General features: G+C 34.6%; 1 long non-coding RNA gene across 14 annotated transcripts; it reads right to left on the bottom strand.

Moving 5' to 3' along the window:
* Positions 1 to 26,485: 26,485 nt before the first annotated feature.
* Positions 26,486 to 64,449, bottom strand: LOC101247298 (uncharacterized). Of its 14 annotated transcripts, XR_011219905.1 has the most exons (12): positions 64,196 to 64,449; positions 63,612 to 63,734; positions 62,944 to 63,502; positions 62,693 to 62,782; positions 58,991 to 59,128; positions 40,085 to 40,127; positions 38,811 to 38,979; positions 38,629 to 38,732; positions 34,690 to 34,882; positions 34,268 to 34,338; positions 27,690 to 27,759; positions 26,486 to 26,968 (listed from the first exon to the last, which is right to left on the bottom strand). It is a non-coding gene; the product is annotated as an uncharacterized lncRNA (long non-coding RNA). The 14 variants fall into 14 exon arrangements; XR_011219899.1 differs by lacking the exons at positions 26,486 to 26,968; positions 27,690 to 27,759; positions 34,268 to 34,338; ... (2 more) ...; positions 38,811 to 38,979; positions 40,085 to 40,127 and adding exons at positions 49,143 to 49,546; positions 54,371 to 54,413; positions 57,255 to 57,335 and having other exon boundaries at positions 62,944 to 63,734; XR_011219898.1 differs by lacking the exons at positions 26,486 to 26,968; positions 27,690 to 27,759; positions 34,268 to 34,338; ... (2 more) ...; positions 38,811 to 38,979; positions 40,085 to 40,127 and adding exons at positions 49,143 to 49,546; positions 54,371 to 54,413; positions 57,255 to 57,335 and having other exon boundaries at positions 62,693 to 63,502.
* Between the last annotated feature and the right edge of the window lie 7,640 nt (positions 64,450 to 72,089).

Below are 72,089 nucleotides of genomic sequence, written 5' to 3'. Positions count from 1 at the left end.
ATGACCGGTTGGCATTACTCTCCTGCTGCACAAACTCATTCCCTTTCTTAGCCCTCTTGTTCTTGAACTCCTCTCTATATCTCAATTTTTCTTCCTTTACCTGCTGCACATATATCATCAAACTTGAAATGTCTATGTCCCCAATAAGAAATTTTGCCCGACCCTCTTTGCTTGATAGACGACCTAAACCTACAAAAAGACAAACTCATTCTACTCCTCATGTTCTTAACCATCTATGGAGCATAATAACATAATTGGTGAACTTCAACCCATACTCAGTATGTTATGAGGTTTAGTAAGAAGGGAAAACTTAGTCCTCGGTATATTGGACCTTATATAACATCTAAGAGAATTGGCAATGTTGCTTATGAGTTGGAGTTACCACAAGAGTTAGAAGCGGTTCATCCTATATTTCAAGTCTCCATGTTGAATAAATGCTTAGGTGATCCTTCGTTGATCATTCCAACTGAGAATGTTGGGATCAAAGATAACTTATTTTATGAAAAGAGTCCGATATAGATTTTGATGGTCAAATTCACAAGTTGAGAACTAAGGAGGTCACGTCAGTCAAGGTCCTATGGAGGAACCAATTTGTTGAAGAAGCTATTGAGAAGCTAAAGAGGATATGAAGAAGAGATATCCACATCTCTTTGAATCCATAAGAGATTCAGATAAGGGTAATAGTTTTCTTCTTAGTACTATCAAAATTATGAGTAAGCATGTTGTTACTTGCTTTTTTTGTTGGGTGTTGAACTTGAGGTTACTATTCTTAGCTTAGTGAAAGAAATACCATTCGAGGACGAATGTTCCCAAGGGGGAGATATTGTAATATCTCGCAACTTGAAATAGTTAAGAATAGCTAAGAGAGTGAGTTTTGGTCATTTTCAAACATACATTACTTCTAGCTCAGGATTATTTAAAAATGCTTATGGATATGAGTGGAAAGATATTGGAATAATCTTTCCAATGCCACCTAGTTTTTGGGATTTAATATCATATGAGTGATTTATGACTTTCGGAAGTTGGGTTATTGGATTGAGGAAAGTCCTAATCCGTATCTAGGGAAGGACAAACTAGTCTTTACACCAACTAATTTCCTATTTTATTTTAGGGGTTTATTGGGATAAAAAATTAGTCTTAGATCAGTTTGGAAAAGTTAAAATTATTTTATGGATTGGAGAAGAGAGAAACGAAGAAAGAAAGGGAGTGAATTCGAAAATTCACCAAGAACCACTACTAAAAAAATAGTGTTTATCAATAGATATTAGCGACTGACTAGATTTCGTTACTAAATAACAACGGATTAGAAACTTAATAGTTATTCCATTGCAAAACTTACTAATAATTTTTGAGTTATAATATGGTGACGGAACATTTTTTTGGTCGCTAAAAAATAGCGAGAAAAATTGGCGCCCTAATTTTTGCTACGGATTTTGCAATAAAGTAGGTGTGACAACATTTAATAATATTTCATGAAGAAATTTATGACGGAAAAGCGTTGCTAGATTTATAAATGTATTCTTATGAAATTTTAATTACATAGTGACGGAAAAATGTGTCGCTAGAATTTAATCTAAATATTTATTAGCGATGGATGTCATAATCAGTCACTAAGTTTGTTGCTAAATTATTTTAACTAAGTTGTGACCTTTCTTAATCTCATAAAAAAAAAGGAAACTACAAACCCTTTTCCCTAAAAAATAGGGTTTTCTTCCTCAGCTCTCCATCTCAGCTCCTAGAAATAGGGTTGTGCTATGGTTTCGTGATCCCTTGAAAGGGGTAAAAGTTGTATTTGCAAAAGAAAGATATTTTATTTTTCATTTCAACTGAAATTCTTACCATTGGAGATTGAGTTTTGTTTGGTGATCCTTATTACAAAATATATTTATGTTCATCTACTCTATACGGATAAATAGCTAACCCAACTAGAAGCTAGCTCAATTAAGCTGCGACTGACATGTGGTTGATGTTGATTTATTGATCGATGAACCTTCATGTTTCAACCCTTCTCTTGCTTTCTCTCTTCGAGTTGAGTTTTTCTATTCCATAGTGTAGTGTAGATGTCAGGATGTCCGGTACATGATAGAAAATAGTTGAGATTTCACTTATTATATGTGTGTTGACTATAGAAATAGATGTTGTGTTAATGGTACCATGGGTAGGAGGGAAAGATAGCATCCTCTGTTCTGCCCTCCCCATTGTTGTCCACACGTTAGTCGAGTTCTTGTAATGTGCTAGTTTATCTACCTTGTGAATTCCTTTATGAACCTAGTGATTAATTTAAACAGTTTTGTTCTTCGTATATGAGGCATCTGCATCCATTAGGGCTTTGATGAATGATTTAGTTACGAAATGCATGATCTCGTTATCTTGTGTCTACCATTTGGAGCTGCTTTTTAATGAACTTCCTAGTAGCTTAATTTAATAGTGGAGCGTAGTTACTAAGTTGATAAAACTATCTACTGTAGTTATAATTGAAGTTTCTCTGCCTTAACTCTCTGGTAGTTGTTTTATTACTATTATTGTGTCTTATAAAATCATGTAGCAGAAATGCAAATGTATCTGTGAAGTTCAACTAAACTTCTTTTTCTTAATTTTAATATGTTGGTGGTCTAGTTATTTGCATAAGGATTAATAGTTTCTCCTATCACTTTAGTGTTAGTGTTGACTTGCCCGAGAGCTTATAAATAAAAAGTTAGATTCCATTGGATGGCGCATCCAGTGTCACCCTGTTGGTTATCGAGATTGAGAAAGCATTTGATCATCATTTACCGTGTGACAACTTGCATGTCATGTTGTTATCTTGCCATGTATAGTTTGTTGCTGATTTTAGCGTGGCAATCTTTGTGCTTTAGTTTACTACTTGTTTGAAGGTCAATTGCATCTCCCTCATGTTGTTCCCTTGCCTCTATGCAAATACATATGCATATCATGTGTTTGAATATACGTGACTCCTTTCATCTAACCATGCTTTCCATCTAATCTTTCTATCTCCGAAGAAATACATTGACATCTGGTGTACGTGAAACTCGAAGAAAGACATTGACATCGAGTAAGTGTTCTATTTCCCTTTTTCGCTCTTCTCTCCATTGTCATCCTTCTCATTGTTCCCATTTTCAGACCTCATGAAAAGAATTTCTATTGAAAGACTTGTTGATTTTTCTATGTGTTTGGCGTTTTGTTATTTGTATGCTTGTACCATTAGTTCTTTATTTATAAAACAATTAAAGTTAACACTCTAAAGTAAGTTGGATGGTCTTAGAATGCTTTAACATCTTGATTGAAATAAGAATGTTTCGGTAACTTGATTGGAAATAGAATGCTTATTATTTTGTAAGTTGACAGTAATTAGAATTCATCAGTAAGGAAAAAAATTTATTTTTTAATCTATGTTTTTTTTAAAACTTATAAGTTTTTCAGCTTTCCTAGTAAGAAATTTTCGAAACTGTGTATTTTGGATGATCAGTGGTTAACTTGAGGAGATTTTTTTATATATCTTTACCTTTTAATTAATTCATAGCATCTTGTAAGGAAGCATATTTTCACTTATTTCCACTCAACATCATTTCGTAAACAAGAAACTACATCCTCCCACACTTGTGAAATAGGTATAAAGCTTTCTACTAAAGAAAGGAAGGATTACAAAAAAACAGTCATAAACCTGACATTTCGTAGTCCCAAAACGTAATTTTTATCTCTATATTTTTGAATTAATGTCAACTAATGTGTGCAAAGAAATACTGAGAGTTTTTTCCAATGAAATATCATATGAATCATGTTAAATGGCTCATTCACATGATATATCTAATAAGTGTGTATAATCATACACAAGGGAAAAATATCACACTATGAAAAAAAATTACTTGCTTTTTTTTGTAATAGTCATTTGCTACTCTTCTTTCATTCTTATAGAACATGATATTATGTGGGTCTGACTGTATTTTGTTTTGATATTGGATAAGTATCTCCATGCCTGTTGTGTTTGTAGTTCTACATCACTGAAAGTTTCTTTATTTAGACATGATAGTACATTTTTCGGAAGCAAACTACACTCTTATATCTTTTTATAGATATGGCTCGAGGCAGAGGTCATGCGAAGTCCTTTGGTAAGAGTAGTCCTAATATTCATGAAAGATGCCAACTATTCTTATGCCACTATAGTCTCTCCTCAACAAGGTGGTATCCCAACCGTTGAAACATCAGGTCAAAGTAACATCCCAACTATCTCAGAGGCACCTCCAGTTACACCAAAATAAAGTCTTCAAATTGACACAGGTTGGAACCTTATATAATATTCTCTAGTTTCATAACCAAGTCTTTCAGAAATGATGTTGATCCCATTAGAGTCAATTGGAAAAGTGTTTCAAACAATGTAAAAGATGGTTACTTTGGAGAATTTATGGTATTAATTTTCATCATAGATAGGTTTAGAAAGTGTAACCATACTTGAAGATAGGATATCGATATATTACTTTCAATATTTATTTCAGAAAAGAATTATTAGGACGTTTCTATTAGTAAAAGTGAAGTGAAGAGACATTGGTTTGTCAAGGCGGTCGTAAAATACAGAAATTTTATCTCTAAAATAAAATGAGAGGAGTTAGGCCATGTTTTGAACTTGATCATGTTTGGGAAAAACAACTTTGGCGAAGTGAGGAGTCAATTAAAAAGTTAGAAACAAATGCAAAGAATGATTGTGGTGGTCGTGAAGTTGCTGCTGGGACTCACACAAGTGGCGCTATATCAATTGGAGTACATCACAAGAAACTTGTAAGTATATACTTCACAAATTATATAAGTAATATCTTTAGGCTGTCTGATATATACTCTTGTATCTAAATACATATTATGCAATAGATATTTTTGTATCAGAAAAGTGATTTTAATTTTCTTTTGTAAGGGCTATTGAAATGGGTCGAGATCCAACACTAAGTGAGTTACATTTGCACGCACATCCATATGCATGTTCATGATGGGAAATTTTTTGTTGGTGAATGATCTCGAATTGTCCATGTAAGTCTAAAACATAGAAAATGCAAAAAGATATTTCTTTTTTAGGTCTATCATAATGGTTAATTTCATTTCTAGTATATCAAGATATGATTGGTTTATGTTGTTGGAATATATGAAGATATGGGGTTTATGTTGTTCGAAGTAGTATTAAGACATACAAATCTTGTTGAAAGTAGTATTGAGATATATGGTATGTTTATGGTTTTGGAAGTAGTATATGAATATATGATCGATTTATGTTGTTTGTTTATGCATTTTTTTAGAAAAGGGTAACTGATTTTGATTTATGCTGTTGGAAGTAGTATTAAGACATGCAAATGTATTTCTTTTTCAGGTTTATCAAAATCCTCTGCAGACTCTTGCAAAGTAGACTTCATGTAATCTTGGTTCTTGGCATCCTCTTTTCTTTTTCATTTCTTTCTCAATTTTCTTCCCTGTTTTCTTGTTAGTTTATTGATTAAATTATCAGGAAATGGAACAAACTGTAGTGTCACTGTCAAGTAATACAGAAAATATACTACATCATCAAGTTTACTTTTTCCTGGATCTAGTCAGATGAAGAAACTAGATATAAGCTTCTAACTATTTTTGCAACTCATCATATAAGCGTTTATTATTGAATTGTACTTGCATTCACCGTGAAAAGAATGTTGTTTGGAGTACAAATACAAAAGCCTCTCCAGTCATTTGATGTTTTTCATGTTGTGGCTTGGAAGTGTACTTACCTTGTGCATTTTCTTCAATAATGAATCAACCATCGAGGTGTGTTGTTTATTTTTTACAAGTTCATGATATTGTGTGAATCAAACTTCATTTTGTCTTCTATTTCTGGGAATGTTTTTAACTTTGAGCACCCTAAAATTATAAAATTTCAAGCTTTCCCAATCGAATTCTCTTTGCTAGAGTCTTAAATTTCTTTAGTGCTTCTGATTCAGCAAAACTAGCCTTTCAAGATCTCCAATAGAAAAATTTATTTCTATCAAACTTGTGCATTCTACAAAAACCTTTCATGTGTTTTCCAACCTTTGAGTTAACTTAGTTGGTATGCCGAAAACTCTTGTTTCATATATACTTTCTAATTTGTTTCTTCATGTGTTTGTCGGGGACAAGAATATTTTCTTGAATATTGTGTTGTCACAACTATATTTTACAGTTTTAATCTAAGTTTAAATGTATTGTAAGTTGGATAAAGAGTATAATACATTTAGTTAAGCTAAAAGGCTTTTGTATGTTTCTGCCTATTCCTTCCATTTAAATTTTATTCCCAATCTTTAATATTTTCTCTTTACAATAAAAATATGAAGAAATATTACTGGAGATAACAACCTCTCAGTTTGATATTGATCAATGTGAAGCATACTACCATGCTGCCAGGGGAGAAAAGAGGAAAAAAATACATGGTCTTGGATCTGAAGCAAAAACTTACTAGATGCAGAATATTTGTGTCTCATCCTCTGCAGCACCTTCAGTTTCACAATCAACATCGACAGGAAATATGAATGTGTTTGTGAAGGAAATGTTTCCTTCCCTTACTAATAATTTTCTTCTTGTTAATATGGAGCGGGTATAATAAGTGGTTACTCCCATTGATAATCCATCACTTGTGGCACCCATGGTACCTATTGCTACAACTAATGAAGAGGAGGTTGATCCCGTAGTTTCAAGTGATGAGGGTATTTCTTAATGAGTCTCCTATAGCTTTAATTTTTTATGTTGAATGTCTTTTTGAGAAGTTGAAATCGTGCTATGACAATAGTTGATGAATGTAAGTTCTCTTAAGAAAGTTGATAGTTTGTTTTTGATGTTTTGCACCCAAAGTATGTGATTTTGAATTTGCTATCTACAACTTTTAAACCCTCTAAAATATTATTTTATATGAATATTTGTTATTTTAGAGGTATTTAGTAATATTTTAGATACAAATTAAATGACAATTTGGTCGTCGCTATAAAAAAATATTGGTGATAGATTAGCAACGGAACATTTTAGTAGCAAATATGCTGGCTAAAAATAACATAATATTTTGTGACGAAATAGGGACGAAATTTCTGTAAATTTTGTCGCTAGTTTATTTGAAGTGACGAAATTTATTATGAAATTAGCAACGAACTACATAAGTATAACGATGAACCAGTCTGTCACTAACGACTGACAACGAATATCATTCGTCTCTAATGCGTCGCTAAATTTGTGACGGATTTATTTTTCATTGTTGAGAGATTACTAACAAGTGAAATAGAAACAACCAACAATCCGTCGCAAATCCGTTGTAATTCATGTTTAGCGACGGAATAACATAGAGTAGCAACGAATTTTGTCAATCGCTAAATGGTTTTTTTTGTAGTAAACGTCAAGCTTTGCGAGTGGAATTCATCGGGGGTGATCCCTATCAAGGTATGTGAGATCTTTTAGTGTCAGTTCAGCTCATCCACATACCAAGACTTTTTCAATTCATTGATTTTCGAGTTGGTTGAATGATAAGAAGTGAAGTTCTTGAAGAACATTGTTGAATTCTTGTTGGTTGAGTTGTTACATGCCTAGTGTTGATTTGATTTATTTTTTTGAGTTACTTTTTGGGTCAAATCTATTGGGAATTGAAGGTACTAATGATCCCAAGTGTTTGGGGAAAGAACCATGGAAGTTTTGAGGGTTTTGAGATGAAAAAATGGAGGAGAAAAGTTGAGAACGCCTGTCTGTAGGGCTTTGGGGGGCCGCGCCTCCCATAGCCCCTAGGACAATCTCTGTCCATAGGGACTTGGGGCACCACACCACCCATAATACCCCATCATGGCTTCTAAAGTTTGGGGCCTTGCCCCCCCACGCCTCTCAGAGCGCCAAGGACGTTAGTTCACCTCATTCATTCTCCACTCTTTCTTATGGTTTCTAAGTGATGTACCCATATTTCTTAGTTCATTCCGACACTCTCAGGTACATCAAAACATCATAAAATCATCCATAAACATGATATCATGAACCTTGTATCCATAATTTAATTCAAAAGTTAAAATCAAAGTCAAAGAAGTTAAGAGTCAAGTCTAGAAGTTAAGAAGCAAGTCAAAACAAAGTTCTTAAGAGTTCTCAAGGGTCTTACAATATCTTAACTTTATTTTAAGACTCAAGTTTCAAGCTAAGTAAAGAGTGAAGAGTAAAGATAAAAGATAAAGTTTATAAGTTCAAAAGTATTTGGGGACTAAGTATTTCCAAAGAGATTTCAAATGTTTTCACATTTTATTAATAATGGAAACTGAGATTTCCAAAGAGCCTTTGGGCTAGTAATCTGAAAAGAATAATAGCTTTATAAATTGAAGCGAGCAGGGAAACTAAAATTTCCAAGATAGCCTTTGAGATAAGTTTTGAGCAGTAAACTTAAATCATAGAAGAATTATGTTTTAAAAAGATAAGAGCCAATATATTTTGGGAGTAGTATTGAGCACCGCAGTGGAGACCAGCTTGAGTTCAGATAAATCACATCTCCAAAACTATGTAGCCACCACAGGTAGAAAAGAGTCATACTTTTTTCATGAACCCTTTTTACAACAGACTAGTGGATTCATTAGGTAGTTCAGGTCATATACCTTTGGTCAGGTATATGATGCGCTGGCAGCGTAAGTTAGATCGTTGTATCATCACTATAGCTCTTAAGTGATGGTTGTCGGTTAGAGAAACTCCCACATACTTTATATATATATATATATATATATATATATATATATATATATCAGTTTACTATATTTTGACTTACATCTCAGAGTTAATTGTATCCTTGTATACATTCAAAGTTCACAACATATTTTCAAACAACTTTTATTTATATTGCACTTTTTAAATTGCTTTATATTGAAATGAGTTAGTTATATCTAGTCATGGTATTTCAGTATTTGAGCAGAGCCAAGGCAAGGCATTAGACGTCTGAGAAGGAATGCCGAAAAAAAGATTCAATTTAACATGGTGCAAAGTCAGTAGTATTAGGGCCTTAGAGTTGGAATTTCCAACTATAAACAGGTGTAGCAAAGTTACCTCCGTTATTGATTTCTATTGCGACAGAGGGAGGTGTCACATTAGAGTCAATATCATGATTAGAGTCAATCCAAAAAGAAGTAAGAATACAATCGCCTTTTTTCTGATCTTATTGGCCTTACATCGGACCTAAGAGCAAGGAAGTTTAACCTCCCCAATCCCCTAGGGTGAGGGGTGGACCTTTTATCTGATTCAATCTCAGCTATTGTTGCTTTTGAATAGGTTGAAAGAGTATTTTGATGTCACTTAAGAGAAGTATAGGGAAGTGTGTACGTATTCTATAATAAGTAGTTGTGACTCGATCTACCTAGGACAGAGCCATCCTAAAGAGAATTTTTTCTGTTCTAGGTTTGCACAAAGCGGTATCAATGTATTAGAACACCTTTCTCCTATATATAATCAAGTTTTTGGTTCCATCTCATTCTCATCAATGAACTCGTGACGTATAAGAATGAGTGTGGTTCATTCGAGAAATTCCCACCTCTCAATCTCTCTCTGAGATGTTTGGATTTTTCAAAACTCCATGGATATGCAGCAGAGAAATGTTATTCCCACTCGGACTAAGACATCTACCCCACTTTACTGAGCTACAACACCACTACTAGGAACTCTACCGCCTCTAACTGACTGAACTTTGCCACGACCTCTACCCTGTGGTGCTAGTAGTTTAGTCTGAAATGAAGAATTAGGTTGAGAGCCTCCACGACCCCTCTAGGAAGTACACTATCGCATCATGTGATCGGGATCTCCACAAGTAAAGCAAAATATTTGAACCCGGAACTGTTGTGCGGACCCTTAAAACCCAATATAATAGCCTCGCCCTGTAGGTCACTATTCTGAACCATACGAGCCCTGACCCGGCTATAAGAAACCCAAGATACCTGACGACCCTCGAATGTCGGCATAGATGCATGAACTGGTCCCCCATGCAAAAATGAATCACTCCCTCTATGTGATCCCATGCCCCTAGATGAGTCTCCATGAAACTGACTTGGTGTAAGGTCCTTCATAGGGTCCCCAAACTCCACTCTCTCTCCATGAATTTTGCCTCTTTGGAGGCTCTCACAATGGACTGGAAGAAGCCCCCTCTCTAGATGCTCTAAGAAAAGCCAATGTGATAGAGAAAGTCTCCCCCTCAAAAATCTAGGAATCCTCTATGTCTCGTGCTGAATAATGGACAAAGCATGCCTAGATAACTAGAAAAAAATGCTCATACTTTGTAATATATAGACCATCATGTCTCAGATTCTCAAACCTCATGCGACTATCATCTCTTAATATCCAAGGGATAAAATGATCATGGACTACATTGGAAAACTTCTCCCAAGTCACTGGAGGATATCCAACTAGCAAGGCCCCTGAATAAGTTCTCCACCTCTCTCTCACTAGCACACTGAGGTGGAGTGTAGCATATCGAACCCCATGTGACTCAGCTAATCCAACAACCTCTAGAAACTGTCAGCGTGTAGTCAGAAACTCTCATACCTACACTGATCATCCTCTGTTAGAACAACCATGGTGCACCTTGACCCCCAACTTTTAGTGCAAGATCAATTTCAACTGCGGGATCCAATGGCAGCTACCCCATTGCATCCTGAATAACTGGAGCTTCCTACTGCTCTTGGGTCTGGCCCCCTCTATAATATGAGAGTCATGTGGTGTGGCGGTCGCACCTCCACCCTAAGAAAATCTGTCAAGCACAATTAATACCCTCAATAATGTATCCTGAAGAAAACGTGTAATTGCAGGCTCTGGAGCAACCTGATCTTCTCTGCCATCAATTTGAGGCTCTGGAGATACCTCTCTAGCAAGACTTCTCATGGTGCTACTCTATGGTCACGACCTCTGGCTAATGTCGTTCCACGAGTATGACCTCTAGCTCGGGTTTTATCCCTACTCCTAGATGGGGCCTCAACAACTGCCACGGGAAGTGCCTCCTCTCTACCACAAGTAACAGTAGCTATAGTCCTTGTCGTTTGTCAAAAGATTGGACAAAAGGAAGTTGACTTCCTAATAGTCTTTATATCCTCTCACAGATAAGTATAGACGTGTCCGTACCGATCTTCGAGCCTCTACGTAGACTCGACTTGTGTACACGTGAGACCTATGAGCCTAGGGTTTAATATCATTTTGTCATGACCCAAAAATGGATGTGATGGCACTCGTTTTATTCCACCAAGACAATTCAGTCTAAAGACAATAATTTTGATAAAGTGCGAAAGTAAAACTATTACTAATATGAAAAACAAGTCAACTTCATTCTATCCCCAAAACCTGGTTGTCACGTGCACAAGCCTCTAATGTAAATACTAGAATTGAAATAATATATAGATTCTCAAATGACGTTGTCTTTCAAGTAAAAACAAAATCATAAACATGAGTAAGAAGGTCTACTTAGATGACAACTACTATGTCAACATCTCCATTGAAAGCCCCAAAAATAAAGAGAATAGAAGGTATCATAAAGATCCGGGCTTGTAACCTATAAAAATTTGTGTAAGCAAGGGCTGAGTATCAAACCACACAGTACCGAACAAGCAAACCTCTAAACATATGTTAAGGGAACATAATACAGGTACTCCTTACACCCTATCGAACCTCCACACTACAACCTGCATAAAATCAATCCAACCTAATAGTTCATAGTTCACAAAGCACACAACTCAGCAACAACACTCTAACTGATTACATATTTTTCAATAACAACTCAATATTCATCAGTCATAAGTTTCACAGAAAAGCACTCACAAGATCAACAAAACCAAGGTTAAGTTCATCAATGATTAAATTGTGCAATGCCATGAAATGCAATGTCTGAGCTAATGATACACACCGCAGTCTCTAAGATTAGGAACCATCAAGGACAAAGTTGTCCAAGTATCCATCGCGACGCGTGATACGACCCTCGATAATACTAACAATCGCAGTGCGTGATACGTCCCTCAAAATATAGTATCCATTACAGCGCGCCATATGTCCCTCGAAATGAAGCATCCTCTTATCATATAGCATTTATCACAACCATGTTTCAGAGGCAATACAAGGCACAATTCACAAAAATGTAATTTTGATACAACATCAACCATTAATCACATCACATTTTTTGTTATACTTTTTTAATCATTAGAATTATTCAACATGGACAAGTCAACCCATCACCAATTCCCATTATTCTCAAACATATACCACAAAGAAATACACCAATACTACAAACTTAACAAGGATTTAGAAATCCACTTGCCTCAATTAATCAATGATTCACTCCAGGACTTAAATCTTCCCTTTTCGTTGAGCTTCCAAATTAATGCAATTTATTCAAGTACATAAACACAAAAAGATTTTGAAACTTACAACAGCCATGTTAGTATAGTTTTCTAAGTTTCAAGCCTAGGATTAAGCTTCAATTTCTCCAATATCACAGTTCTAACGATATTCATGTAATTCAATATATTCAATATTTTATTTTATACAAAAAGACAATTCCAACACCATTTTGTCTGAAAAGACAATTATGTTATATTCTGATTCGTAATTTACATTTTATGCTTAATCCATAACCACTTACAACATATACTGATTCCTTAATAATATTGATAACACAGAAAATAATATAATGATAACACTAATAATTTACATTTTATGCTTAATCCATAACCACTTACAACATATACTAATTCCTAAATAATATTCATAACACAGAAAAGAATATAATGATAACACTAATAATTCTACCACTGTTTCTTGTCCCCCTAAACCTCAAAGCGACGAGACATACAATAACATAATATGGCGTAACAACTGCCGACCTTCACTAAATGATAGTAATAATAATAGCAATAATAAAAATAATAATAGTAATAATAATTGTAATAATAATAGTAATATAATAGTAATAGTAATAGTAGTAGTAGTAGTAACAACAACAACAACACCACCAACAACAACAACAATAAATAGTAATAATAATAAAAATAATAAATAGTAATAGTAATAATAATAGTAATAGTAATAGTAATAGTAATAGTAATAATAATAATAACAATAATAATAATAATAATTAGTAATAATAATAATAATAATAATAATAATAAATAGTAATAGTAATAGTAATAGTAATAGTAAAAAAGAATAATAATAATAATAATAATAATAATAATAATAATAATAAGAAGAAGAAGAATAAGAATAAGAACAACAATAATAAGTATGGCTAGTGCTCTTAGAAAATTCAATAAATCCTAATAATTGCTCTAGGGATCCACGTTTCAAACTAAAACATTTTTCATTCATTCTATTTTGTTGTTTGCCCATTAATGATCCCCCCCCCCCCCCCCATTTCCTCATCTTTTCAATGTACTAACAGTACCCTTTTAATTCTTAATAATCAATCACCCAACTAGTCACATTATACACTGAATACCCACTAACAAATTGATTTGAAAGTTGTCACAATTTACAATCAATCACGTGATTTGTTATTCAACTTGTAAGACTCAAACTGGAAATCATTACTTATCATTATACATATATCCAAGTACATATATAATATTGTTATATATATACATATGTGTGCAACAATTAAGGAAAGCTTATAGGCAAAAGAAATTTATCTGGATCAGTTCGTAAGCCGCAATGTCAAAACCTTTCGCCCTTTTCTTCTTTTTCTTTTTATTATTTTTTAATTAATTATGTATTAAAAGTGATAAATTTTACTCAAATATTTTATCAAATATAGGCTAAATTTTGTAGGGCCTTAAATAAATTATCACTTTAGCCCATTAATTATCAATTAAGTCATTTATCAATGATTATTCATCAATACTTAACTCACGTCAAATAAATAGCTCAAATTTCCAAAAATAACCTATTGGGTCATTATAGAGGGGCAATTGAGTTTTGAATTGAGCTAATGCATGTGGTAAAACCATTGCATTGCTAATACCTAGAAATCATGGAATTGGTAATACACACCTTAATAGACAATAGAGTGTATAACTAATGTGATCATAGTTATACATAGGTCAGAAAAGAGTATCAAACAGGATACAAGTAATACACAAGGCTAATGCATGCATTATTTTTCCTAATACACTCTACCAAACGACTCCTTAGATACATGAGTATCATACAAGTACATTCATATATATTATAGAAGTATCAAGCATTACTAGTATCTATTTGTACCTAGCACTAATTTCACGTATCTATTTATATGATCTAATATTATTTTAATCTATATGTTTATATAATATAATATTATTTCATATATCTTTTATATATATAATTTGATGTATGAAATATCAATTTCATATGTTATATTCAAAAATATGTATCTCAGATCCATAATAAGCATATACATCTAATTATGTATATCTAAATCTAGAATGTAATTGAAACACATGAATTTAGCAACAAATCACGATTGTAGGTATTTGTATGAGAGTGGAATAAAGTACTTAATTGTTCATATTCATAAATGTTTCAAATGTATTATCAGTGAGTTTCAGAGTCATAATATTAGGATTCTTCAAAGCAACAAATAAACTAAGGCAAAATTATATGTCTATCATTGTTAGCTAAATTAGGGGAAAGAAGAAATAAATCAGAAGAAAGAAATTTCGAGTAACTTACGAACCCTTGCCACTGCTCATTGGCCAAACAAATTGATTTTCTCAGAAAATATTTATAATCGTAACTCAGATATATGAACGCTTAATTAGATACATGTTCATCTAATGTCTTTTGTATCTCTCTCTTCTTCAGCAGATACCTAATACCCTTCATGATACATAAAAATAATGAAAAATAGTAGCAAACCTCTCTATATATGTTTATTATCAAGATTTAGTTTTAAAATTTGGAGATATAAAAATGTATTGAGAGGATTGAAGAAGAGAGAGAGAGAGGTGGTGGATGGGGGTGAGGGGTGGGAGAGTGTGAGAGTGAGGGGCGTGAGGGTGGGGGTGAGAGATACATACAAGTAATGGGATTACGGAAGGGAAATGACTAATGTGAGTGAAAATAATTTGAATTGCTAATGGACTATGAATTAATGAGCTTAAATTTCAAGACAATTATTTAATACCATATTTAATGGATTTAATGTGTATATGATTAAATTTTTAAAATATATAGTATAAATGATAGTGTAGTATGTTTAGTTATTTAGTTTTTCTAAAAATATTTGCCACAAATTATGCCAAAGAAATTGATGCACAATAATATGCCTAACGGAAGCATTATTGAATGATTGTGTATCTATCTAGACACTTTAAAAATATGTATTTTCTAACTTGAATATTAAATTATTTTAGTATCTCCAAATAAAATACACCCGTTAACATGATTGTTAAATTAATGTAATACCCTTATCATACACTCAATTTAATATATCTTCTACATTTAATTATCAATATTATATTAAAAGACGACACACTTTTGTAATGAAGAGTTGTGACTTTTTAATATAATTATGACTTTCTAAAAGATTATCACTTTTTGTATGTGTTGTGATTTTTTTAATAAGATACAATAAATACTTATTCATACTTTCTTTTGTTAGCCATAAACAGAGGGCTTGATTTAGTAAGTGAAGCTACTACGATGGAATTGTTTCATCTTCAAATCTTAGAGTTTCACAATTTTTTGTCACATCGGTTAGGGGGAAAAAAATACAAGTGAAAATCTCACAGAGAAAATTCTATAAATGGTCTCAGGTCTAAAATAGTCTCTTAACTAGACACTTATTTGATTTAGTCCTTTAAATATTTAAAATCTTATGAGGTTTGATCCCTTAACTATACTTACCTGTTTTAGTTCCTTAACTCTATAAGCATTTACCGATTTTAGTCTTTTAAATATTAAAAAATATATTAGGTCTGGTCTCTGTCTATTTATTAATATAAATGATTTAGATTCATATTAATGAAACTCATGCCTCCCTGAAATTAAGAATTTAACCTATTTTCAATTTTTCTCTCTCCTCGCCATTTTTTTAAAAAAATTACTCTAGAAAAGAATCATAACCTTAACGATTCAAAATAATATTAATGATGAAACAAAATGTAAGTCCTTATTTTATTCAATGAAAGATAAAATGAAATATATAATTGCTAAGGACTTGAATATGTCATATTCCGTTCTTTAGCGATCAACAATTCATAATCAACGTAAATTTATTTTATTTTATTTTTTCCTATAAAAGAAAAATAAGATATTCGATTATTATCATCCAAATTCCTCTATGTAAAATAAAACGAAAAAAAATAATCAATCTATTTCAAAATATTACAAAATCTTAAAAGTATATATGCAAATTTATCATTTTTGAGTTTTAACTTCTAAAAGATTAAAACAAATCCCTTCAATAAAATTGTTGGAGTACAGATTTTGGTATCAAAACACGTGAGTAATGAACTTTTGATTTTATTCTCGTCGTCGCAAAAAAATTATCTTCGTGAAATATGTATATAAATCTCTTGCCACATCTAACGAATAACAACTTTTTTCTTTTTATAATGAATTTTAGCATATTCAAGTCAGTAGCAAGAATTGTGTTTCATTTAATCCTTCATTGCATAAAATTAGGATTTACATACTTTTTTGGATAAATTTTATTTTGAATCGGTGAGGTTAAACCCTTTTTTTTCATAAGAGTAATTCGCACAAAAGTAGCGGGAAGAGAGAAAAACAATTGAAAAATGGATTAAGAATTTAAATCTATGGAGGCATGAATTCCATTAATATAAACCTAAGTTGAGGTATGGTCTGATAAGAGTTTTATAATTGAAGAAGAAAAACTGGTAAGTGTAGTTGAGGAACCAAACTTAATAAGATTTGAAATAGTTAAAGAAGTAAATTTGACAAGCGTGTAGATAAGAAAATATTTTAGACCCACATAAAAATGGCACAAGGAATAGGAATGCATGAAGAAGACGCCACTAGAATATTAGAAGACATATAGTGGTGTTCATACTCCTCTCAGGGGTGTCAATATTAAGTATTTAGTCCCTACATTCAATATTAAGGACGTATTAAATTATGTGACTAATCACTAATGTATGTGCCCAATATCTCAGGTTTATTATGTTATTATATATATATATATATATATATATATATTGTAACGACCTGTTTAGTCGTTTTGAGTAGCAGATTTTATTTCTGGAAAAACTGGCTGAGACTACGGAACCCACGATGGACCGTCATGGGAACGACAGACCGTCGAGGGTGTCTCGTTTCAAAATACTTAGAAAATTCTAAAAAATGGGTACTGAAATTGACTCTTTGAACTTCGTAACGGAATGGCAGGACGGACCGTCACAGGCGTGACGGACCGTCACTGACTCTTCAGAGAATTGAGTCTCTGAACTCTGTGACGGAGCAGCAGGATGAACCATTGTAGGCACAACGGCCCGTGACAGGCTGCGTAATCCCAGGCTGGGTCGAATTTCTGTTAAGTAATTTAAGGGGCGTTTTGGGGATCGGGTGTCACGAACTGACACGTAGAATTAGGGGATCGGGTGTCACGAATAGACACGTAGAATTAGGGGATCGGGTGTCACGAATCGACATGTAGAATTAGGGGATCGGAGTGTCACGTTCCAACACATAGTAGTAGGGGAGCAGAGTGTCACGTACCGACACAAGAATAAAGGTGACGAATCTTGAAAGATGTTAATATACTCAATCTAATGAACATAATTCCCAAATGAGTATGATATGGAGGCTTGAGTCCTCATGAGTGTACTTGACGTTATTTATCAAAGATTCTTGTACATGTTGTTGCTACAGATTGAGTATTGTAGTTGATTTATGATACTATTTGATGCATATTGTTTTCTATTTTGAGTTGGCCGATGATATCTACTCAGTAACCGTATTTTGTACTGACCCCTACTTGTATGTTTCTTTCCTTGTTATTTGTGGAGTGCAGCAAACGTGCCGTTGTCTTCAACTCAATCGCAACTCTAGCCAGACTTCATTACACCAGATTTCAGGGAGAGCTAATGCTTCTAGCTTGGACTGGATCTTCCTCTTCATGTCTTGATGCCTTGACGTTCCGGCATGGACTAGCTTTTATGTATTTTAGCTTCTTAGATACTCTTAGATTAGTAATTTGAGGATAGATGTTCTTGTTATGATGACTTCCAGATTTTGGGGATAATAATAAATGTTTGAGTTTTAGAAGTTATTTGATTTATTTTGTTAATGAGTTTTTAAGTCTTTCGCAATGTTTTAGTTCATTATGTTTGAAATGATGGGGTTAGATTGGTTGGTTCGCTCACATAGGAGGATAAATGTGGGTGTCACTCACGGCTCGATTTGGGTCATGACAAACTTGGTATCAGAGCATTAGGTCCGTTGGTCTCATCACACAAGAAGGAGTCTAGTAGAGTCTTAAGGAACGGTAGGGGGACGCCTTTACTTTTATTTGAGAGGCTATAAGACTTTAGGAAAATTCCATTCTTTCTTTCTTTCTTTCGTGCTATTACTTGGATCCAATTGGTATCTGGGTGATACAAATTGGTATCTGACCATCTTCACTCTATTTCGCAGATGGTTAGAACTAGAGCAACAACCGCGCCAACACCAGCACCGGCGGGACAGGGTGCGTTTGAACCAACCACTGGGGCTGTAGCTAGAGGAAGAGTAGCGGCAAGAGGCCGTGGAAGAGGTCGTGGGAGGACGTCCTCTAGAGGAAGAGGACAAGCACCTAGACCATCTGGTACTAGTGCGGTGACTCCTCCAGCGACTGAGGAAGTAGTAAGAAAATGGGAGGATGGGGAGAATTAACAAGTGCAGAATGAGGAACTACCACCCCAACCTACCCCAGAGATAATAAATCAGGTTCTTGATTATCTTAGCGGGTTATCTAATCAAGGTCAAGCGCCTCCAGTGTTTTCTACACCAGCACCTCAAGGTCCGGAGGTACAACATGCGGCTATTGTGGCTCCCCGCATGGATGCCTCATTGGAAATAGGCACATTTCCTCGTCTGACTACAGGGCCTATAATGACAAATGATCAACATGAACTTTTCAGTAAGTTCTTGAAATTGAAACCTCCAGTCTTCAAGGATGCTGAATCTGAGGATGTCTACGATTTTCTGGTTGACTGTCATGAGCTACTACACAAGATGGGTATAGTAGAACGGTTGGTGTTGAGTTTGTGACTTATCAGTTTCAAGGGAACGCCAAAATGTGGTGGCGGTCACATGTTGAGTGTCAACCAACAGAGGCACCACCTATGACTTGGGCATCATTCTCTAGCTTGTTTATGGAGAAGTATATCCCCCGGACTTTGAGGGATAGGAAAAGAGATGAGTTTTTGAGCCTAGAGCAAGGTAGGATGTTAGTTACTGCATATGAGGCTAAGTTTCGTGCATTATCCCGGTATGCCACCCAACTTTGTTTCAGTCCACAAGAGCAGATTCGCCGTTTTGTGAAGGGGTTGAGGTCAGAACTGCGGATTTCAGCTTTACAGGTAGCGGCTACGGCAAAATCCTTTCAAGAAATGGTAGACTTCGTGATAGAGGTGGAACGAGTGAAGCCAGATGACTTCACCATGGCATCGACATCAAAAAGGTTTCGAAAGGGAGGTGAGTTTAATGGTTCTTACTCTAGAGGACAGGGTTCAGGAGGTTACTCAGTTCGACCAATTCAGTCTTCACCACAGACTGTAGTTGGGGGTCCATCACGCTTCTGGTCAACACTTCTCTGAGAGACCCATGCTTGACTCCAGGGAGTGCTATGGATGTGGGGAGACTGGACACATTAGGAGAAATTGTCCGAAACAGAGTTATAAACCCCCAATAGCTAGAGGTAGAGGTGGTCATGGTATAGGCCGTTATTCTGGAGGACGTGGTGGCCGAGGTAATGGTGGTCATGAAAACGTCCGGGGTGACAGACAAATGGGAACTACTGCAGCGCAACATGGTAAGGGCAACGGGCAAACAGGTGATAGGGCCCATTGTTACGGTTTCCCTAGGCGGTCGAAAGCGGAGACATCAGATGCCGTTATCACCGGTAATCTTCTGGTTTGTGATTGTATGGCTTCTGTATTATTTGACCCTGGCTCTACATTTTCATACGTATCTTCCGCATTTGCTAATGGTCTTAATTTACATTGTGAATTGCTTGACATTCCTATTCGGGTTTCTACTCCGGTGGGTGAGTCTGTGATAGTTGAAAAAGTGTATAGGTTTTGTTTGGTGACTTTTGTGGGGAGCAACACTTATGTAGACTTGGTTATCTTAGAAATGGTTGATTTTGATGTAATTCTGGGTATGACTTGGCTTTCTCCGAATTTTGCGATCTTGGATTGTAATGCTAAAACTGTGACGTTAGCCAAGCCTGGGACAGATCCGTTAGGGTGGGAGGGTGACTACACTTCCAATCTGGTTCTTATCATCTCTTTTCTTTGTGCTAAGAAAATGGTTAGTAAGGGTTGCTTAGCGTTCTTGGCACATCTCAGGGATGATACTACCCAAGTACCTCCAATTGAGTCGGTCTCGATAGTTCGTGAGTTTTTAGATGTGTTTCCCGTAGACCTTCCGGGTATGCTACCGGATAGAGACATCGACTTCTGCATTGATCTTGAACCGGGTACTCGCCCCATTTCTATACCCCCTTATAGAATGGCTCCCGCGGAGTTAAGAGAGTTAAAGGCCCAACTTCAAGAGTTGTTAAGTAAAGGTTTCATTAGACCAAGTGCATCCCCTTGGGGTGCTCCGGTGTTATTTGTGAAGAAGAAGGATGGGAGTTTTCGGATGTGCATAGACTACCGGCAGTTGAACAAGGTAACTATCAAGAACAAGTATCCCATTCCTCACATTGATGACTTGTTCAATCAGTTACAAGGTGCTTGTGTCTTCTCTAAGATTGACATGAGATTCGGTTATCATCAATTGAAAATACGGGCAACGGATGTGCCAAAGACTGCTTTTCAAACTAGGTACGAGCATTACGAATTTGTAGTATTGTCTTTTGGTCTTACGAATGCCCCTGCTGTTTTCATGAGCTTGATTAACGGGATTTTTAAGTTATATCTGGATCTATTTCTGATCGTATTTATTGATTATATATTGGTATACTCAAAGAGCAAGAAGGAACGTGAAGAGCATTTGAGAAGGGTATTGGAAATGTTGAGGGAGAAAAAGCTTTATGCCAAATTCTCCAAGTGTGAGTTTTGGCTAGATGCAGTGTCCTTCTAGGGGCATGTGGTTTCTAAGGATGGGGTGATGGTGGATCCTTCTAAGATTGAGACAGTGGAGAATTGGGCAAGACCTACTAATGTGTCAGAAATAAGGAGCCTTGTCGGGTGAGCTACCTACTACCGTCGATTTGTCAAGGGGTTCTCTTCCATTGCTTCCCAATTGATGAACTTGACTAAGCAGAATGTTCCATTTGTATGGTCGGATGAATGTGAAGAAATCTTTAAAAAGCTCAACACTTTGTTGACTATTGCACCAATTCTTACCCTGCCAGTGGAAGGTAAGAATTTCATTGTCTATTGTGATACATCCTATTCGGGTTTGGGTGCAGTGCTAATGCAAGAGAAGAACGTAATTGCTTATGCTACAAGGCAATTAAAGGTGCATGAATGTAATTATCAGACCCATGATTTGGAATTGGTTGCGGTAGTGTTTGCCTTAAAGTAATGGAGACACTGTCTATATGGAGTTAAGTGTGAAGTATACACGGATCATCGTAGCCTACAATATGTCTTTACTCAAAAAGATTTGAATTTGAGACAGAGGAGATGGATGGAACTACTGAAGGACTACGATATCACTATCTTGTATCATCCGGTAAAGGCTAATGTTGTGGCAGACGCCTTAAGTAGAAAGGAAGGGAGCATGGGAAGTCTAGCTCACTTGCAACTTTCTAGACGTCCATTGGCTAGAGAGGTTCAGACTCTGGCTAACGACTTTATGAGATTAGAAGTAAATCAGAAGGGAGGATTTTTGGCAAGTGTGGAGGCGAGATCTTCTTTTCTTGACAAGATCAAGGGGAAACAGTTTGATGATGAGAAACTAAGTCGAATTCGGGATATGGTGTTGCGGGGAGAGGCTAAAGAAGCAATATTGGATGAGGAAGGTGTTTTGAGAATTAAGGGAAGGGTATGTGTGCCCCATGTTGATGATTTGATCCATACTATTCTTAAAGAGGCTCATAGCTCCGGATATTCTATACATCCTGGTGCAACCAAGATGTATCGTGACCTAAAGCAACACTTTTGGTGGAGTAGGATGAAGCGCGACATTATGGATTTTGTTGCCAAATGTCCAAACTGTCAGCAAGTAAAGTATGAACACCAGAGGCCCGGAGGAACACTTCAGAGAATGCCCATTCCTGAATGGAAGTGGGAAAGGATTGCAATGGACTTCGTGGTTGGTCTTCCAAAGACAATGGGTAAGTATGACTCTATTTGGGTGATTGCTGATAGGTTAACTAAGTCTGCTCATTTCATTTCGGTCAAGGTGACTTACAATGCAGAGAAGTTAGCCAAAATCTATGTCTAAGAAATTGTTCGGTTGCATGGGGTTCCACTCTCCATCATATCAGATAGAGGTACGCAGTTTACTTCTAAGTTTTGGAAAACATTGCATGCAAAATTAGGTACTAGGTTGGACCTTAGTACTGCGTTCCATCCTCAGACCGATGGTCAGTCTGAGCGAATGATTCAAGTGTTGGAGGATATGCTTCGTGCATGTGTGATAGAATTTGGTGGTCATTGGGATAGCTTCTTACCCTTAGCTGAGTTCTCCTACAACAATAGGTATCACTCAAGCATTGATATGGCCCCATTTGAGGCACTGTATGGGAGAAGATGTAGGTCTCCCATTGGTTTACCCATTGGTTTGTTTGATGCATTTGAGGTTAGACCTTGGGGTACTGACCTTCTGAGAGAATTGTTAGATAAAGTGAAATCTATTCAAGAAAAGTTGTTAGCGGCACAAAGTAGGCAAAAGGAATATGCAGATTGAAAGGTTAGATATTTGGAGTTCATGGAGGGTGAACAAGTCTTGCTGAAGGTTTCACCCATGAAAGGTGTGATGCGTTTTGGAAAGAGGGGTAAATTAATCCCAAGGTATATTGGTCCCTTCGAAGTACTTAAGCGAGTAGGGGAGGTGGCTTATGAGGCAGCCTTGCCTCCAGGGCTGTCCGGAGTGCATCCGGTATTTCATGTGTCTATGTTGAAAAGATACCGTGGGGATGGAAACTACATCATTCGTTAGGATTCAGTTTTGCTTGATGAAAATTTGTCTTATGAGGAGGAGACTGTGGCTAATTTAGATAGAGAAGTTCGCAAGTTGAGGTCAACGGAGATTGCATCCATCAAAGTTCAATGGAAGAATCGACCCATTGAAAGCCACTTGGGAGAAAGAGGTGGACATGCAAGAAAGATACCCACACCTGTTTATAGATTCAGGTACTCCTTTTCGTCCTTGTTTTCTTCTTACAATCGTTCGGGGACGAACGATGGGTAAATTGGTATCTATTGTAATGACCTATTTAGTCGTTTTTAGCAGCAGATTTTATTTCTGGAAAAACTGGCTGAGACTACGAAACCCACGACGGACCGTCATGGGCACGACGGACCGTCCAGGGTGTCTCATTTCAAAACACTTAGAAAATTCTGAAAAATGGGTACTGAAATCGACTCTCTGAACTTCGTAACGGCATGGCAGGATGGACCGTCACAGGCTGCGTAATCCCAGGCTGGGTCGGATTTCTGTTAAGTAATTTAAGGGGCGTTTTGGACTATTCCTGCTTAAATTATGAAGTTAGTGGGTTAATGTTAATAAGTCTAACTACTTGGGGGTTAAAAGAGGTAACCTTGAGTTAATTAGCAAGTTATTACTGTCATCTTTTATACTTAATTATATGCTAATTAGGGTAAAAGAAACAGGGCTTGAATAAGAAAAGAGAAAAGAACAGAGAGAGGGAGAAACGTACGATCAAGAGAAAGAAGAGAACAAAGCTTTGGGAAATTGCTTGCTTGATCAAAATTCTTCAGTGGAGGTAGGTTATGGTTTTTATACTATTCGTAGTTAACTCTTACTAGCGAATGATATGTGTTGGGTTGTATTGTAAAGTCTTCTATATGTTTAATTGTATGCTTGCATGAACGTGATTATATAATTGTGATGAAATAAGCATGATGAAGATATTGAATCCCAAATCTTGAAAATCCCTTGTTAATGATGATGTTTTGGTATAAAAGAGGGCTTGATGAACTAAAGGGATGAGATTGATGAGATTGAAGATGCCTTGGTATAAAAGAAGGCTTGATAAATTAATAAAATGAGATTAGTGGAGCGGGTGTCACGAACCGACACGTAGAATTAGGGGATCGGGTGTCATGAACCGACACGTAGAATTAGGGGATCGGGTGTCATGAACCGATACGTACAGTTAGGGGATCGGGTGTCACGAACTGACACGTAAAATTAGGGGATCGGGTGTCACGAACCGACACGTAGAATTAGGGGATCGGGTGTCACGAATCTACACGTAGAATTAGGGGATCAGAGTGTCACATTCCGACACATAGTAGTAGGGGAGCGGAGTGTCACGTACCGACACAAGAATAAAGGTGATGAATCTTGAAAGATGTTAATATACTCAATCTAATGAACATAATTCCCAAATGACTATGATATGGAGGCTTGAGTCCTCATGAGTGTACTTGACGTTATTTATCAACGATTCTTGTATATGTTGTTGCTACAGATTGAGTATTGTAGTTGATTTATGATATTATTGATGCATATTGTTTTTAGCTTCTTAGATACTCTTAGATTTGTAATTTGAGGATAGATGTTCTTGTGATGATTACTTCCATATTTTGGGGATAATAATAAATGTTTGAGTTTTAGAAGTTATTTGATTTATTTTGTTAATGAGTTTTTAAGTCTTCCGCAATGTTTTAATTCATTATGTTTGAAATGATGGGGTTAGATTGGTTGGTTCGCTCACATAGGAGGATAAATGTGGGTGCCACTCACGGCTCGATTTGGGTCGTGACAAATATATATATTACTCAATTCATGATTCAAAACGTCTTCTTATGCATATAACACTATATTTACGCAAATGGATATATACATCTATTTGGCAACCACTCTAGTCCCAAATGAGCGAGCTATATTTGATTGATCACTAGATTACACCTTTAAATGCTAAAATAGTTATTTATCAATATTTAATTCATATATTTGATCAATCACTATATAATATTATTGTATATATTATTTTGCATATATCATTTATCACTCGTGTATTTTATCAATCAACTATATAACCTACTAATATTACTATCTAAGAATGTTTGCTTGCTTATTCACATTCATTTATGGTTCACTTCAATTGTCATTCTATACACAAAGCTAAGTTTTCCACATTTATTCTCTAACCGGCCCACTTCGTTTGCCAGTTTAATCGCCAATTTTAAGTTTTAACGCATAGTAATTAGTACATTATTTGGGGTCCATTTCAATTAGTACCTCCAATTCTAAATTATTATAGTGAATGCAAGGGTTTTTTTAATGAAGCATCCATAATGCGTAATATTAGATATGTGTACTCTTTTTCCTTCACTAGATTTTTTTCCTACTGGGTTTTATCTAGTAAGGTTTTAACGAGGCACATAATCTACCGACATTCAAGGGGAGTGTTATAAACAATTAGTATTATAGTGAATGTCTAATTATGTGGAGTCCTTGTAGGATATGGTTAATAATCCTACTTGGGGACCAAGTAATGTTTTCCGTATAAATAAAGAGTTTTCTTTCATTGTAAATGAGATTTGTGAAAGATCTATGAATCCTGAATATACTTCAAAAGAAATAAGAAGTCTTTTCTCTTCTCCCTACTTTCTTTTTCTTCTAAATTTATGTAGTTTTATAACACAGACATTATTTTTATGAATGTAATCTTTATTTGTTAATAAAAATTTAGTTGACTTTCAAAAATCTATTGTGTCTCATAAAATGAGACTGAAAAAGTAGTATATGTTATTTGAAAATGACCTAAAAATTACTTTAAATCACAATAATTAACAAATTAAAATATTTAAAAAATAGATATAACAAAATTGGTTTAACTCATGAACATATAACATATATTATTTAAAAAATAAATAAAAAGTATTATAAATTATAATAATTAATAACCTAAAATATCTACAAGACAACAAAAACGCTATTTTTTGTACCGCATGTGTCACATTATTTATTTTGGGTATACAATATAAAATAGCTGAAAAATGAAATGATATAACTTTTCAAATATAACCAACTAAATCATTGTATTGACAGCCCTAATGTTACTTCTACTCTATTTATTTTTACTTAAATTTAAAAAGATATGTTTCATTTCTATTCTCAATCTCATCGCTACATATATTTGATATTTAAAATTGAAATTAAAAATTAAATGACAAATAAGTTTCTATATTAGCTCACTTATGAGCAAAATATATTATAACAATAATTACTGTTTTTTTAACATTACATAATATATAACAATAATATAACTTTATCCATGTTGGGCCTGGGCATTGCCCAAACTGTCACGACCCAAAAATAGGTGTGATGACACTTGTCTTATTCCACAAGACAAGTCAGCCTAAAACTCAATATCTAACAAAGTGCGGAAGTAAATGACAATCCCACAACAATTTCTATTATGAAATCAAGTCATATTAACTCAATCCCCAAAACCAGATTGTCACGTGCACAAGCCTCTAATTAAATATTAGAATTGAACTAAAATAGAAGTCTAAAATGAAGTTGTCTTTCAAGTAAAAACAAAGTCATAAACTGGAGTAGGAAAGTTCGCTGAGATGACAAGCAGCTACCTCACAACCCTCCACAAGATGCCTCGAAAACGGAAAGAATGACAGGTGTCACGAAGATCTGGGCTCGTAACCTACAAAAAAATTTGTAGAAGCAAGGGGTGAGTACCAAACCACGTGGTACCCAACAAGCAAACCTCTAAACACAAGTTAAGTGAACAAAATACGGGTACTCCTTACACCCTATCTAAACCTCCACACTACAGCCTAACAGTTTACAGTTTACCAAACACACAACTTAATAACCACACTCTATCAGTTTAACACATTCTCAATAACAACTCAATATTCAACAGTCACAAGTTTCACAGAGAAACAATCATAAGATCAGCAAAACACGTGTTCAAATTCATCAATAATAAATTGTGCAATGCCATGAGATGCATTGACAAATATAGTGATGCATGTATTTCTTAACGGTACACACCCACTGTCTCTCAGTCCGGGACCCATAGGGGACATATCTGTCCATGCATCTGTCGCGGCGCACGACACGACCCTCGATAATAGTAAGCTTCGTGATGTGCAATACGTCCCTCAAAATATAATATCCATCGCGGTGCGCGATACGACCCTCGAAAATAGTACATCCTCTTACCACAACCATGTCTCAGATACAATGCCAATGACATGCTCAAATGAAAAGGATGAGATAACCATTTGATAACAAAACACAATTTGCAACAAGAAATACAACACCAACAAATAAGCAACAAGTCTCCAAATCATTCTCAACATCACATAAGGAAATACACAAATTTCGTACGCTTAACAAGAGTTTAGAAATCCACTTGCCTTAGTCGATCGAATAATTACTCTTGGACTTGAGCCTTCCTTTTCCGTTGAGCTTCTGAACCAATGAAATCTATTCAAGTATATATTTACAATAAGGTTTCGGAATTAACAACACTCACACTTTTATCTATTTAATCTCGACCTAAAAATTCACCCCACATTTATAATCAAGTTCGTAATTCTTGATGCCAACTAACATTTCAACTATTATATTTTTCAAGTTTCAAGTCCAGGATTTCACCCAAATTTTCCTTTTCAATATCATAATTTAAATGGTACTCACAAAATATCATTCACCCAATATTTAAATAATATACATATAAAAAATTCTCAAAATTTCCACCAGTTACTTTAACACACAGATATATGCCTCAATTCTCATTCGAATATTTATTGTACCTAATTAATTATATCAAGTATAAGCATATGGCCCTCCAATAATAAGTCATGGTCACTGCATAATGACCAATAACAATTATTACCCAGTAATACATGCATATCCCATAAATATTTTTATTTTCCCAAGTAAAAAAAGAAATAAATCATTATTTATGTATACAAATTCCTATATTTTCTTTTTCTGTTACAATTAATTTGCTTTCTTTTTCATGCACAGGTTGTCACAACCCCACATCACCAAGGCATTGCATACATTAACCCACTTTGTTACCCCCTACATATAATAATAATAATAATAAAATAATCAAATGTAACATCTATGCATTTAAAGTATAACTCAATTCATTGTTTAAAAGTGTGCCTACCTGAAGTATGTGAAATATCGCCGTTCTTTTTCCCCACTTGTTCGTCTCCCTCGATAGATTTTTGCCTCTCTTTCTTTTCTAAATTAATAGTTTATTAAAACTGATAAAATCCCCTAACTTATTATTATTTTTTTTGAATATCTGACCCTAATAGTATAGAGTTTTAAACAAATGGACACTTTAGCCCACTAACTATCTATTAATTTTACTATCTACAATTACTCATAAATATATTAATCCAAGTTATACGAATAATTTAAATTTTCCGAAAATAACCTCACGGGTCATTATATTATCCACTACAAAAAAATCATGTTCGTCCTCGAACATAAGGTAAAAGAAAGTGCCTGAAGCTTCAAAAAATTGAGGATATCTGGCACGCATGTCAGACTCAGTCTCCCAAGTTGCCTCTCCCACTGATCGGTGCTTCTATTGCACCTTCATAGAAGCAATCTCCTTGGTCCTAAGCTTTTGAATCTTCCTATCCAAAATAGCTATAGTCTCCTCCTCAAATATCAAGTCTGGACTCAACTCCACAGAATCAAGTGAAAGCACATGAGATTCATCTGGAATATACTTTCAAAGCATAGAGACATGAAATACAGGATGATTTGCTGACAAACTAGGTGGCAACGCCAACTTATAAGCCACCTCTCCAACTCGGCTCAAAATCTCAAAAGGTCCAATGAACCTAGGGCTGAGCTTTTCCTTCTTTCTAAACATCATCACACCCTTCACGGGTGATACTCGGAGCCAAACATGATCACCCTCCATAAATACCAAAGCTCTAACTCTCTGGTCTGCATAACTCTTCTGTCGACTCTGAGCTGTCAATAATCTATACTGAATCATACAGACTTGCTCCATATCATCTCTAAGCAAGTCTGCATCCAAAGAGTCCATCTCTGCCGAATCAAACCAACCAATCGGAGAGCTACACCGTCTTCCATACAATGCCTCAAATGGGGCCATCTGGATACTAGAGTGATAACTGTTATTATAGACAAACTCCGCTAAGGGTAAATGTTGATCCCATCTAGCACCAAAATCGATCACACACGCTCGAAGCGTATCTTCCAATACCTGAATGGTCCTCTCAGATTGACCATCTGTCTGAGGGTGAAATACCGTACTCATATCTAATTGAGTACCCAGACCATGTTGTAATGCCTTCCAGAAATGAGAAGTAATACTGAACCTCGATCTGATATGATAGAAATAGGAACTCCATGTAGTCGCACAATCTGAATGATATATAGCTTAGCTAACTTTTCTGCTGTATACTTCACCCGAATCGGGATGAAGTGGGCAGACTTGGTCAGCCTATCAACAACAACCCAAATAGAGTCATAACCACCCACTGTGGTAGGCAAAGCCACGACAAAGTCCATAGTAATCCGCTCCCACTTCCAAGTAGGAATAGGCGTCCTCTGGGATACACCCCCGGGCCGCTGGTGCTCATACTTGACCTGCTGGCAAGTCAAACACCTCGAAACAAAGTCTGAAATATCTCTCTTCATCCCACACCACCAGTAATGTTGATTCAGATCATGATACATCTTAGCCGCTCCCGGATGGATGGAATACCGAGAACAATGGGCCTCCTCAAGATTCAATCTAATCAAATCACCTGTCCTGGGAACACAAATTCTGCCTCCGATCCGCAATACACCAGCAGAATCAAGGACATCCTCCTTATCTTCCCCTCTCAATACTTTGTCTCGAATGAGACATAATTTTTCATCATCAAATTGGTGTGCACGGATTTGCTCGACTAAAGAAGAACGAGACTCAATAAAAGCAATCATCACATCACTCTCTTCTGAAATCTGCACGCGGACAAGACTGTTAGCTAATATCTGCACATCTCTAGCCAATGGTCTTTCCATAATACTAAGCGCTGAGAGACTCCCCATGCTAGGAGTCTTCCTACTCAGAGCATCGTCCACAATATTTGCCTTTCCTGGATGATACAAAATGGTCACATCATAGTCCTTCAGCAACTCAAGCCATCTCCGTTGCCTCAAGTTCAAATCCCTCTAGCTAAAGATATACTGGAGACTCCGATGATCAGTGAAGATCTCACAATGCACCCCATACAAATAATGACGCCATAACTTAAGTAAAAATACCACAGCCGCCAACTCCAAATCATGAGTAGGGTAGTTCTTCTCATGGGATTTCAACTGCCTAGAAGCATAAGCAATAACTTTCCCCTTCTGCATCAATACACCACCCAAACCAACTCTTGAAGCATCACAATACACAGTAAAGTCTACACCCTCCTCAGGTAGAGTCAACAGAGGAGCAGAAGTCAACAAAGTCTTGAGCTTTTGAAAGTTCTCCTCACACTCATCAGACCACTGAAAACCCACATCATGTCGAGTCAATATAGTAAATGGAGCTTCAATAGTAGAGAAACTCTGAACAAATCGTCGATAATAGCCTACCAATCCCACAAAACTCCTAATCTCAGTAGGTGAAGTAGGTCGCGTCTAGCCTCTAACTGCCTCAATCTTGGCCGGATCTACTCTAATACCCTCCTTAGACACCACATGTCCTAAAAATGCCACAGAAGTAAGCCAGAACTCACACTTTGAGAACTTGGCATACAACTTCTCTTCTCTCAACCTCTGAAGTACAATCCTCAAGTGTCGAACATGGTCGTCCTTAGTCTTGGAGTAAACCAAGATGTAATCGATGAAAACAATCACAAAAGAATCAAGGTATGGTCGAAACACCCCATTCATCAACTCCATGAACGCTGCAGGGGCATTAGTCAATCCGAAGGACATCACTAGGAACTCATAATGCCCATACCGAGTCCGAAAAGCTGTCTTAGGGATATCTGATGCCCTAATCTTCAGCTGATGATAACCAGACCTCAAATAAAATCAATCTTAGAGAACAATGATGCTCCCTGTAACTGATCAAATAAGTCATCAATACGCGGAAGAGGATACTTATTCTTCACTGTTACCTTGTTCAACTGTCTGTAATCAATACACATTCTCATAGTCCCATCCTTCTTCTTCACAAATAATACAGGGGCACCCCAAGGTGACACACTAGGGCGAATAAAAGCCTTACTCAATAAATCTTGCAACTGATCCTTCAATTATTTTAACTCTGCTGGAGCCATACGGTATGGAGGGATAGAAATAGTCTTAGTGCCCGGCTCCAAATCAATAGCAAAATCGATATCCCTATCGGGAGGAACACCTGGAAAATCAGAAGGAAATACATCGGGAAAATCCTGGACCACAGGGACAGAGTTCATGGGAGGTGGTTTAACGCTAGTATCCCGAATAAAAGCTAAGTTAGACAAACACCCCCTCTCCACCAATTTCTGAGCACGGATAAAAGAGATGACCTTTCTAGAATAAGAACCACTAACACTCTTCCACTCAACCCTCGGAATACCAAGCATTTCTAAAGTCACAGTCTTAGCATTACAATCATATACAACATGATAAGGAGAAAGCCAATCCATACCCAAGATAACATCAAAGTCTACTATCCCCAGAATGATTAAGTCTACCCAAGTGTCATACCCAGCGAAAGAAACAAGACAGGATCGATACACTTGATCCACCACTAAGGGCTTACCCACGGGTGTAGAAACACGAATAGGTACAGTCATGCTATCACATATCATATCATATCAAATTTAGCAGCAAAATACGTAGACACATAAGAGAATGTAGAACCTGGACAAACAACACAGAGGCAGGTCGATGGCATACTGGGATGATACCTGTAATAACAGCATCAGAGGTCTCCGCCTCAGGTCTCCCAGGGAAAGCATAGCAGTGGCCTCCTCATCCACCTCCATCCTGGGTTGTACCTCTACCCCCACTCTGCTGAGTTGCAACACCACTACTAGAAACATTATCACCTCTACCTGACTGAACTCTGCCACGACCTCTACCCTGTGGTGCTGGTGGTCTAGTCTGGAATGAAGAATTAGGTCGAGGCCCACCACGACCCCTTTGTGAAGTACACTGCCGCATTAGATGATCAGGATCTCCACAAGTAAAACAAAATCTCTGACGTGGGAACTGTTGTGTGGACCCTAAAAACCCACTATAATTTCCTCGCGCTATAGGTCGCTTTTGTGAACCGTACGAGCTCTGACCCGGGCTATAAGAACCCCTAGATGTCTGTCCACCCTCAAATGTCGGCATAGATGCAAGAATAGGTCCCCGTTGCTTAAAAGAACCACTCACTCTCTATGATCCCCTACCTCCAAATGAGGCACCATGAAACTGTCCTGATATACGGGCCCTTTTAGGGTCCCCAAAATCCTCTCTCTCCATCAATTCCGCCTCTTTGGCGGCGCTCACAATGGACTGAAAAGAAGCCCCCTCCCTAGATGCCCGAAACAAAGATGACATGATAGAGAAAGTCAATCCCTTCACAAATCTGCGGATCCTCTCTGTCTAATTTGGAATAATGGCCAACGCATGCCTAGAGAACTGGAAAAAATGCGCCTCATACTCTGTAACCGATAAACCATCTTGTCTCAGACTCTCAAACCTCAAGCGACTCTCCTCTCTCACGCTCCATGGGACAAAACGATCTTGGAATGCACTAGCAAACTGCTCCCAAGTCACTAGAGGAGATCCAACTGGCAAACATCCCGAATAAGTCCTCCACCAGTATCTCGCTGGTCCACGAAGCTGGAGTGTATCATATCGAACCCCATGTGACTCAGCTAATCCAACCGCCTCTAGTAACTCTTGGCAGGTAAATAGAAACTCATGTGCGTCCTCGCTCTTCCCACCCTGAAACTGAGGTGGGTCCATCTTTCGAAATCTCTCATACCTACGCTGCTCATCCTCTGTCAGAACAACCATCGATGCAACTTGACCAACAACTGCTGGTGCAACATCATTCTGAACCGCGGGATCTACTGGTAGTTGCCCCACCACATCCTGAACAACTGGAGCTTGTTGCTGCTCTTGGGTCTGAGCCCCCTCTCTAGTACGAGAGTCATGTGGTGTGGTAGTCGCCCCACCACCCTGAGAAAATCCCTCTAGCACACTTAACACCCTCAATAGTGTATCCTGAAGCAAAGGTGTGACTACAGGATCTGAAGGAACCTGGTCTTCTCTGCCATCAATCTAAGATTCTTTGGAGACTTCTCTAGCACAACCTATCACTGGTGCTGCTCCACGTCCACGACCTATGGCTACTGTCGTCCTACTATCACGACCTCTAGCTCGAGATCTACCCCTACCTTTAGCTGGGGCCTCAACAACTTCCTCGAGAAGTGCCTCCCCTCTACCACCAGTGACATTAGTTCTAGTCCTTGTCATCTTTCAAAATAGTATATAACAACTCAATACTAAAGAAGGTGACTACGCACGATGAGAAAGAATGAACAAAAAGAAGTTTCCTAGTAATCCTTGTAGCCTCTCAGAGATAAGTACAGACGTCTCCGTACTGATCCTTGAGACTCTATGTAGACTCGTCTTATATGCACGTGATACCTATGAACCTTGGGCTCTGATACCATTTTGTCACGACCCAAAAATAGGTGTGATGGCACTTGTCTTATCCCACCTAGACAAGTCAGCCTAAAACCCAATATCTAACAAAGTGCGGAAGTAAATGACAATCCAACAACAAGTTCTATTATGAAACCAAGTCATATTAATTCAATCCCCAAAACCAGGTTGTCACGTGCACAAGCCTCTAATTAAATATTAGAATTGAACTAAAATAGAAGTCTAAAATGAAGTTGTCTTTCAAGTAAAAACTAAGTCATAAAGTGGAGTAGGAAAGTTCGCTGAGATGAGAAGCAGCTACCTCACAACCCTCCACAAAATGCCTTGGAAACGAAAAGAATGACAGGTGTCACGAAGATCTGGGCACGTAACCTACAAAAAAATTTGTAGAAGCAAGGGGTGAGTACCAAACCACGCGGTACCCAACAAGCAAACCTCTAAACACAAGTTAAATGAACAAAATACGGGTACTTCTTACACCCTATCTAAACCTCCACACTACAGCCTAACAGTTTACAGTTTACTAAACACACAACTCAATAACCACACTCTATCAGTTTACACATTCTCAATAACAACTCAATATTCAACAGTCACAAGTTTCACAGAGAAACAATCACAAGATCAGCAAATACGTGTTCAAGTTCATCAATAATAAATTGTGCAATGCCATGAGATGCAATGTCAAATATAGTGATGCATGTCTTTCTTAACTATACACACCCGTTGTCTGTCAGTCCGGGACCCATGGGGGACATATCTGTCCATGCATCTGTCACGGCGCATGACACGACCCTCGATAATAGTATGTTTCGAGGTGCGCGATACGTCCCTCGAAATATAATATTCATCACGGCGCGCGATACGACCCTCAAAAATAGTACCATCCTCTTACCACAACCATGTCTCAGATACACTGCAAATGATATGCTCAAATGAAAAGGAGGAGATAACCATTTGATAACAAAGCACAATTGGCAACAAGAAATACAACACCAACAAATAACCAACAAGTCTCCAAATCATTCTCAACATCACACAAGGAAATACACAAATTTCGTACGCTTAACAAGAATTTAGAAATCCACTTGCCTTAGTCAATCGAATAATTACTCTTGGACTTGAGCCTTCCTTTTCCGTTGAGCTTCCGAACCAATAGAATCTATTCAAGTATATATTTACAATAAGGTGTCGGAATTAACAACACTCACACTTTTATATGTTTAATCTCGGCCTAAAAATTCACCCCACATTTATAATCAAGTTCGTAATTCTTGATGCCAACTAACATTTCAACTATTATATTTTCCAAGTTTCAAGTCTAGGATTTCATCCCAATTTTCTTTTTTTAATATCATAATTTAAATGGTACTCACAAAATATCATTCACCCAATATTTAAATAATATACATATCAAAAATTCTTAAAATTTCCACCAGTTACTTTAACACACAGATATATGCCTCAATTCACATTCCAATATTTATTATACCTAATTAATTATATCAAGTATAAGCATATGACCCTCCAATGATCAGTCATGGTCACTGCCCAATGACCAATAACAATTATTACCCAGTAATACATTCATATCCCATAAATATTTTTATTTTCCCAAGAAAAAAAATAAATAAATCATTATTTTATGTATAGAAATTCCTATATTTTCTTTTCCTGTTACAATTAATTTTTTTCTTTTTCATGCACAGGTTGTCACAACCCCACATCACCAAGGCATTGCATACATTAGCCCACTTTGTTACCCCCTACATATAATAATAATAATAATAAAATAATCAAATGTAACATCTATGCATTTAAAGTATAACTCAATTCATTGTTTAGAAGTGTGCCTACCTGAAGTATGTGAAATATCGCCATTCTTTTTCCCCACTTGTTCGTCTCCCTCGATAGGTTTTTGCCTCTCTTTCTTTTATAAATTAATAGTTTATTAAAACTGATAAAATCCACTAACTTATTATTATTTTTTTGAATATCTGACCCTAATGGTATAGAGTTTTAAACAAATGGACACTTTTGCCCACTAACTATCTATTAATTTTATTATCTACAATTACTCATAAATAAATTAACCCAAGTTATACGAATAATTTAAATTTTACAAAAATAACCTCACGGCTCATTATACAAACTTTCTTTACTAGTTTCATTATACTTGAAGAATAATGCAAAGATTAATATAAGTCAATTTAATGACAAAATTGAAGCTACTGTACTTTGCATTCTCATTTTTTCTGTGCGAAGATAATTTAACAATAATTGCATTCCAATTTAATCTCATAAGATAAATTTGAGTTATGAAGGGAGATAGACATACTAAATTCAATCTTTCTAGCATTTATTGCTATTAAATTGAGAATCTATTTCGATTAATGTCGGATAATCACTACAAAAGTAATATATTTTGTCCGTAGTTAGATAGATATTAGAAGAGAAAGAGGGACATATATATGATATTCATAGACTTTGAAAGGCTTACACTAAAGTCTCAACATTAGCCCTCTAAAATGCATGGAGGCTAGAGGTGTACATATCACTTACATTACACAGATAAATGACATGCATGATGGAGTCAAACCTCGACTAGAATGATAAGAGGAAACTCAAAGCACTTCATAGTTGAGATAAGGTTGCACAAAGTATCAATTCTTAGCCCATTCGTGTTTCTCATGGTGATGGATGATTGACGTTGCATGCATAAGATAAGATCACTTAATATATGTTGTTTTGCAGATGACACAATACTAATTAATGAGACATACAAATGAATTAGTGGTAGGCTGGAGGTACGTAGAAACACTCTGGAGTCTTAAAAGGTAAGGTTGAATAGGACCAAATCACTTAAAAAACAAATTTAGTGATGCAATGAATGTAAAAGGCATGTATGTGACACTCGAACACACAACTTATTCGTAAGAAAGATATTTCAAGTGTCTAATGTCTCGTATTTCAGGAAAGTAGAGACATCGACAATGATATCGCACAATACATAGACAAATTAAACGCTTGCCTCCTGAATCTTATGCGTACCTAAGAGCTAAGAACTATGGAGGTTTGAATATTTTAAGAATAAAACATAGTTGTTGTGAAGCTCTTAGGCAATTAGCAAGTAAAAAAAATGTATTGTGGGTAAATTGGATTCATGATGTCTATATGAAGAACATTAAGCAAATATCACCTCAAGACTAGTTGATATTTGAATAAGTTGACTACTCTAAAGATTGTGATAATCCAATATACAAAAAGGGAATAAATAATGAGAATTACCATTAATATCTATCTCAAAAAAGTTCGTTGAAGGGACATAGATTTGAATGTGTCTTGTATGTATAAAAAATATTCTACAATCACTTAGTTGATCAAATATTTTGATAAATTTATGCTAAAGAAAAACAAGTGTCTTAAAGATAAGAAAAATATGTTATGTTCCTTAATCAAAGTAGAAAAAACAAGATGTTGCAAATTTATTCTCTCTTCCCAACAACCCCACCATCCTCTCTCAACCATCCAGACCCCCGCCACCCCCAAACCACCACTCCTCACCCAATCCTGCTCACATAATGTTTTTATAGAATACATGTAAATGATCTTGATATAGTTTTTTTTCCTTTCTAAAGAATAGACCCGCTTATTTTTTAACAACATTTTCTTAAAAATTTGCATGAAAATATTTTCTTTCATTCCAAACACACAAAATGATTAGAGAAGACTCGAAAATCACATGAATCTGAATTTAGATTTTAAAAACAAAACAGACAGGCCTAGTAAACATTCAATAATAGTCCTATAATAATTTGGTTTGAATTGAAGTTATGATGGAATTAATTATGATGAAATTAGTTATGAATGAGTTTTGATAGATTATTTTTTCTTGAATGTTTGATTTGTTGAATTAAAAAAATAATAAATTTTAAGAACAATTTATTTGTTTATAGAAATGCCTCTCATAATGAAAAATGTGATTTAGCAAAAGGGTAAAAAGAGGCATTTTTGTCATTTACTTATTTTATCCCGAAATTAATATACCACCCAAGGGGATGGATAACTTATTCCAGTACAAATCATTAGTCCCGGAATAAACTTGTCAACCAAACAACAAATTAAGTAGTACTATAATATAATTCCAGGACCATATGGTATTATCCTTCACACCAACCGACCCCTTAATCTCCTAATAATAATCTTCATAACAATTCACATAATGCACAACATAAATAAATATGAGTGCAGAAATGCTGCATTCCCAAGTATGCGCCTCCATCAAATTCCACGTCCCATAAGTAGAGAATATGCATCCTTAATTTAAGTCCAATTTGTATGAATTCAGTTCACAGCATAAAAATCAAATGTTCCTGCTAGTAGAGCTCCATTACGTTAAGGAGCAATTGTTGCAACCACCTTCTCATTATCATATACTCCTGATAACATAATGCAACAAGGGTCTGATGCTGAGAAAAGAATAATTCATGATTCACGAGGGAGCTGCTACTTATATGGCCAAATATTACATACACGAAGACAGCTGCTAAAGGTGTCGAGACAAATTTTTAAGCCTCACAGAAACAGAAAGATCAATTTAAAAAGGGCTGTGATTTATCACACATAAGCATGCTGAAAGAAAAATATAAGCAGAAAATTAACCTTGGCTCATCTGATAAACGAAGATACCACCTGATTATGTTGATGAAGGTTGCTCAGCAAGTGCACCGACCATATTCCCTAAAATTTGAGCCACTTCAAAAAACCTATCCCATGTGTCAATCTCAGATGTAATTCATACTCAAACCATCTATAAGGATTTTTTGCACAATGGAAGGAACAACCTGTCAGTATGAATAAATTAGATGCATGAAAATCTAATCAAGTAGAGGGAGGATGTCATTGGAAAATGGTTTTGAGGAAGCACAAACTGCTTTTGAAAGTTCACTCCCCATCTCCATCGTGCACAAGCACCGCAGAAACAAGAAAACTGATAACTTCAGTGTTATCTACCTGTGCAGAAAAATAAAAAAGGAAGAAATTGAAGTGCATTTAGGCTTTAGAATAACAATTGATTGAGATAGGTTATGAATAGCATTACTAGCATCATTAGCTACTGAAATTATAACTAATCAGTTTCCTTCTCATGTCATTCCTAGTAGATTTATGGAACTCTTTATACTAAAATGAAAGTACAAGATGAATTACAGTAGACATATTACCTTCACAAGGGAAAAAATGACACCTGCAAGCTTTAATATTCAAAGGGTGTCGACTTTCTTCTTGTGTTAAGAAAGGGGTACAAACACAAAAGACATTTTTGCTGAAAGGTAGAAAACTGTTGGAAGGATCTATTCAAGGGAAACCAAATATCACACAGCCAATTCAGATCTCGAGAACACATCATGATTATGAAGTCCATTTATTTGATTTTCTTTTGGACATACATATTAAGTTTATGAAGATTACAAAGCAGTTTACATGAATATTATAGGGATGGGGTAGTTATCTTAGACAACATTCTTGTGTTGCACCGTCCAGCACTTCAATAAACCTAAGGACATAAACATGTAATGATCTTCATTTTATTCCTCTTGATGGACATTAATGACTATCAAGGACGAAAGGTCATTGTTACTTATAGTCATCACTCTTGCATTCCGAGGAAAATAAAACTCAAGTATAATTTTATTTTTTATACGAGTAGTGGATAAGATAAATCCAAGTATAATGTCTTCATGTGTAAATTAAATTCAAATTCCTGTCCAAAGATTTATCAAACAAATGCAGGGTGACATTAATTTGATATGATTTGGATTTTATTCTTGCCTTATAGTTGTGGAATTCTTCTTGACAAGTAAATAAGTGAAAATATGATACTAAGCAGGTGTCTGCAGAGTAAGACTTAAGAAATGTAACTATGAGAAGTGTTTGAGATATTTGTGTCATGGAAAAGAATTTGCATGCACAAGCAACTCTCAATCAACAAAGGCAACAATTTTCTAGAATCCAACAACATTCCACCCAAAAGTACAGTAAAAAAAGGCCAATCTTATTGCCATTGACAAACAAATACGAGAACTTTCAAAAAAAATCAAAGAGAGAAGAGAATCTTCACCATTGAGGAACGACTGTCTGGTGTCAGGATGAGAGCCTACAGACTACAAAATAGAAAGCAATGAGAAACTATTCAATAGGAAGTATGGAAAATTTGACCTTGGCCAGCAAAAACCTAAATAATGGAGGTATCTTAAAGCATTTATACTATGGTAACAACAGATATTTGGAAGTGACACTTGTCATGCTCCAAGAAAGAGATAAAACTTGAACTACTTCCCTACTAACACATCCAGTTTGTTGCATTCACCATCCACCTCTCTTGATACATTTAGCACAACCCAAATATATCCAATTTTCTATACCTATTTTGACTAACTCATTACTTTAAGATCACCAACAAGAATGAATAATAGAAACACTATGAAAAAGTCAACAATGAAATGAAGCTAATAAACCTGTAGAAATGAAAGTGCATTACAAACTCTATTGGATTGTACAGAAGTCAGGCTTGCTGACGGCAAAAACAGGGTAGAAAGAAACTATCTCCCGCAAAGGTACGTGAAAATTAACAATGGAAAACTTATAGAAACAACTAGGAACTTCCACACTATAAGTTTAAGAAATAAGAAACAAATGGTTGAACAGAAAATGTCTACAATAGAAGTTCAAGAAATATGAATAAATAGTTGAGAGAATATAAGTCCAGAATCTCAATTCTCATCATGCTAGAAAAAGTTATTTATATGAACCAATAATATTAGTTCTGACAAAGCATACAACTACCTACATATATGATAAAGTAGCTTCTATTTACCATTTAAGTTGGGCTAAGATACAAAAACAGTTTAATTGAGATCAGATTTAAATGACAAAAAAATTCTCCTCCTAGAGGTGACATTTTCCTCTTTTAGGTTGACGTTTCCTCAAAAATTGGTGTTGGCTTCATCTACATCAAAACAAATATGAAAAAGCGAAACGGAATTCTATTTTGAGACTTTCCTATATATATTTTTGTCTCCAATTATTACTCAAATCATATCTTATTCCACAAGGAAAAGGTTTTAAAAGTTAAGGATTTTTTAAAACTAAAACCTTATTTCAAAAGAAAAATGCATTAAAATTTAAGAAAAAGGTATTAAAATATAAGGAGATCTTCTTCCACAGGGAAAATTTATTAAGTTTTAAAGAAATAATTTAATTTTAATTAAAACAAAAATCTTTATTGGAGGTGAGATTCTTACTTGAGTTACTCAGACAAGCATGACACTATTCACACCAAGCTACTGAACATTTATGTAAAAACTTACACATGTTCATTAACTTGCAAACTTCAAGAAGGCAAAATAATAATAGAAAAATGAAAACGCTCATATGGGGTGTTGCGCCCCTATGCGAGAGATACTACAACTTGACAAGAAACCTAGTTTAGTACTTGCAATATTTAAAAGAGATTAACGAAGGCATATTAATATCTAATCTAGTTGAGGGATATGTTTCATAACACATAATTTAGCTGAGGATGTCCATCTGACCCATTTTTTTTAAAAAGATTTAATTCAGGTCAAAATTTATATGGCACGAAATTTTAACTAATGACGAAAAATCCTCTAAAAATCTGTTAAGCAAAACAGACAAGCTTTTCGTGCATATATTATCTTCACACTTAAGGACGAAATAACAATAATATTATCAACTTCCCTGTACCGCAATCAGTTGGTTCATGCTTCACACAAACATAGAAAACATAAGGCAAATTAGTATTTTTCAAGCATGGGTTCACACACCCCAAAAGATAAAAACGTATAACCGTACTTATTTTACAAGCCATGATTACATGACCAAATAAGCCCTCAAAATCTCATGTAAATATACAATACAGAGATCATGTACAAGTCCCAAGGTTCATACAAAATATATATATGTCTATATGCAAGTTTGATCTTCCTTTAAGGCTTTCAAAACCTCAATCTTCAATGACCAACTTCAACCATCCTCACGAACGTTCCCTACGATAGAATCAACTATTGCTAAGCATAAAGCTTAGAGGTGTAAAAACTATAGATCCGGCCCTTAGATTCACCAAGTCATCATTCTCAAGTCAAGGTTAGCATAATTTAAATATTATCACAAAATAAGTAAATAGTATACAAAAAGTATCAAGTTTGATTAATACAGCTCCAAATGTCAATAATGTTCATAGCACAATTTTTCAAGAGCTTCAATAAGATATCAAGAAGGGCCAACGCCATGTATCAAAAAGGGTCAAAACCCAACAAAAAAAAATAGAACCAAGAACCATATTAAAAGTGCTTTCTAGTTCGTACTTAAAATGGACAACTCCCATACATAAGACGAACTAAAAATCCAGAGTCAAGATGGGCAAATGATCCGAATCAACAGGCATGCCAATAGTGACAAGGTCACAACCACAAGAAGGATAGATTCCCAACAAGAATGCCAAGTGATCAAAAAATCCGTACAAGTAGGCGAGTTACACAAGAGTCTTCAACCTCTTAAACGACAACAACACAACAATGCAAAGTGACAAGAGATAATCAACGTACCAATATAAAATTTCAGATATACCAGCAGGTAAAAATAGTACAAGTACAATTTAATACACAAATCGCAATATTTTAGCAAAGAAACAATCCAAAACGACTTCAAGAGTTCAAACCGTAGACCAACCAACGTATGAAGATCCTCAACTTGTTCACGAGTATATACAACCTTAAAAATATAATTAAATGACTTATTTAACTTCTAGTATCTCAATAATGTTGAAGTAAATACTAGATAATCATCACAAGTAGGCCTAGCCTGCACATTTACGACTAAGCTCCCAAAACAATGATTTTGTCCAACAAAAGTACTTCATGTCGCAACTTAGTTTTCAAATAGGAAACAGCAAAACTGGACTTTACATCCATAATAAAAGATGTAGGCACATCTCTTAATCTTGCAAATAATCAAGAATCACCTCAAAATACGCTTTGTACAAAAATATATAATAAAAGCACTAGCATTTGTACAGACAGAATTTCTAATTCCAGTAGCTGGACAGAATTCTTCATATGTTGCGTCCCATATTTGGAATCCATAACAGCAAAATTAGAGTTTTCATAAACATAAGAGTTGTATGACAACGAAATGTCTTTCTAAATCATATTTATTCATTGAAAACTAAGTTCTATATGACAAGATATGCTTAAAATACAAAAGACTACCCATATCAGAAACATATTTTTTTTTCATTACAAAAAGTTGTGTGTCGAATTCACCTAAAAGAAGCCTGTTTTTCTCTTCATTTTGCAGAACAACTGTTTAGCTAATGTTTTAATGTTATTATACTTCAGGAAAGAGAAAACAACCAAAGGAGGTGTATAATATATATATACAAAAAGACCCTCATCACCTCTACACATGTCAACAAAAGGGGTTGCCCCTAAAAATAGTTGGCTGCCCAGAAATCATATATATATATATATATATTCATTTTTATATACCTTACACCCACACCTCCAATATATGTGTAAACATAATTTGAAAATTATGTAAATAACCCCTACAATACGTTAAATTACGATAACGATTTGTGTTAACCACATTTTCAAGTATCACAAAATTTCATGTCCCCAAAATGAGAATAAAACATATTATAGTAATGTATGGATATGTAATTAATGGTCTAGTATCTTAGGGGTTTTACAACTCTCTCCCCCTTAAAAAAATTTCGTCTCGAAATTTACCTTAGGCTAGTACCGAAACAAGTGTGGATATTGTCTCCTCATGTAATCTTCTCTCTCCCAGGTAGCTTTTTTTCCAGAATGGTTCATCCAAAGTACCTTTACTAAGGGAATTTTCTTGTTTCTAAGTTGCTTTACCTCACGAGCTAGAATTAGGATAGGTTCTTTATTTTACGTCAAGTCGGAATTAACCTTAATAGATTTAATTGGAAGGGCATGAGATGGATCATAATGATATCTTCGGAGCATAGAAACATGGATGACATTGTGGATATTGTCTAACTCCAGTGTTAAAGCCAATTTATATGCAACAGGTTCAACCCTTTCAAGTATCTCATAAGGTCCAATAAATTGGGGACTAAGTTTTCCTTTTTGGCCAAATCTCATAATCTTTTTCCATGGAGACACCTTTAAGAATACTTTATCTCCAACTTGATATTCAATGTCACGCCTTTTTAGATTAGCGTAAAACTTTTTTCTATTCGAAGAAATCTTTAAGCAATCCTTGATAGTTTTCACCTTCTCTTCGGTTTGCTGCACCATTTTAGGACTAATAAGCTTTCTCTCACCAATTTCACTCCAACAAAGCGGGGTCCGACATTTTCTTCCATATAAGGCTTCATATGGAGGCATTCCAATACTTGATTAGTAGCTATTATTGTAAGCAAATTCTATTAAAGCCAAGTGTTTGTCCCTACTACCCTCAAACTCCATAATGCAAGCTCGAAGCATATCCTCCAAAATTTGTATCGTGCAAGCTGCCCCAAAATCTAGATGTAAACCTTGGGTCTCGATCGGATAGAATAGACACAGGGATCCCATGTATTCTTACAATATCATTAATGTACAACTTGGCTAAACGCTCAAGTAAGTAATCCATTCTAATTCCTAAGATGTGATCATTCTTTGTTAGCCTATCTAAAATCACCCATATTGCATCATGGTTTCTCTTAGTGTGAGGAAGTCCACAAACAAAGTCCATAGTTATTCTCTCCCATTTCCATACTGGCATAGAAAAGGGTTGTAGTAAACCATCCGAGACTTGGTGTTCGGCCTTTACTTGTTGACAAACCAAACATTTTGAAATGAACTCTGCAATGTCTCTCTTCATACCATTCCACCAATAATTTTCTTTGATAGTATGCATCTTTGTACCTCTAGCATGCATCACATATTGTGAACTATGTGCTTCTTTCAATATTTCTCTCCTCAAGTTGTCATCATTAGGGACACATAACCTATTTTGATAAGTAATACACCATCCTTTGTTAATATAAAATCAAGATTCTCCCCATTTTGGACCTCTCTACTCAATTTTACAAGTTTCTCATCTAACTTTTGTGGTTCCTTTAACTTATTCAAGTAATATTGGCTAACTTGCAAATTAGCAATAACTGAACCATTTGAATGAGGTGTAAAAAAACATTCATGGCTCTTAACTCAAGGAGCAACGTCAAAGGACTCAAAGAAATACTTGAGAATGATTTCCAACTTAAGGCATCGGCAACCACAATAGCTTTACCTGGATGATAATCAATCGTGCAATCATAATCCTTGATGAGTTCAAGCCATATACGTTGTCTTAGATTCAGCTCCTTTTGAGTACCCTATTACTTTAAGCTCTTGTGATCAGTGAATATATGACATTTCTCCCCATACAAATAATGTCGCCAAATTTTTAGAGCAAACACTATAGCAGCAAGTTCAAGATCATGAGTAGGATAATTCAATTCGTGTGGTTTTAATTTCCGAGAGGCATAAGATATTACCTTCCCTTCTTGCATCAAAACACATCCTAGATCATTGTAAGAAGCATCATTGTACACTACATATTTTTTCCCTTCAATTGGTAGAGTAAGTATAGGCGCTTGAATCAACAAGGATTTGAGTGTTTCAAAGCTCATTTGACATTTTTCATCCCAAATAAACTTTACTTCCTTCTACAAGAATTTAGTCAAAGAGGAAGCAATAATGGAGAAACCTTTCACAAATCTTCTATAGTATCCTGCTAAGCCCAAGAAACTTCTTACCTCAATCTGATTTTGGGAGGTCTCCATTCAACAACTTGTATCTTACTAGGATCCACCTTCACACTTTCACTTGATACAACATGTCCCATAAAATACACATCATCAATCCAAAATTCACACTTCGAAAGTTTAGCATAAAGTTCTCTCTCCTCTAAAATCCACAATATAATCCGGAGGTGTTTATCATGGTTTTCACTACTTCTGAAATATATTAAGATATCATCTATAAAAACAACCACAAACTGATCAAGATAAGTCTTGAATACTCGATTCATTAGATCCATAAATACCGCAGGAGCATTTGTTAATCTGAATGGCATCACCAAAATATCATAATGACCATACCTTTTTCAAAAAGATGTTTTAGGAATATCATTCTTTCTAACACGCACTTGGTGATATCCAGACCTTAAATCGATCTTCAAGAATACCTTAGCACCCTTCAGTTGGTCAAACAAATCATCAATCCTTGGTAATGGATATTTATTCTTTATGGTTATTCTGTTCAATTGTCTATAGTCAATATAAGCCTAAGAGTGCCATCTTTCTTCTTTACAAATAAAACATGGGTTCCCCAAGGAGAAAGATTATGTCTAATAAAACCTTTTTCAAGAAGTTCTGGCAATTGACATTTCAATTCTCTTAATTCTGCTGGAGCCATTCTATAAGGAGTGATGGAAATAGGATTAGATCCAGGAATAAGCTCGATTGGAAATTCAACCTCTCTTTCCGGGGGCAATCCAGGAAGGTTTTCTGGAAAGAATTCTGGAAAATCACATACCATATCTATGTCCTTGATAAAAGGACTCTCCAACTGAGTATCAACTATGTGAGAAAGGTATACCCCACAACCTTAACACATCAACTTTCTTGCCAAGGCCGCAGAAATAATACTAGATGTCAAAGATCTTTCACCTTGTATGAAGATATGTGAACATGTAGGATCTTTAAATGACACAAGCTTTGACCTACAATCTATGACTGCATGATAGATATAAAGTCAGTCCATCCCAATAATAACATCAAAGTCCTTGAAGGGCATTTCAATCAAATCAGTAGGGAAGACTAGATACGGAGGGACAATCATGATAAATTCGATTACACACAACCTGATAACCCAACGGACTTTCAACCAACACATCATAATTAAGTCTCATGGATTCACATTTTCAGGAAGGACAAGTGATGAACAAATATATGAATGTATAGAAGCAAGAATAAACAATGTAAACACACACAAGCCAAATAAGTGAAATTTACCGACAACCACATCTTTCCCATCTTGATCATCCCTCTGCCTCATATCATAAGCATGTGAAGTACCCCTTTGTCCACTAGCTTGATTAACTCCACTTGCACCTCAGGTTTGGGTGTTTCTAGGCCTTGCACCTTTATTAGTTTGAGGAGTATTAACAAAAGGCTTATGAACCGAACCTTCAATTTTCAAAGAAGGAGCATTATTAAGATTAGGACAATCCTTCACTTTATGATCAAAGCTCCCACAATTAAAACATGCACTACAGGCTCTCCTGTAAGTACCAAAATGATTCTTTCCACATTGCGGACAAGTTGGAACGTGAGGCTTGAGTTGGCCATAATTCGGAGTGATAGCTGAAGAAAAATATGATCTGTTTTGCTTCTGTTGAGCTGGCCTATTATCACTACTAGCCTTAGAATTATCAAACCTTCCCCTTTTGTTATGGACCTCCAAAATCTTGTCTTGGCTTTCAGAATCTGTTTTCATATCTACTAGCTTCTTCTTTATCAAGTCGTTCCCAAGTAAAAGCAACAGACACTAACTTGCAAAAGTTCTCATGTTGCAGGTTCCTAATGAAATCATTTAAACCATCTTCAAATTTCCTGCACTTGTCTTTTTCCTCTTTAATAATACCTCCAGCATAACAAGAGATCATTAGAAACCTTTGTTCATATTCAACAATAGACTTGTCTCGCTGCCTTAGATTCAAAAATTCCTTTTTCTTTGCATCACAATAAGCAGGTGTACATACTTTATACGAAATTCCTTAACAAAATCATCCCAAGTATGAAAAGGAAGTTTTACTTTGCATTCGGAACACTTACCCATTGTAATAGATAAATAGCATGCTTAGATTTGGCAACGTCTGAACACTCTAACTACTTAAAAACCCTCTCCATGCGATCTAACTGTTGTTCAGCATCAGTAGGATCAACCGTTCCTTCAAACTCCCCTCCACCCATTTTTTCTTATTTTCTCAAAGTTAATCCCATTAGGATCATGCATCGATTCAGCCATGTGGTGGAAGAATTCAGCCATTTGTTGAAAAGGAGGTTTCATGGCTTGTATACCATGACTCATGTGAGGATGTGAACCAGCTCTTACACGTTGATGGTTTCCCACTTCCGACCCGCTAGTGTAGGGAACATGCTCATTCGATATATATTCTCCAATCCCATAGAGGCACCCAAACCTTCACAAGCAGCTTCTATAGGTCGGTTAGATGAAGTGGCCATAACTTAATTCATTTGAAAGAGAAGATCACACTGAATTAAGGACATGTACATGATGTATGTGCACTCTACATGCCATAATGATATGGCACACCATGTAAGTGAACATGAACTCTAAATAGAATCTTTTCAAAAGAAAACTACTATACAAGTAACTCACAACAAAAAATCCAAGAACCACAGACGTAGTTTAATACTTGCAATATTTAAAAGAGATTAACGAAGGCATATTGATATCTAATCTATTTGAGGGATAAGTTTCATAACACATAATTTAGCTAAAGATGTGCATCTGACCCATTTTTTTAAATATTTAATTCAGATTAAACTTTATTAGGCACGAAATTTTAACTAATGACGAAAAGGCCTCTCAAAATCTGTTAAGCAGACCCGACAAGCTTTTCGTGCATATATTATCTTCACACTTGAGGACGAAATAACAATAATATTACCAATTTCCCAATACCGCAATCAGCCGGTTCATGCTTCACACAAACATAAAAAACATAAGGAAAATTAGTATTTTTCAAGCATGGGACACACACCCCAAAAGATAAAAATGTATAACCTTACTTATTTCACAACCCATGATGGCATGCCCAAATAAGCCCTCAAAATCTCATGTAAATATACAATACATAGATCATGTACAAGTCCCAAGATTTATACAAAATATATATATGTCTATATGCAAGTTTGATCTTCCTTTATGGCTTTCAAAACCTCAATCTTCAATGACCAACTTCAACTGTCCTCTCGAACATTCCGTACAATAGAACAACTATCACTAAGCATAAAGCTTAGTGGTGTAAAAACTATAGATTCATCCCATAGATTAACCAAGTCATCATTCTCAAGTCAAGGGTAGCATAATTGAAATATAATCAATAAAATCAGTAAACAGTATACAAAGAGTATCAAGTTGAATTAATTAAAGCTCCAAATGTCAATAACGTTTTTATCACAGTTTTTCAAGAGCTTCAATAACAAGACTCCCCCAATATATACATCATGTGTAAAACCAAGCACGAGCAGGTATCAAGAAGGGCCAACGCCCTGTATCAAGAAGGGCCAACGCCCTGTATCATCATTCTCTAGTTCGTACTTAAAATGGACAACTCTCATACTTAAGACGAACTAAAAACCCAGAGTCAAGATGGAAAATGATCCGAATCAGGAGGAATGCCAACAGTGAAAAGGTCACCGCCACAAGAACGACAGAGTTCCAACAAGAATTCCAAGTGATCAAACAATCTGTACAAGTGGGCGAGTTACACAAGAGTCTTTAACATCTTAAACGACAACAACACGACAATGCAAAGTGACAAGATGTAAACAACGTACCAATATAAAATTTCAGATATACCAGCAGATAAAAATAGTACAAGTACAAGTTTATACACAAACCTCAATGATTTAGCAAAGAAACAGTCAAGCACGACTTCAAGAGTTCAAACCGTAGACCAACCAACGTATGAAGATCCTAAACTTGTTCACGAGTATATACAACCTTTAAAATACAATAAATAACTTACATAATTTCTAGTATCTCAATAATGTTGAAGTAAGATAGGATAATCATCACAAGTAAGCCTAGCCTACACATTTACGATTAAGCTCCCAAAAAGTGATTCTGTCCAATAAAAGTACTTCATGTGACAACTTACTTTTGAAAAAGGAAACAACAAAACTGGACTTTACATCCTTAATAAAAGATGTAGGCGCATCTCTTAAGCTTGGAAATAATCAAGAACCACCTTAAAATATGCTTTGTACAAAAAGATATATTAAGAACACTAACATTAGATTTCTAATTCCAGTAGCTGGATAGAATTCTTCATATGTTGCGTCCCATATTTGGAATCCATAACAGAAAAATTAGAGTTTTCCATACGCATAAGAGTTGTAGAACTACGAAATATCTTTCTAAATCATATTTATTCATTGCAAACGAAGTTCTATATGACAAGATATGCTTAAAGTACAAAACACTACCCAGATAAGAAACATATTTTTTTCATCACTTACCAAAAGTTGTGTGTCCAATTCACCCAAAAGGATCTTGTTTTTCTCTTGGTTTTGCAGAATAATTGCTTAGCTAATGTTTTAATTTTATTATACTTCAGGAAAACGAAACCAAAGGAGGTGTAAAATATATAGATACAAAACGATCCTCATAACCTCTACACACGTCAACAAAAGGGGCTGCCCCTAAAAATAGTTGGCTGCCCAGAAATCATACATATATATTCATTTTTATATACCTTATACCCACACCTCCAATATATGTGCAAATGTAATTTGAAAATTACGCAAATACCCCCATAAAATACGCTAAATTACAATAACAATTTATTTTAAGCAAGTTTTCAAGTATCACAAAATTTCAAGTTCCCAAATGTGAATGAAACATATTATAGTAATGTATGGATATGTAATTAATGGTCTAGTATCTTATGTATGTTACATGGGGAATTGAACTAGGACAGCGAGTGGGCTTGTGATAGCTCCAATCATCTCCATTGCGGGTTACTTTGTTATTTCAGTGGATTCAAGATACCATATATGCAATTTAAGTCAAAACTTTATGTGTATATATCATATAATTTTCGATGATTGGTGTCCAATTAGACACCCTAGGGACAAGGTGGCTCCGCCCTTGCTCTTTAATCATCCTTAGAGTCTACAAGAGGTTAAGGAGTGAAATCTAGGACTCTAGGAGATATTTCCAACTTTAAGCATTTGAAATTCACAGTAACTCCAATCGAAAAACCATGAAGATGTTGTCTTGATAGCTTTGCTATGTAGGTCATTTTATTTTTAACTTTTAATGGTGTAGAGTAGATACCAGTGGGGTGGTACTTTAGTTTCATGTGCATATGACAGATGAGATAAATTCTAAAATTACAATGTAACACTACCCAAAATACATGTAGAAATGCAGCGATAGTACCAAATGAGTGTTATAACAAGGGGGTCAAATCCGGAAACAATTCTTTTTTCTGGAAAAGGAAAACAAAGGTAATAAAAATATATTTAGATAAATCTTAATTCTATTTAGCAAAATGAGAAAATTATACTCAATATAAAATGTCAAAGTAAATCTCTAAGCAAGAAGAATAAGCCTTGAAAAGCTTTAGAAGAGCGTTTTCACGAAGATTAGGATCATAAAGAACAAACACAAGTTGTTCAATAGATCGCATTCTGCTATCCTTATTAGGGGTGCTCCGGCGCTCGAAGACAATGATGACATACCATCTTCTCCTACGAAGCTGCCGACACCGACGGAGAAAGCTCGAGGTAAGTTTGTCATTCTAAAGCCTCAATTGAATGTTTTTATCTTTTTTGTCCTTTCATTTACCCAACTGTATTTTCTCTCCTTTTTCTTTTTTCCCGAACTGAAATAGATAAAATTTATCGTTGAATTATTTAATAAATATAATTCACCATTTTATTTAAAATTGTGGCAACATTAGTGAACGATGAATTAGATATTTTAAATAAAATGGTAAATTGATGGTGCTGCGATTTTAAATAAAATGGTGAATTTTATTTATCAAAATAATCCAACTGTGAATTTTGTCTTTGTACAGTCAGGTAACAAAAGAAAAATGAGAAAATCAAGTAGGGTAAGTGAAAGGACGAAAAAGATAAAATATTCAATTGAGGCTTTCGAATGGCAAACTTACCTCAATCTTTTTCTATCGGTGTCAGCAGCTTTAGAGGAGGAGGTGGTATGTCATCATTGTCTTTCAGTGTCAGAGCCCCACCCATAAGGGTCACAAAATGCAATCTGCGAAACAACTTGTGTTTTTTCTCTGCAACCCTAATCTTCGTGAAAATGCTCTTCTAGAGCTTTTCAAGATTTTTATTTTTCTCACTTTAGCGGTTTACTTAAACATTTTTAATTGAGTATCATTTTATTATTCTGTTTGCTAGAATTAAGATTTACCTAAAAATATACTTACTGCCTTTGTATTCCTTTTTCCAGAAGAAGGAACTTCACCGAAATTTGGCCGCATTGTTGTGACACTCATTTGGTACTATCTTTGCTCTCCTACAAGTACTTTTAATAGTGTTTCATTTTAATTCTAGAGTTTACCTCATCTCTCATATGCACGTGAAGCTAAAGGACCACTCCACACGGTAATTCTAGCATTTCTTTTGTTTCATACATGCATTTCTTCAGTAATAACTGAAAGCCTATGCTTCACACCGCACCATTAAAAGCTTAGAATAAAATAAAGAATTTGAGTGACCTTTTACAAAAAAAAAAAATTTAATTGGTGTTATGGAGGTATTCAGATGGTTAAAATTCAAAAATGTTTTCTTTAGTCCTAATTTTTTCCCATCTTTTAGTGTCTTAGAATGACAAAAAAGTTGGTGAAATTTCTGGCTAGGGAGGGAGGAGAAACTAGTTCTACACTAGCCCATATGTTGAAGGTCACATCCCTTAATGTAATTTTTACTCAACTCATTGCAAGGTTGTTTTTTCAATAATGGAAATTACTCAATTTACGTCATTTCAATGTATATGTACAGTTGCTTTATCCAAGGCGAGAAAAAAGGGAATAAAATGATTTGGGCAAAAGTTGAAATCAAATATACAGGGAATGTCCAAAATAGAATCTCAATGTGCTTTTTGTTAGTTGGTGTATGCAAATGAAATAGATGGAGCTTTTCGAGGAGATATTGACCCTGAAAGAAAATATTGCCACTAGGAGGAGAAACTATTATGTCATTTAAATTTAATCTCAACTTGGTTGTTTTTGTTCTTTGGTCCAACATAGATGGTAAACAAAAACTACTATTTTTGGTGCTTGTATTTTTTATTAGAACCAATATGATTTATTAGATAAAATAACTCTCTCTACGATGATGAGATTTTGGACTTCATCATTTCTTCCCATCCCACATTTATTTTCAATGAGACAAAACCCAAAAATGAGATTGTTCTTCATGCAAAATAAATTTAAATTTCAAACTTGACCTCTCACTCACACACGTTCATTACCTTTTTCTACAAGGTAAAATAATATAAAAAGATGGAAGCACTAATCTAAAGTGTCAAAATTAAAGTTGTGCAGATTTCTAACCATGTCCATCATGAACTTTATTATTATTACATAGATAAGCTTATGTCTTAAAAGCTATCAAAAATTACCTTCACAAGGTCACAAATAACACCTAAGCTTGCAAGCCTCAATATTCAAAGGGTGTCAACTTTCTTGTTGTGTTAAGAAAGAGGTACAAACACAAAGGAATTTTTGCTGAAAAGCATAAAACTGTTACAAGGATTTAGTCAAGGGAAACCAAATATGACAAAGTCAATTCAAATATCGAGAACAGATCATGATTATGAAGTCCATTTATTTGATTTTTTTGGACGTGCATATTAAGTTTATGAAGATTATAAAGCAGTTTACATGAATAATATAGGGTTGGGATAGTTATCTAAGACAACATTCTTGTGTTGCACCCGCCAGCGCTTCAATAAACCTAAGGACATATACATGTAATGATCTTTATTTCATCCCTCTTGATGGACATCAGTGACTATCGAGGACGAAAGGTCATTGTTACTTATAGTCAAGACTCGTGCATTCCGAGGAAAATAAAACTAAAGTACAATTTTATTTTTTTTCTACGAGTAGTGGATAAGATAAATCCAAGTATAATGTCTTCATGTGTAAATTAAATTCAAATTTTCGTCCAAAGATTTGTAAAACAAATGCAGGGTGACATTAATTTGGATCTTATTCTTGACTTATAGCTGTGGAATTCTTTTTGACAAGTAAATAAGTGAAAATATATGATACTAAGCAAGTGCCGGCAGAATAAGACTTAAGAAATGTAACTATGAGAAGTGTTGAGATATTTGTATCCCTGAGGGAAAAGAAATTGCATGCACAAACAACTCCCAATCAACAAAGGCAACAATTTCCTAGAATCCAACAACATTCCACCCAAAAGTACAGTCAGAAAAGGCCTTTGTTGTATACCAAAAGAGGCCAATCTTACTGCCATTGACAAACAAATACGAGAACTTCAAAAAAAAAAAAAAAAGAGAATCTTCACCATTGAGGAACGACTGTCTGGTGTCAGGATGAGAGGCTACAGACTGCAAAATAGAAAGCAATGAGAAACTATTCAATAGGAAGGATGGGGATTATGCATAAGTAACCCTCAATCTATGCCCAAAATCTCATACGAACTTATACGATACTAAGGTCCTATTCGAATTTATTTTATACGTAATTTTCTACCCTTTTTCGGCCTACGTGGCACTAACTTTAAAAAAAGTCAATTAGCATTGATCCACAAGATAGTGTCACGTAGGTCGAAAAGGGTAGAAATTTATTAATAGAATAAGTTGACGGGCGGTAATAAGACCTTAGTATAGTATAAGTGTGTCTCTGAGATTTCGGGCATAGGTTGAGGGGTAGTACTTGTGCATTATCCCAGAAGGATGGAAAGTTTGACCTTGACCAGCAAAAAACCTAAATAGTGGAGGCATCGTAAAGCATTTATACTATGGTAACAAAAGATATTTGGAAGTGATTAAACTTAAACTACTTCCCTACTAACACATTCCAGTTCGTTGCATTCACCATCCACCTCTCTTAATAAATTTAGCACAACCCAAATACATCCAATTTTCTATACCTATTTTGACTAACATTACTTTAAGATCATCAACAAGAATGAATAATAGAAACACTATTAGTGATATCTCTTGATTGATTTTAGGATATATCTTGATTGCTCTATCATATCTTAGTATCTCATTAGTGATTCAGTTTCTATTATGATTAGGAGAAGATCACAATACTTTATTAGTTGATTCTTTCCTTATTTGTTGTTTACTCTCTTGTATAAATACTCAAACATATTAATGAAATAAATACTTCTCTCCAACAATAAAATTTATATGGTATCAAGAGCCTAAAAGCTTCAACACATACTTTTTTTCCTCTAAAAATTTATGTTTTCCCGCTGCCATTAACAATGGTCTCAACCAATTTCTCCACTGAGAAAATCACAGCCACACATTTTCCTATATCTGTACCAAATTCTCCAATAATTCTCACCATGAATAACAATGAGCAGTTGATTAATACAATGTTGTCGCTCAGGCACCTCTAAAGCTCAACAATACAAACTCTTAGTCATGGAAATATCATAATATTAGTGGGAAATCATCCTTAGTGCATACAATTTCTTTCACTTTATTGAACAACCACCAAGTTCAATAGCCACACCTTTTCATCAACGACAAGACCATCTCATTTGGAGTGCCATTGTTGCCTCTCTATCTTATGATATTGTTCCTTTTGTCATTGATGCCAAATCTTCATGTGCTCTCTGGAAAAATCTGACAGTAACCTATGCGAAGCCATCAGACGCTCGTATATTAAGTCTTAGAGAGACATGAAAAAAGGTAAACTTTCTGTTAATTCATATCTTCAGAATATAAAACAAATCTGCAGCACTTTAGCCTCTGCTGGAGTTCAAATCTCAATGGATGAGCCCTTCCTTCATGTTCTTCATGGACTTCCAGCCGAATATGACACTATCACTACAGCTCTATGCGCCCGGGAAACTCCATTGACATTTGAAGAGCTTCATGAGAAGGCTCCTTGATTTTGAGCAGAATCTAATTTGCTCATCTTCTTCTACCACAGTTCCAATTATAGCAAATTTTGCTGCCTAACCATCATATCACAACAACTAGTCTCGACCCAATCATGTTTCGCGTCCAGCAAACAACTCGAATCATATGGATAAACTTGCTGCTAACAATTTTGGTGTTTAAATGGCTGGTCAAAACAACCACAGGAATCGTCCTCGTGTTACTTGTCAGCTTTGTGATAAGCCTAGTCATCACGTGAAGCAGTGCCAAAAACTATTGGCAATTCTTTCTCTAATGAATGACACTAGATCAGATGGGCATACAAGAAATAATGCTCAGTCTCAAACACAACAGCCACGTGCTAACTACACAACTGCATCCAAAAAATAATGCTTAGTCTCAAACACAACAGCCACGTGCTAACTACACAACTCACAACACCACCAATGATGAAAACTGGCTTGTTGATTCGGGTGCATCTCATCACGTCAGGCAGGATATCCAGAATTTTTTCCTTCACTTTAATTATGATGGCAGTGAAGACATAATGCTTGGTGATGGTAATGAACACAAAATCACTCATACGAGAACCGCTTCTTTACCATCATCTCTCGCCCTTTAACTTTGTCCAATGTTTTATGTGTCTAAGATGAAAGAGAACCTTGTTTCTGTTTATCAACTTTGTAATGATAATTATGTCTCTGTCACATTTTCACCTAATTCGATTTTTGTGAAGGAGCTTTGCACGGGGGCGCCTCTACTAAATAAAACCTGAAAACGGTGTTTATTTATAGCCTTCACCTCTTCCATCAGTGACTTATCCTCAAACCTACCACTACCAGCACTGCAAGTGTTTCCAATTGGCATCGACGTCTCAGTCATCCGTCCTCTCCAACTCTTCATCAAGTTTTCAAGCTTTTAGATATTTATTCCTCTTTAGAAAAATCCTTCCTCTCCAACTCTTCGTCAAGTTTTCAAGCTTTTAGTGATTTCATCCTCTTTAGAAAAATTCTTCTTTGGTAGTTCCTGTGAATGCAGTTAAAAATGCATAAGTTTCCTTTCTACAACTCTACAATAAAGAGTAATGCTCCTTTGGAATACATTTATTCGGATGTCTGGGGTCATTCACCGAAAATTTCAGTAGATGATTTTCAATATTATTTAATATTTGGTGATCATTATACAAAATACATCTGGTTCTTTCCCATAAAACAAAAATCTGATGTATCCATTATATTTCCCAAGTTTAAGAAGGTTGTAGAAAAGCTCTTTCAAAAGCCCATAATCATCCATCTCAGGTCCTTCTTTGAAGACAATGGAATATCTCACCTGCTCACTCCTCCACATACTCCTGAACATAATGCAACTGTTGAACGTTGTCATCGCCATATTGTTGAGATAGGTATTACCCTATTAAACAATATCAAGCCTTTAAAGTTTATAAACACTATGAAAAAGTCCACAACGAAGCGAAGTTAATATACGTGTAGAAGTGAAAGTTCATTACAAACTATATTGGATTGTACAGAAGTCAGGCTTGGTGACGGCAAAACAGGGTAGATAGAAACTATCTCCCACAAACTTGAAAATTAACAATGGCAAACTTATAGAAACAGTTAGGAACTTCCACACTATAAGTTAAAGAAATAAGAAACAAATAGTTGAACAGAAAATGTCTACAATAGAAATTCAAGGAATACGAATAATAAGTCCAGAATCTCAATTCTAATAATGGTAGAAAAAGTTACTTTGATGAACCAATAATCTTGGCTCTAACAAAGCATACAACTACCTACATATATGATAAAGTAGCTTTTATTTACCATCTAAGTTGGGCTAAGATACAGAAACAGTTTAACTGAGATTAGATTTAAATGACAGAAAAAGTTCTCCTCCTAGAGGTGACATTTTCCTTTTTGGGGTTGATATTTCCTCAAAGTGGCGTGTTGGCTCCATCTACGTCAAAACAAATATGGAAAAGCGAATTGGAATTCTATTTTGAGACTTTCCTATATTTTTGTTTCCAATTATTACCCCAAATAATTTTATTCCAAACAATGATAAAGTGATCCAAAATAAACAATGAGATTTCCCCCTCTTATGAAAGGGGTCCAAACTTGGATAAGCAATTCCTTTTTTTATAAAAAAGGATGAGTTATATATATTCTAGTTTTAATAATATTATGATAGTGTGGGTAAATGGATCTTTAAACATTATTCCAACATGAAAATGTACTAAAATTTAAGAAAATGTTATTCCACAAAGGAAAAAGGTATTAAAATAAAGGAAATCTTATCCACATGGAAAAGGTTTAAAATTTAAGGATTTTTTTAAACTGAAACCTTATTCCAAAAGGAAAATGTATTCAAATTTAACAAAATGCATTAAAATATAAGGAGATCTTCTTCCACAAGGAAAATGTATTAAATTTTAAAGAAATAATTCAATTTTAATTGAAACAAAAATCTTAATTGGAGGTAAGATTCGAACTTGGGTCACTCAAGACAAGCATGACACTATTCACCGCCAAACTACAGAACATTTATGTAAGCTTACGCATGTTTATTTAGTTACAAACTTCAAGAAGGCAAAATAATAATAGAAAAAGTGAAAATGTTCATATGGAGATTTAAATCTTGTAAAGCTCATCTCTAACTATTCTTACAACATCCAAAAGTTCTGGTATTTTCTTCTCAAATTGCACTAAAAATTGTGAAACGTTCTAGACGTAATTTTCCTAATGTGTAACTAGTTCCAAAAGGTATTGTGCTTCCTTACATGCACCTCGTTTTATTTCTTAAAAAAATAAAGACCAAATCAATCTTGAAAAAGTACTACGAAATGCTCCTAGATGACATTAACACGTGAATGGCATGCTTTAGTCATTGATGGTGCCGCAGTTCTAAATAAAACGGCAAATTTTATTTATCAAAATAATCGAACGGTGAATTTTGTCATTTTTCAGTTGGATAACAAAAGAAAAATGAGAGAAAATCAAGTAGGGTAAGCGAAAGGACGGAAAAGATAAAAACATATGAATGAGGCTTTAGAATGGCAAACTTACCGCAATTTTTCTCCATCGGTGTCAGCAACTTCAGAAGAGGAGGTGGTACGTCATCATTGTCTTTCAGCGCCGGACCACCACCCAATAAGGATCACAAAATGCAATCTGCTAAACAACTTGTGTTTGTTCTCTACAACCCTAATCATCATGAAAACGCTCTTTTAGAGCTTTTCAAGGTTTTTATTCCTTCTAACTTTAGAGGTTTACTTAAACATTTTGGATGGAGTATAATTTTTTTATTCAGTTAAATAGAATTAAGATTTACCTAAATATACTTACGACCTTTGTTTTCCTTTTCCAAAAGAAGCAACATTACCCGAATTTGGCCGCCTTGTTGTGGCACTCATTTTGGACTATCATTGCACTTCTACAAGTACTTTGAGTAGTGTTTCATTGTAATTCTAGAGTTCACCTCTTCTCTCATCTCTCATATGCACATGAAGCTAAAGGACCACTCCACACTATAATTCTAGCATTTCTTTTTTGTGTTCATACACACAACTCTTCAGTAATAACAAATTACCTATGCTTCATACTGCACCTTTAAAAGCTTAGAATAATAGAAAGAATATGAGTGACCTTTTACAACAAATTTCAACTGGTATTACAGAGGAATTCGTATGGTTTAAATTCAAAAATGTTTTCTTTAGTCCTAATTTTTTTCCACATCTTTTAGAGTCTTAGGATAATAAAAGATGTTTATAAAATTTATGGTTTGGGAGGGAGTGGGAGCTAGTCCTAGACTGGCCCATTGGTTGAAGGTCATGTCCCTTGATGTAACTTATGCTCAAAGCATTGCAAGGTTGTTTTTTCAAGATAATGGAAACTAGTCAATTTATATCATTTCATTGTATATGTTTGGTTGCTTTATCCAAGGCGGGAGAAAAGGAAATAAAATGTTTGGGTAAAAGTTAGAATTAAATATACTGGGAATGTCTAATATAGAATCTCGATGTGCTTTCTTGTAGATGGTGTATGTAAATGAAACAGATGGAGCCTATTTTTCGAGGAGATATTAATTCTGAAAGAAAATATTGCCACTAGGAGGAGAAACTATTATGTCATTCAAATTTTTGTGTCCAACAAGTAAACAAAAACTAATATACTCCCTCCGTTTCAAAAAGGATGGCCTAGGTTGACTTGAAACGGAGTTTAAGAAAAGAAAGAAGACTTTTTAATCTTGTGGTTCTAATTTAAAGTCATGTCAAATGGATCAAAATGTCATTTAATCTTGTGGTCTTTAATATGTCACGTGGAAAGTTAAAATGCTGGCAAAAAAAGAAAAGAGTCATTCTTTTTTATACAAACTAAAAAAGAAATAGGGACATTCTTTTTTAAAAGGAGGGAGTATATTTTACCACAACCGATATGATTGGTTTAGTTATATAACTCTCTGCAATGATGAGTTTTAGATTTCATCATTTCTTCCCTTTCCAAATTTATTTTTAATGAGACAAAACCCAAATATGAGATTGTCCTTTATGTAAAATTAATTCAAATTTCAAAGAGTGACCTCCTCTCACTCACACACGGGCATTACCTTTTTCTACAAGGTAAAATATTATAAAAAGATGTGGAAGCACTAATCTTAAGTGTCAAAATTAAAATTATGCAGATTTCTAACCATGTCTAACATGGACTCTATTACATAGATAAGCTTGTGCTGTAAAAGCTAGCAAAAATTACATGTGCTTAAAAGTGACATTCTTAGGACAAGCACAAAATTTAATTGCAAGAAGAATTCCAATAAAATACCAAAAATATCACAGTTGAAATTTTGTTTTTGGAATACCTTTAAATCATTCCATCCAACAATTAGATAAAATCACATTAAACACATTACTAGAGGAAAAAAGTATTGCCTCTAAAAATTAACAAGCATACATAATGACTACTCAGACATCATTCAGCTTGCAGCAAAAGTCACCAACCAGTAAACAGGGGTATGGCTTGAGTCAATTTGATGCTAAGTATACAAACATAACTAGCTTTAAATGAAAAAAGGTTTGATAAATAACAATTAAAACCCCTTGTACGCTAAGGTTGAGGCTATAAATTAGAAGCTCTTTACTAGAAGTCAATAGGCCTGCGGCTCAACTCTTTGATTCCACATAATCACATTTTCAAGATATAATAGACATCTAGAGGAATAGATATAGAGAATTCGTATAGCCAACCTAACTTATTGTTAGAAAATCTAAGAATGAATCATTGAAAATTCGCCAGATAATTGATACAAAAATATCCAAATATCAAACTGGACTTCTATATACTCCCCACAAACTAAGGACTGAGACATAGTTGATTAATACATTGGTACTCTACATCCAGAAAGGATAAGGAAAATAGAGTTTTCATAAGATCACTGGCCAGAACAAACTTAAATAGTAAAAAAGAAACTAACGACCCAGACATCATTCACATCAAAGCCACAATCCAAATATACAGCCCGCATTATAGACTCCATAATGTCTGCAAGAACCTTTAGTTTTTTTATCGTTCCTCCATAGAACTCAATATCCTCCTCTTGTTGCACTGTTGTCACAAACTCCTTCACTTACATCAAATTCAAATCCTATTCTATTACAATTCCACATAGGAACTATTGTAATCAGTTTGACAATCTAGTGCCAATGATATGAGCAATTACGCACTATTACCAAAGGAAAATTAAGTGTCATATGCAATGGCTAACTGGAATCTTCACTATTTGAAGCAAGTACTACCTTAAATGTTCAAGGACTCACATGAAGGAAACAAAATGGACATACATATCGGATAAGATGCAACTGCCAAACTAGACTAGCCAGACGAAAGAACTTTTTCGATTAATACATTTCGTAATTATTGGGAACTTACTCATATGAGCAATCCATACATTAACTGCCAAGGAGTTCTCCCAAGTTCATATTTTATGCTTTGCCTACCTCTGTATAGCTAGTTACTCCGTAAAGTGGAGGAGTCTATTGAAATTTAGTGGTCAAACTATACTTTTGTGTATTCGTGTAGTTATATATACATTTATTAAGACCTTAAAGAGTAAAAGGGATGACATGTCTACCCTCTATTTCAAAAGGTTAAATTGTCATTTCCCTTCCTTCGTGTAATTAATATTTGAAGAAAAAAATACACAAAATTACCCTCCCAAACTTATCCATAAAAACCTATTACATGATTTAACTTTATGGGCGTTCCTTTACACCCTATTTTCGAGGGGTTATTTATACTTTTTATCCAATTTTTTAACATTAACATATGAGGCAGAGGTCAAAATCAGACCAATGCCATCACTAGGTGGATTTGTCTTAATTTCTATTGAAATATTTACTTGTATACACTCTCTATTATATGCTTATATAGATACTTTGATAGTTACTCCCAACACCCCGAAATACTTGGCACTATCCACTTCTCGATTGTGAAATATATGAACTTTGACCAACAATTGAAAGATATATCTTTTCACCACATAGATATAAGATGAATTGCAACTTATAGTATTGTATGTATATCGTATGAATATCTAATTTCAATTTCAAAAAATTAAATTGTTCCAATCCAATTTAGCTCCAAAGATTAGTCAAATTGGTTCTTGAAACCCCAAAAGCCACAACTATTTTGGGACAGAAGAAGAAAATAAAACAAAAGTTTAACTACAAAACAATGTGAAGTAGATGCATATAAGTTAATACTAGTTTGTACCTTTTCATCGACTTTTTGACGCATCACGGATGAGGCACTTGTAGAGGACGTGCTGGACTGCAACTCTAACAAGTTTTTCCATACTTACATCTGCAGCAGAGAGGTATGTTAGCTTGCTACAGTCAACGTCAGGGTAAATCACGAAGAAATAACTAGAAATAGCTATGTTGAGATCTGGTAATTAGAAGCTGAATTAGGACAAGAAGAGTGAGTAAGAGCTTTCTAGGAGCTTCCAGCTCTTAATTCAGTACTTCAATAACCCTCCCATTGCCCTTAGTGGTATTGCCGTGTTTGTAATTTCTTCCTTCAGCAACAGCAACACAACTTATTTCCTTCGGTCACCACCGCGCAATTCTCTGAAGGATCTCGCGCACATCGAGACTGCTTTCCCGAAAAAAACTGACTTGTATCAGAGAAAAGTGCAACAACAAATTCAATCACAACTGCACATTTTACACTACAGACATAGAACTGTCATTTGCACAAAAAAAAAGCAACTTCATTGAGGCGGCTAATTATAAGACGTTGGTATAGAAATCAAACCAGCTATACATGTCAAACCATGTGATTGAATTTTGGCCGCACCCAACTTTGTTTTTGCTATGTGGTATTGCAAGAGAACAAACAAATTACGGAACCAGTAGTTTAAAAATGTAAAATGTGTGTTACTGTTTCTTCCTATGAGTGGGGGGTTCGAATTTTTGCTTCTTAGTTCCCTCGCTGCAGCAAATGTTGAGGGCTTCTTTTTAGGGAAGGAAGAGACAATCAGTATGCCAAGCTTTTGGGGATAACGGCTTTTGTAGCTTAAGTCTGAAAAACTTATGAGCAAACTAGCATTGATTAATGAGAATTATATGTAATGTAAGGAGAAAGTACAGATAGAATCTTGTTTAGTTGTAGTGCTTATATATGTGTGCACCTTGAAAATGACAATTTGATATACTTTTTCGACTGTCATGGATAGTAGTTAGCCAGTCAACATTTTCAAGACCGTTGCTGTTAGTGTACCACTGTTATGTGTGAGTCAAGCTCGAAACTGCACCTGTGAGCAAAATAACAACAAAAACAAGTCATTGTATATTCATATGTCATCAGCTACATTGTAATAACTTTCCATGAAATGAGAAAAAAGGTTCTTGATGTTTCATTGTATATATCCGCGTAAAATAATTAATGTGTCTGATATTGAGGTCAAACAAAATGAAGTAGACAGAGGAGAAGCCATGGAAAAAGTGGTTATATTTGGGTGAGAAATAAAATAGTGGCATTATACATATATAGGCACTTAAATATTCAAAACTTTTTCAATGGCGTACAAATAGACATTTTAATTATTTCATCATTCAATAAATAAACACAATTGACACACTCCGACTCAAATGCACCAATTAAAACAGCAACTCGATTGAAAAAGTGCAAAATAAGAAGATTTTTCAGGCATAACTCGCACAGACAAACAGATCCGACATCGAATGACGATGCAGCAGCAAAATTGAATCAAACCTGCAGAGGGACTCAGAGGAAGCAAATCTTCTAACAAAAATGGAAGAAGATACACACGGGAGGAGGAGAAAGCATAGCCAAATAAATCCGATTAAACCTAGGTAGAATACTGTTTTGTTTGTTGGAGTGTATTCAGTGCTTAATTTGGACAGACATGTGAAAGAAGTTAGAAAGCACCGCCTATAGGCTGAAACAACAATACAAGGCATGAAAAGACGAATCTACCCTTCTATATGGGCTATTTGTCTTTTCGTAGTTCCTCGTTGTTCCTACAAGCATTCTTTTAAGGCGGTGCTTCGTGGCCTTTTTTAGATGTACATAGATGTCCTAATTAAGCAGCAAATGTACGTCTCTGGAGAAACAAGAGTAGCTATTGTTGGTTGTCATGTGTACTCCTTCACAGCGTATACACGATTATTTGTGACTTTTTCAGATGTATATAAATTATTTTTGTTATATCGATGTATATCTCCTCTCAATATTAAAACTTTAAAAAACAAGTTATAATAATTACTATATTTCTAAATTTATATATTTTTCTATTATATAGAAGAGCCATTAATTAGGAGGACAAAGACTATTTTTGTAATTTTACACAATATCTGAATTCTAGAATCATCTGTGATCGCTCGGATAAGAAGATATTAGAGACTTCCCAATACAGACTCATATATCTAAAAACATCCATATTTCTTTCACTAGTTTTTAGCTTTCAAGAATTGTCTTTTAATCTTCATCGAAAATTTCTATTATATAGAAGAATCATGAATTAGGACGATCAAGACTATTTTTGTAATTGCACAAAATTCAATTTCTAAAATCATCTGTGGTCGCTTGACTAAGAAGATATTAGAGACTTTTCAACACAGACACATATGTCTAGAAACGTCCATGTCTTTCACAATTTTTTAGCTTTTAAGAATGATCTCTTAATCTTCATCAAGAACTTTTGATTCTTTTCATCCTCACAGTGAATTACATTTTAATCTTCGACTCATTTAATTTTATTAAAATCTTTATTCATTTTTTCTTCGTATACTTTACAAGGTTTCTTTAAGAAGAGTATAGATGAAAGTTTTAGTGAGCTGCATGTCAAATTGCTTCTTCATCTATATTCTTCTAGAGTTTCAATTACAGATAAGTTCTTCATCATTTTTTAAATTCTTTTGTCACTCATTTTTTAAATTCTTTTGTCAATTTTTGTTTGATTTTTATCAAAATTTTTAAAATTTTTGCTCATCTTCTCAAAAAAGTTGTGTTTTTCACTTTGAAGAATAAATAAATCCTTGGTTACATCTTCTGATTGACTATTCTACCCTACCCTGCAGATCAATTCTCTACTTTAATATTCATCTACGCTTATGGATTTTGCAATGCCGGGTAAGTTCTTAATTGATTTCTTTGTTCTTCTCCAAATTTTTATATAATCTTCATCAAATTCTTTTTTATTTTTGTTTGGTATATATAACGGTTGATAATATAGCCAATAAAATTTAAATATTCATGTTTTCTGATTTTCTCCTTTTTACTTTTTGTGATTTTCTCTATCAAACGAATTTATCAGTTTCTTTTCACTAAAACTTGAAAGAAAAGAAAAATTAATTTAAATTATTTGATTGATCACTAGATTACACCTTTAAATACTAAAAAATAGTTATCTTTTATCAACATTTAATGAATAACATATAATGCTATTGCATATGTATTTCTCATATAAATTTTATGACTCATGTAGTTTAATAATCAACTATAAAAACTACTAATATATCACTATATTTTGAAGAATGATGCAAAGATTATAATGTCAAAAATAATGACACAGTCAGACTCAAGTGCACAAATAACACAACAAATTGATTGAAAAAGGAGAAATTAAGAAGATTTTTCAGGCTTAACTCGCAACGACAAACAGATCCAACACTAAATGTCGATGCAGCAGCAAAATTGAAACACACAGAAGAAATCTAAATCAAACCAGCGGAAGGACTTAGAGGAAACAAATTTAACAATGGAAGAAGATACATAGAGGAGCAAGAGAAAGCACTGCCAAATAAATTTGATTAAACCTAGGTAGAATGTTGTTTTGTTTGTAGAAGTGTATTCAGTAATTAGGACATATTTGTACATGTGAAAAAGTTACAAAGCACCGCCTATGAGCTAAACAACAATCGAAGGCATGAAAAGATGGATATAACCTTCTATATGTGCTTCTTCATAGGGGTATATTCGTCTTTTTGTAATTCCTTGTTGTTTATACATGCATTCTTTAAGGGTGGTTCTTCGTGGCTTTTTTAGATGTAAATAGATGTCCTCATTAAGCTGTAAATGCATGTCTTTGGAGAAGCATACATGACGACCAAGAGTAGCTATTGTTGGTTGTCTTGTGTACATCTTCACATGGTATACTCAGTTTTGCTACCTCCTTGTTGTTCATACAAGTATTCCCTCATACGCGATTATTTGTGGCTTCTTTAGACGTACACAACTATTGTAATTAAACAGTAAATACACGCCTAGAAAGAAAACAATATTCTCCATAGAATTTACTAATTTTCTTGTAATTACTTTCCATGATTTCATCTATCAAAATCGTTAAATATAGAATAGAATTTACTAATTTTTTTTCATATAAGTTTGGAAGAAAAAAAGTGATTTAACTTATTTGATTGATTATTAGATTACGCTTTTAAATAGTAAAATAGTTATCTTTTTTATCAACATTTAATTGATAAGTATATAATACTATTGCATATGTATTTCACATATATAATTTACGACTCGTGTAGTTTAATAATCAATTATATAAACTACTAATATATCACTATACTTTGAAGAATAATGCAAAGATCATAATGTCAATAATAATGACAAATTGAAGTTACCATACTTTGGTTTCTCATTTTTCTATTGCGAAGATAATTTAACAATAATTGCAATTCCAACTTAATCTCATAAGACAAATTTGAGAAGAAATGTGTAGGCAAAGTTATTTGTGAAGATAAAAAGATTATTCCTACTTAATTTTGTTTCAAATTTGTATGTGTGCTACTTCAGAGGAGACAAATATACGTTGGTGCTTTTCTCCTATTTCGATATGTATCTCCTTCGAAATGTTAAAATTTTAAAGTGACAAGAAATAATAAATATTAAAAATATATATAATAAATAAGTAATAAGTAAGCATAAATAAGAGTTGATAATTTAGCCAATATAATTTAAATTAATGATCTTTTGTGAATTTCTTTTTATTTACCTTTTGTGATTTTGTCCAACGAAATATTTATAATATAACAAAATTTATCAATTTGTTTTCAATAAAATTCGAAAGAGAAAAAAGTGATTTAACTTATTTGTGGCCCAGGATTTATCAAATTAAGAGTCTTTGAGTTCTCTTTTCAATGCCTAATTTTGAGCTCAAAGCAGAAAGTTATCTCCGTTTTAGTGAAACCTTTCTTTTAAAGGCATCTCAATCATTTTAAAAGGATAGTTTGGTCTTTTCCTTTTTCCTTCTAAGCCTAGCCACTTTTTTGTCACCTAATTAAGGATCTAATCAGATGTAAAACAATTGTTTCACCTTCTTTAACACTTAGAGAAATTAGAGGAAGGTTCCAATTTGAGAAGCTAGGTTTCAAGCACTCTTCAAAATTTCATTGATTTTTGCGAAGAACATTGTTCTTTCCAGGTATGTGAAGGTTCTTATAGTGTTGAACTTGTTGATCCTCATGTCATACATCCAAATTGATCCAAGAACTCGTTATATCTAAAGGATTCTTGTGTAGTTCTTGAGTTTAGTTCAATTTTTTAAAAATAGAGGTTATTGAATCATTTGTGTTGTAAATTTTTGGTAAAAGTCATCTGTTCAAAAGGGATGTATGAAACATTTCATAATTACCTGTTGGTTTTGAGAATTAAGAAGAAATTAGAAGAAAATTTTCATTTCTAAACTAGTTTGAAGCCTTAATTTCAACAAAAAGAATTTTTTGGGTCGTTGGGAGGGGATGGGGCATTGTACCAGCACTACGCCCGAAACCATCCCTAGTACTTCGGAGCCAGGGGCGGCCCGCCAAAAGTGCGCTCAAATCCAGCCCTAGTACTTCGGGGCCTAGCACCCTGAGTCAGCAGTACACCAGGGTCATTAGACCAATTCTTCCTTGTTTTATTTGGTGTGTGTTCCTTTAAGTTGTGGCTATGTGGTCCCTCTCTATATTTGCTCTTAAATGCTAAATTTATCTTTTACATTTTCTACATGTTCTAATCATGTGTCTTAATGTACATTCAAAACTAAAGTGAGTTATAGAGAAAAGTTCTAGAAGTTTTTTTTGAGTATTGTAACCAACAATGGCCTTAAACTAACTTTCAAAGAAAGCAAAGATGAGTGTTGAGAAGAGTTTTATTCATGATTGAGAAAGAAATTAGGGGAACTAATAAGTTTGGGATGATAAAAAGAGAAATTTTAATTTCTAAAAAGAGTTTATAATAAGTTCGGGATATTTTATTCTCTTTAAAAAAATATTATTTTGAGTAATTACCCCACAATAGAGAAAGAGTATTTCTATATGAGCATGATAATTTTTATAATTATTGGGAGTGATATTAAGCATAGATATGAGAAGGAGTTCAGACAACTCAAATTTATCATAAACCATGTAGTCAACGTGGATAAAAAATTGTACTTTTTAAACGAGTCCTTATTGCTTTTGAGCATAACTTAAGTAAATCCACTTAGTTTAGGTGTTCTATACCCCTATTTTGCTCAAAACGATTATGTTTTGAGATAAAAAGTTTTTCCAATTAAAGTACATTTTGAAAAGGGATTATTTTATATTTCAGAATCGTCACTTGGAATTGAGTTTTGGTGTTCCAAGTCACCTTTTTAAATCCCTAATCAAAGGAAGTTGACTCTTTATTTTATTGTCTGCGAAATGAAAAATCAGGTAAGAAATTTGCTTGACCTAAGGGAAGGTATTAGGCACCCCTCGAATCCCGTGGGTCTAACACTGACACTTCATTGATCTTAGTGTGTCTTAACTTAATATTTGGATATTATATTATTTATCTTAATAATAAAAATATTATTTACCCTCACCCTTTGATCTATTTTAAATATATTTAAAACCATCTTATTGTTCATTAATTAAAAATATGTATAGACATAAATTTACTCAAATAAAGTAGAGTCATGCAATTTATATATTTATTTTTTTTCCAATTATTTGTATTTTTTTAAATTATGAATAGAGGATATAGAAGTATTTACTTGTTAGGAATTATGATTTATGTAGGATGAGATTGTTAGAGTTTGAGTAATTTAGGATTGTTTTATTTTTATTTTTGTTAGATTTTAAATAGGGGATAAAATTTTATGATATTTATGATAAGTTTTAGCAAGAAATTCTGAAGAGATTAGAACTACTTTTCTAAAAGATTTTCTTTATTACAAATTTCTTTTTTTTCCTTTTCTTTATCCCTTTTGTGTACACGTTTTATTTTTATTTTCTGATTTTTATTAATTTTATGTTTTTACTGTTTCTTGCTTTGTTCTTTTCCTTATTTTTTTAAATTTTAACAGAATAATCCCCTCCCTCTTACTTTTCATTTAAATAATTATTGGTTGAGTTTACCGTTTTTTTTTTCTTTTACGTTTTCACTATTTTTTTTATTACTTTTTATCACCTTTATTTTTCCTCCATGGCTGCTTTCATTACAAATTTTTATCTTTATTTTTATTATTATTTTACTTATTTTACTTTATTTGCAGTGATCTGTTCTTTTGTGTTTTTTTTCAATCCTCTTTATTTTCTTCTATTTTTGAATGATCTTTCCCCTTTTATTTTATGTTTTTTCTCTGAACCACTTTTCTTTATTCATTCTATATATTATTTAAATTTTCTTTACTTTTATTAGTTTTATTAAAATTAACCAAGAGAAAATTAATATACCATGATATAATAATATTCCTTAACCAAGTAATGATAGTATGAAATTACTAAGAAGAGAACTATCTCACGTTAGTACATTAATGAGTCAGTCAAATAATCTAATACTCGCCTCTCCCGTTTTTAACATTTCAGGCATGCTAAAAAAAATTCTAATAATAAATTTTCTCCATAAGTAGGGCAGTATTATTTACTTAATAAAACCCAAAAACTCCAAACAATGACTAATGCAAAACCTCTAACCAAATTGCATGTAATTAAACTAAAGTCATAAATAAAGCTATCAGTTGACGCAGTCAAACAAACGTACATAACCAGGTTGGAATAAACTAAGAATAAACAACCACCACCTTTGGATCAACTTACGTAATTAAATTGAAGTCATGTATTAAAACAAACGTACATGACAATTCGTGCGATCAAAAATATGATAGACATCTTAAAATAGGGAATAAAACAATACATGTTATTTTAAGGAATTTATAACATCATGATCAAGTTTCATACAATCATTTCATTTAACTACATATGAGATTAGAATTACCTTTTCGTAAAACATGACTCCCACAAAAGAAACATCTACAATCTACTGATTTTCAAAGCTAAATATAATTAATTAACTTTAAAGAACCATGAACTTGAATCAACCGATAAAAATCTCTCTAAATTTAAAAGTTTATTTTTTTTGTGTATGCACTGCTCTTCCGTATCCCTATGATGGTGATGTATATGGATATATATAGGATTCTTCCCATTGTGTGTGTTGGTATCTTTTGTGTAGGTAAGTGGGGTCATTGGAGAGAAAAGTGGGATAGTAGGAGAAGGAAGTGGGATTATTTGAAAGCAAAGTGGATCGGGTGTTTGCAAACAAAGTGGGTTATGGGAGGTTGGTAGTTTAGATTTTCTTTTATTTAGGTTATTTTCTTCTTTTCAATTTAAAAGTCTATCACTTCATATAATTCTTAGGCATAAAAAGTGTGTGTTATCCTAGGAAAAAGTAATCAAATCAATCAAATCTCATTATCCAGGATGGTTCTGTTAGTCTCATCCATAAGGGTCCTACGAATTCCATTAGCAAGGAGGATCCTGCTAGTCCCATTACTGAGGAGGTTCTTGCTAGTCCCGTTATCCAGGAGGGTCCTACTAATTTGCTAGTCTAGAGGCTCTTGCTAATCCCATTATTCAAGAGGGTCCTGTTAATCTACTAGTCTCATTATCTAAGAGGGTCCTGTTATTCCATTATCCAGGGTGATCCTCTTAATCTGCTAGTCTCATTATCTAGGAGGGTTTTCTAGTCCCATTATCGAGGAAGATTCTACTAATCTCATTATCAACGAGGGTCCTGCTAGTCCCATTATCGAGGAGGGTCCTGCTAGTCCCATTATAAAAAAGGGTCCTACTAATTCCATTATCTAGGATGATCCTGCTAGTCCCATTATCCAGGAGGGTCCTGCTATAATACATTTAGTAGACTAATAATACAAACAAAACATTTGCCCCAATACGGACCATAATTTTTATTTTTTATATTTTTGTGAGTGTTATCCAATTATCATTGAAACATTAAAGAAAAGTAAATTCAGCCTCTCAAGTTATTGCTATTCTGATATATATTGACCATTCTTCATGCAATCGGGTTCAAAAGATCTTATTGTGACACAATAATTCACTCTTTTTGGACTAAATTGAACATCTAGGTTTTTCGGATCATTGATCTCGAACCAACTTATGTCCTGCTTCAACAAAGAAAATTTGTGTCCAGAAATGTTGTGGTTGGTTTGTGGTTCTATTTTTTGACAAGGGTTCTCAAATACTTGTCATGTTATACTTATTTTCAAGTGGCTAGTACTTTTTATTGATTGACTGTATGTTCACCCAAATTTATGTACTTTGAGGGACTTAAATCAAATATCTGCCTTTATTCCAAGATAATCATTATTTAAACATCATTAAATCAA

Source organism: Solanum lycopersicum, chromosome 3 (assembly GCF_036512215.1).
Source record: "Solanum lycopersicum chromosome 3, SLM_r2.1".
Taxonomy (NCBI): Eukaryota; Viridiplantae; Streptophyta; class Magnoliopsida; order Solanales; family Solanaceae; genus Solanum; species Solanum lycopersicum.
Note: the sequence above shows the minus strand (reverse complement) of the source record. Positions and strands in the feature narration are given on the sequence as shown.